Below are 56,762 nucleotides of genomic sequence, written 5' to 3'. Positions count from 1 at the left end.
GTGTAAATTTTTAGAACATCATACATAACTGTGAACCACTATGTTTTGTGTGTATATATATATATATTTATATATATAAGGCAATGAAGCATATTCTATTTATGGGAATCTAAGCCTTACCAAGAACCTGTGTCAGCCATGGGAGATGTGTAAATAGAAAAGGAAGCAGCTGGGATAAAATGAAAAAACATAAACTAATCAAACTCTAGACTGCAATAAAAGCTGCCACGAAAGAAGAAAATGAAAACCAAAAATTAACACCACATAGAGCAAAAGATCAATATTTTATCGACTGACAACACACTTCTATGTACTCATTGGTCAGTCATTATCCATATTGATTTTATGCCACTGCTCTTTGGCTCTGGCTTAGCCATGCACACATATTCTTCCTTTTTTTTCCACTTTTCTACCTAAAATAATGGCTGTCTTCAATATGAATAAAGGGCACTCAAGTCAGCCAAATAACTCTACGCACTCCAGGTCAGAGTCTGAAGAAGGATGACTTAGAGACATCTGAGTTGAGGACTCAGACTCTGCTGGACAGGGCAGAACCTGCCATTCCTAACATCACTACTGCATCCACAATGGCCCAGTACAGGAAACAGGCCACTGCAACACACACTGTGGAAGAAGGGGGCAGATAGATAGGTGTTTGTAACTCCGTTCTGGATGACCTTTAATAGTAGATATTTGAGTGCTGGAGCTCAGCAAGCAGATATAAAGCTGGCTACTTGGAAACTAAGGCCCTGTACTACAACCAAGAGCTGCCTGGCTCTTGGTAATTGCAATGACAATTACTAATTCTTGGCATACTGTTAAAAAACACATGTGGCTAATGGTGAAATGAATCAGGAATTAGTTCTGGAGAGTTGATAGCCTGCTGTCCACAAGCAGGAATTTACAAGCAGAGGACTGAACTGTGAATCAAAGACCAAACAGGTACAGTCCTTAACAGGGCTTCAGTTGCTGGCAAAGCAGTTTTGAATGAAGTACGAGGTTAAATGGACCACTGTGAGTGGGCTCTTCAGTCAACTAATAAAAAAGTATATTTTAGGCCTGTATTGAAGGTATAGCAAAAACAGTGGAAACAAAGTCTTAAGGCATATTCGTTATGGGAAAAAGTACATCAGCACTATTCAATCTTGGTCATTCCTTACCTCTTGCAGTAGCTGAAAATATGGGTTTATTTATGTTCTAGAGCAGCTATGCCTAAAAAATTAAGTACAGTTACCCAGTTTTGGGAAAGGATCTGTGCTGTAGTGTTTTGGGTGACTTCTTCAGGTAGCAATCCCAGTAAGGGAAGGGAAGTGTCCTTTTTCCCATTGAATTGGCCCTTGGAATGGGCCTTTCTGACTGCACTCCTCAATGTGAAAGCATCTCCTGCTCACAATTTCTGCCTGCTTTGTCAGCATCTTTTTTGCCCAAAGTATGAAAGAATATCGTATTTACAAGGTGTTTTCTTCAATGTTATGATCCAAGAGAAAAATGCTTGTTCCAAGCTTTCTGTACCAAGATCTGCATCTGTGCATCAGTGCTAATGCCTCATCATTATTCATATGCCAAACAGATGTTTCACAATCCTTCTTGGTTCAGAGGTGATAAAAGATAAATTTTTAAGCTTCTAACAGCAGAGTGCAGTGTGTTACAAGGAAAACATACTTGAGTTAGGCTTAAAATATATAGAAATCTTTTCTACATTGTTTTATTAACCAGTATGGGGCATTTGTTTAATGTTTGTTTATAAACAGTTGAGAACTCTGACTGCATTAAACTGCTGTTGGAAAGTTACTTGAATAACTGAATAACTCTAGTACCTTCTATCTGGTTTTCTTACAGCAGACCAATGAACTACCTTGCTACAGAGTGAGAATACTGCAGCTGTACAGCTTTCCACAGAACTATGAAGCAGAGCCACATTTGTGGCAAAGGATGTCATCCTGCTGAGTGAGGAATTCCTGGCCCACCAGGGAGATGGAGCATTTCGTGCAGCTAAAACATTCCCCGTGCCACTGGCGCTCCTCAAATGAGATGTATTTGGCACCTCCAAGAGCTGAAAGAGAGTATGAAAAAGAAAAAAGAAGATCTGAATCCAGTATTTCTGGACATGGTTCCGTAACGCAACAGATGACTTTCTGATGTGTGATCAGGTTGTCATTCATACAGCGAACGGAAAAATGAACAAAAATCCATAGTGTGAAATATTCTTTTTTGGCTGAATTGAAAAATATCTTTAAAATTTAAACAGTGGGAAATATTTCAAGCAAAGCCACAAGCTGCTTGCAAATCCCATTATGAGATCTGAACACAGTGGGTTTATCAGAATGTACATTCAGGCTTGGTGATCTTCCCAACAAACTCTCATGGAAGTTATTTGCAATATTTGTATAGTTTCTATACAACTCTGAATGAAATCTCATAATTAAGTTTCTTCAAGATGGATTCATTTGGAAATTACCAGAGAACGGGATTCCTAGAAATTACCAGAGAACGGGATTATCTGAAATAAAATCTTGAAGACTGGGGGAATTTGAATAGTTTTGATGCTTTTTTTGTTGCTGTTGTTTTGTAGTTTGGGTATTTTTTAAATCATGTAGATAGGATTGGGTATTCATTTACTTCTTTGTCCAATGACATATGCAGCATGCACCTGTAAGAATCAGGAAGTACTTTTCAACAGCTGAATCCACACATCATAGGATTAAAGTGCAGAACACCAGCAAATGCTCTCAGAAAACTCCAGCTATCATAGACCAGTGACATATATGTCTAATTATAAATCATATATAAGTATACAAGGATTCATGAAATAGAGCTCTGCTGCATTTGGCAAGCTTTCTAATTTGACAGGTGTGCCTTACCAGCAGGCAGTTAATCTGTGTTCAGTTTGATCACATTTGCATTTAAAAACAAAACTGAAGAAATCACAGAGGGGCTTGTGTGTACACCTTTTAAAATATTCTTAAGGAGGAATTTTCTACAGAAAACACTACATCAAGCAATGCCTTTGGGCACATAAAACCACTCCTCACTGTTAGAGAACATGTGTGATCAGTATGTCCTAGCAAGACACAGGACATGTGACACAGAGAGAGTCTCTCTGATAGTTAACTCCTTCAGTGTTTCATTATGATGGGAGTAATTTTAATGGGTTTTTTTCTAAAGTGAAAGTCTTCTTTGAGAGGAGACTGATGATTCATTTCTGTCTGGTCCCCTCTAGAAGATGAGACTCACCTGCAATAGGTTTCTTGCAAGCAGCACACTTCTTGGCATGAAATTTGCTGAAACAGTCAACACAGTATGGGTAGTCATCTTTGGAAATGAATCTTTGTCCAGACAGCTGAGTGTTACACACAGCACACACAAAGCACTCTTTATGCCAAGGCTGGTCATGGTAGGCCACTCCTCCAGAAGTTATAATCTAATGCATTGACAAACAAGGGCAGAGCAAAGAAACAAAGGTGTGAATCATGAAGGATTTTCCAATCCTTCATAAGTACTTCCACTTGTTTTCTCTCTTCCAACATGAACAAGAGAAGAAAGTGTGGTCACATCAACTTTTTTCATCTGGATTATCCATTTAACTAATCTGCAGTTGAATTCCATATGCTACTGATTTGTTATTTTCAATTTTCTACCACAATACAACCTCATAATTTGTAATAAATATGTTATCTTTAAATGAAATTTTTCTATTACACTGTAGATAAGTGTTTATAATCAGGCATGCTCTCAGAAGAGAAATTCTCAGTGATAGGCAGTGGGCGAGAGAACCGATGCTGAGATAATAGTTAATCTCCAACCAGGATTTTGCTGTCTCTCTAGTGCAACAATATTTTAAATAAGAAAGACAGTAATGAAACAGAAGTACAACAGAAATGAGATCTACACAGTCAGAAGAAGAAAAAAAATCAGGTTTATCAACGTCATCAGCTTCTCTTTGCCAGCAATACATTCACAGCTCTTCACTGGTTATTTCTGAAGAGGGAAGTTTCCAGTTGTTCTGTGGGTCCCATATGTGTGGCAAAGAGCTGGTTTCACAGAATTTGTGAGAGACTGTACAGAGAAATTTCTATAAAGATGAGCTGTAAGATAGTGTTTCTACCATCAAGTCACATGCATGACAGGGAATTGATGAATGAGTGAATAAATGAATAATGTTGGAACAGGAGGAGTAAAATTTGAAGAAACTTAAGCAAAAATAGTGGTACCATCAAATTTCCCTGGGGAACACAGTTTCAGGAAAATCAAGAATAATATGGGCTCATGTCAAGCAATAAAGAGATTTAAATAGTTTCCAATGCCTTTCACATTCTAGTTTTTGGGCTATTTTGTGGTTATGTTTGCTTTTTCATTAAAATCTAAAAATCTAAATTCAGAAATAAAATTATTTTAGCTATTATGTGGGGGGACTATTTGCATTCCTAGAATATTTAAGAAGCAAATCCTGATTATTTCATGTAGGTGGTGCTAATATCAATGCCTGTAATAAACACTGAGCATAATTACTATAATTGCCATGTGTTCATTTAATGCAAGTTAAAGTCTAGATGTAGAGACTTGGGGATATATAAAAGTACTTTCTAAAGTTTAGCTACTGAAGAAAAAAGTAGGCAGCATATTTTCCTGAAATTAAAAGCTTTTGTTAGAGGTAGAGATTTACAGGTAATCATTACATAACTACAGGGAATTATAAGTTATTTGATAAAGTGGGGGGAAAAAAAAAGCTTCCAGAGTGATGCAGGTACTGAAGAATAAGTAAAATTCTGGCCTAAAAAACAGCTTAAAACATTTCTCTAGAGGTAAGTATCACACTAGAATAGTGTGATGCTTTGAGTATTTTCATCAACAAGAGAAAATCCTAAAACATGAGAAATCAAAGGAGGGAAGAATTGATTTATCTGTGCTTGGGGGAAAAAAGAAATCAAATCAAGCTTTCTGGTACCCACAAGGGTATCATCACATATTGCATCAGGATAACACTCCTGACTAGTGTTATCACAATTGAATGTTACTTGACCTGCTAATTGCCTGATACATCTCAAGAAAAAGTAGCCAAGATTGTGGATGATTTGCTCAGTTCAGGTGGCTAATTATGCATATGAATACATCTGAAAAATGATGGAAAGAGAGGTATGTTTACAAAGGCAAAAGCAGAGATTTTCAGGAAAGAAGGGTTTTATATAACTTTCCATTTAACCTTTGCTAAAAATCACAATCAATAACTAAAGAAGCCCAAAGCATTTGTTTTGGCAAATAAGATTATTTCAGATATAATCAATCTTAGATTAACAAGAGTGGACAGCAGACACTGCCACAGTTGCCTTTCAGTGTCCAGTGTCATTGGGAAGATCCTGATCTTACTCTTAGTTCACCACACATTTCACATGATCCAGCCCTTTCTCCCATGAGATATTGCCTCACTAGGGCATTTTTTTGTATTATGTGTTTAATTACCTTTTTGCAAGCATAGCAATGGTGAGCAAATTGCTTCTCAAAACAGGGCACACAATAATTCTCATTGTCTTTGGTGATTAATGGTTTTGTTCCCAATGGTTGCTGACAATACTGGCAAACAAAACAGGATTCATGCCAGGAACTTCCCTTAAATTCCATTTTACGTGAACCTGAAAAAACAAAAATAAACAATCCTCTCAGATATAGCCTTTTAATATAAGTTTTAAATGTTGGGAATGCTCTTGGTTTTGAACCTTCTAGCTCAGCATTGGATTACCCAAGAAAACAGTTATCTTCAATTTAATAGAGCTTCTAAGAATTCATTTCAAATTTCAAGAACGCATTCAGTGCCATATATTCATCTGGCAAAAGATGTGCTGACTTTCCTAAGCTGTGATTTTGAGAGTCTGTTCTTATATGAATCTTTTGGGGTTTCTTTGTGATTATGCTTGAATTGATCAATTTCTCTCAAACCAGCCAACTCAGTGATAATGTTCATGTACACAACAATTTTATAAATTAAAAATTAATTTGTTGGATGTTTAGTACATTTATTATTGTCCTGTCTTCTATCTTTCTTAAACTAAGGCTCCTTCACTTATAAATGCATTATTTATCTTAATCAGCTTAAATTAGCAACTAAAAGTAAATATTTTTTCTGTGATAAAGCACATTATGCTGCCTTCTCCTATAGCTCACAATTTCTGTCCTAGACCAACAATTCTTTTTATCATGTTTAACTAGATGCTATTGATACAGCACAAGGACAGAAAGTTGCTCAGTTAAATGTTTGTCAGAGGAGTCTCAGAGCTTTTATCACTATGTACAGGCGTCTTATCTTGACATAGCAACATAAGTCCAAGATATGTGCATATATCTGGGAGCAGCTTTTCCAGTGGATCTCCATCCTCAACTTCTATCTGTAGGTAGCATAAGACTGCACAGAGATGTGCAAGGCGCTTTTCATCCTTTCCACATGAAGAAGAGGATTGCTGCTATAACTGATTAATCCCACTGCACCTGTTTCCTGAACTGTGGGGCCAGTGGAGAAACTACTGATTGTATTTAGACACAAAAGGTTTGCAGCTTCATCCCAGTGATCAGAAGGCCAATTTCACTGTCTTTCTCAACTAGGTCTTTTCAATACAGAGCTAGCAAGCTGATGAGAAGGAAGTTAATGATACAGAGACTGGCTGGCATTCCATGCCTCTGTTGCACTGTTTGTCACACCTTCGGGCACTTGCTGCAAGGATTTAGACTCTCTGACAAAACAAACAGCATGGATTTACACCAGAAGATAATAATGCAAACCTGAGTGTATTCTGGCACTTTTTTGATCACATCTAGGGAGGTGTGCCTATTTGACAAGATTTTTGAAAACTATGTACAATTCAAGTAGTTTATAATTCTTTAAATGAACACAGCTGTATTTTTACAATATTTGTTTCCACTAATGCAGATTTTACTTGTAATGAAAAGGAAATAAACTGTAAAAACACAAACTAGTGTTACAGGTTGAATACAACCTGAGTAATCTAGTACCAATAGTAAGACTAATTTTGCACAGCCTGGATCTTACTGTTTGGCATTAAGATATACTGAAAAATAAAATTCTAACGTCACTGCCAAATTTACTGACATTCTCTGTTCCAAAAGCTAGGGAGTCACTTTCCTAAGCAAGCAGCTTCCTTTTGCAACAAATGGTGCTGTGGCTTCTCTGAGATGCGTGTGAAGAGGCAGCTTTTGGGTCATACTCTGCTGTATGAGCTTTACTGATGTGGTAGAAATGAAAAGTCTAGAGTGTGTCCTGAACAGACACAATCAAAAGCTGAGAAGCAGCTTAGTGGAAAGTGCAGAATTTTCAAGAGTGCTAATGGCAGGAAGTAAGCCTATTGTAAACATGGACAATATTGTAAAATGGACTTGTATTCATTTTAGTAAAAATGCTGCTAATGATTTGAAAGCAAATTGTCATGTTTTGACAATTTAAACAAAACATATTTCTGAGTGAAAGCACTTGTATGAAGAACACAAGCACAGGGTCTGATCAATGTGGAAAACATGCAGATGACTTGTCTAATGTGGCACTTCTGCTTACAATAGCTCAGTTTGTCTACCTATGCTCACAGCAGGATATGCTTCCTAAGAACTGCAACGGAATCAAGGACATCACATGAACACATTTTACCCTACATTGAACTCTTAATATTTTTATAAGGATTCATAAGACCTCTCAGTGGTAGATCAGAAGTGTCTGCCTGCCTTCTCTCCTCTGCTGGGAGAATGCTACACACAAAGGAAGAGTAGTCACCTCCAAGCTGTTCTGAAAGTCAAGGACCTCGTAGCTTGGGTATTCCAGGAGGAGGGTATCATTAAAAATGTGGTTCCATTTCTCAGCAAAGGACCCCTGTTGTCTTACCAGGCATAATGGTCTTCTGGCAGTGAAAACACTTGGATGAATAATCATCAGAGTAGCACTCAGTACACAGCAAGACCTCGTCCTTGGCAGCAAATGGTTTCTCCACAAGTGAGCGACTGCACTTGGCACACCTGAAGCACCCCTCATGCCAGTGGCGGCCTTTGTAGGCCAGATCCTTGGAGAAAGTAAGTTCATGTTAGTGAAAACATTTATTTACAGTGCTTAATCAGAAATCTCACATGTTAATGAGAGCATTTATTTACAGTGCTTTTATCCTTCAGTTCCTTCCAGAACTAAAACGAAAAAGGAAGAGCATTGCAGTGGCGGATCCAACCAGAAGTGTGCTCAGGAAAGGTGCAGGTGCTCAATGTCACTGTTGTGACATTGTGACTGTTGTGTAGATCTCTTTCAGAGGCCATTGGGAGCTGCTTTGGCGGAATGTCCTACCTTACGTAACACAGAGGTATGTTTTTATTGGAAGAATCACGGTATATGTTACAGTTGTCTTTCAAGGAGAAACAAGTGATTAACATTTTTAATGTGCACAGACCACTGGAGAGGAAGCTCATATTCTGTAGAATTTGAAGTGAACCTTATGTATTTTCAATGCTACTATTTCTTCTTCCAGCTGACATGACATAATTCTAATAGCTGTCAGAAAACAAGCAATTAAAATCTCATTGAGAACAAAGTTAATATTAGTAATATTAAAAAAAAAAAGTCATTGTTTTTGTTTACATCTGATATAAATCCTCCTGAAAATTTGACAGAAAAAAGTTTAAGAGTCAGTGGGCTTAAGGGATGAAAGAGCTAACAATATATATGTATACGAAAGAGATAACAATATATATGTATGACATCCTGACTAAGAATTCAAAAAAAGACCAAACAGCAGATTTAATTTCCCACAGTTAGAAAAGCAAGGGAAAAATGCATCTCCAAAAAAACTTCCCAGCTTAAAAAATAAACTCTTCCAGGGCTCTTTTATGAGTAAGAAACATAAAAGGGCACAAATCCAATCTCATTGTTCTCCTTGATTATGTCCCTGCCTTTTAAAGAGCTAAAAATAAAAGAAATACTATGCTTTGTTTCATTAGGTGCTGAGCACTCAGCACTTTCATTTGCTTTAGTTAGCACCCTGAACCTTGCAGGAACTAGGCTGTCAGCCCAGAGCAGCCCGAGGCAAAAGACTGGGTGAGGAGTAGAGGAAAAAACCCAAGCTCTAACCCCCTGGGAGAGCTGAGACAATCAGCTGTAGATCTCTGTGTGCCACTTTTCTAGATGTCTCTAGCTAGGTGCACTCCTTTCTTACCACGTCTGCTTTTTTTCTCCTATTTTTTCCTTCCGCTCAGTCCAAAGACATGGCTTTTTGTTTATGATCTTCAACAATAGTAATCCTGTCACTGATTTAATTTTTAATTTTAAAGGTGAAATTAAGTGAACTCAAAGCATGTGTTCTGGTGAATCTGACTGGTGCTACGTGTTCAACATTAATGTGGGTGAAATGCTGAGACTTTGAGGAGTGTCTTCATCCAAATCAGCATTTTCCTTGGATGATTCCTGTATGCAGACTATGTCCCTTGAAGTGCTTGGGCTGGGAAAGCCTTCCAAGAGGTTTGTTTTAATATCTTTCTGTCCTTTTATTTCTAAGGAACATAGGCAAAGAGAGCATGGGGAGAAGGTGGCCAGTACACACTGGACTTGGCAAAACAAATGCTTTTTGATAGGTTTCATTTGACCTTAAAATTCAATGTCAAGTATACGTCCTCTAAATTGAAGTATGGGTTACTAGAAATCCTGTCAAAGACCACAGAGGAACTTGAATTATTAATTAATATTGTAAAAAATGGAGAGGTGAAAGGAAAGACAAGGTCAGAAACACAACCACTAATACACCATCTGTGAGATGAGCAAGATAAGCATGGAATTAAGCAGAAATAAAAAATCCTTTCATTTCCAAAAGAAAGAGAGAGAATATGAAAACTATAAACATGTTGTCTTCTCAGCTTGGCATCTGCTTGTCAACACCTACAGTAAAAGTAATTTACTCAAAATATTTTTTCAATGAACGCATCTCAGAAATTCCAAGATGTCAATCAACCTGATACACTGAATTACACCACCCACCCTATCACTTCCCCAGCACTGTGCAGCCTCTGCAGCCAGTGAGTGGCTGGAGGTGAAGGATGGAGCCCAGCTGAGGTCCACACAGCCTTACTGTGTGCTTGGGTATATGCATGTGCAGATTTCCTCATCTTTGACCCCAGAGCTTTCCTATTCAGGGAAAATAGCACTGTTTCACTCTGCTGTGTGTGAATGTACGACAGCTATGCTCAAGTCTCTTCAGTGATACAGGGATATGCAAAGGGGTGGGTATCACATCTACCACTAAAGAAATTGGATTTGTGTATAATTTAACAAGGAACAAAAAGTGCAAGCTAAATCTTTACCTTGGAGCTGCACTCTATGGGCTGCTTGCACTCTTCGCAGGGGTTGGCGTACAGGCTGTCATAACACGGGACACAGTAAGCATTCTCATCTCTTAGTGCATATTTCCTGCCACGGAGAGACTGCAGGCAGAAATGGCAATCCATGTGGCTGCTGGTCATCCTGCCGGGGCCCTCCACGTGCTCTGCAAAAGATGGGAAAATTGGGCAATTCAGTGCCTGATGTTTGCTCAAAGACTAATAATGCTGCATTACTTGTGAGAGTTGGACAGGCATTTCCTGGTCATTTGCAGTGCCCTGGATTTCTTAATGCTGGCTTGTTCAACAATAAAATGGTAGCCTTTAACAACATATACTGTGAATTGTATCACCTACATGATGGGGAGCAAGAGGGCTGCTTCAGCTTATTCTAACACTGTTTCAGGTCAGACACCTGAAAATGAAGCCAACTTCACATTCTCTACATAAAACTGCTGGCATTATAAGCATTATGTACTGGATTCTGAGATATACCTCATCCAGAAATTGGGTAATGGAGATAGAAGCAATAATTCAGAAATGAAACCCACTGAGGAGTTAAAAGGCCAAAGAGAAGAGGCAGGAACTTTGTAGTGTGTTCCTGACTTTCTCTTGATACTCCTGTCCTTCTGCTCCTTCCTTTCTTTTCAAAATACCCCCACATCTACTTGACCCAATGGAAGGAAGACAAGGGACTTGACTTATGACTGTTTTTTGCAATATCTTGACTCTGCTGCTAATATTTGGTGGCATTGTAAGGTCGCACAAATACCCCTGGAGAGCAATAGAGTGAAATATTAAGAAAAATAAAGTAAATAATAAGTCAAACAAAATCAAAACTTAAAGAAGGTTTTCCTTGTTGTTATTGGAAAAGATTGTTTTTTCTTACATATTTCTTTATTTCTATATTGGATTCCACGTTGGCAGTACCAAAATAATGTGAAATAGTTTATATTTCTGTCCCAGACAAGTGCAGGAAATACCACAAATCTATTGAGAGTCAGTTGTGTGAATTTCCCATCCTTCAGTTTTTCAGGCTAAAGAGGCTGGACAAGCATCCAAACCTCAGCTGCTTATAGACCTGCAATAGTGAGTGTTTTAAGGATTGTGGAGATGAAGACCTATTTCAGTCTTATTGCTGGTTGGATCATCATCACTTTGCTAAAATTGGGTCTTGATTCTTGGAAATGATGGAAGAAGAAACCAAAAAGTTCCCAGTGAAGCAACCCCAAAAACATCTGCTGGGCACGTTGGGTTGCACTGTTCATTAAACTCAATGGGTGTAGCTGCAGCCAGCACCAGCAATCATGAATTTTAGAGGAGTTGAAAACGACTGGGGAAGGTCTCCTAAAATATTTACATATCAGTGACTGTGGGCAGCTGAAATTTTTGCACTTTGAATAACAGGGCAAATTAATTTCTTTTAACCAGATACATAGCCTGAGAGTAAGGAAGAACAAAGAGAAGGACAAGATTTGAGGGAGTTCTTATCCATGACAAAGCCTCCATCTAGTCCACTTAGAGTTATACCCTCATACTTTGTTTTTATGCACTCACTGTCTTATACACATGGTTCAGCTTTTTCTGGGTTTTTGCTTTAGTAAGCTCTAAACCAAAATGGTTTTTTGAGCTGTGAGAAAAAAACCAATTACTGCAGGTTTTCACTGGCACCAGTGCATAAGGTCAGGCATTTATTAATTAATCTCTTCTGGGAGGTGTAGTAGTAAAACAGTGGAAAGGGGGCAGGGAGCAAGGTTGTCATACTAATTTCAGACCAACAGTAATGACTTGATTGGAAAACTCGTTCCTCCTGTAAACTGAAAATCTTTAGAGTTGAATTGATATATTTCATTTCTTACTAACCTTAATATTACTACACCCTGTCAGCCAAGACAGGGTGTAGTAAGGAAATAAAACAATCTGGAACCCAGATCAGTGGGAAACATGCTTTCTTAAAAATATTTCTCATGTGTTTTATGTGATATCCTTGGTAAAATAATATAACAGGGTTTGAATCAGGACTTCCATTTCCTTAAGATCAAACAGAGATTTGAATGTGCAACAAATAAACCCATTTATATGAGAAAATTACATCCATCAGCTTGTACATTTACAGAACATGACATATAAAACCAGGCAGAGCTCAGTGCATTTAATGCACAATCACAGTGATGACCAAAGTCAAGGTAAAGTTTTGCGCATTTTGCTCTTTGCGGGGGAAGAAGTATCAACTGGTGTCTAAGGACACAATCAAGGAGTATTTGTGGTCAACTGTGCTCCACAGTCAAGGTCACGGGACAGGCTTGAAACTGGGTTTCAGAGGATTTTCATTTATTTTTTTAGTGGGAATTAAAGTAATGAATTGCCTCGGAGGATAACCCTGAGAGAACCACCTTTCTGATGCCCTCCCTGCTGGATCAGTACTCCTGATTCCTGACAGAGTTTCATCTCGGCCTAAAAGTGGCAACAGTAAAATCCAAACAGGGTAATCATGAAAAGTTTTGTTACTTATAGAGCATTTTTGTTGCACAAAGCTCTCCAATAAATATCTGTAGAAACATCTGTCCCATATCTGTAGAAACATCTCTGTTTTTCATTCGAATGAATGTCAATCTGGTTTTTAAGTTATCAAAAACTCTGCATTATAAGTAATTTTCTTTAAAAAGCAGTTCTCTTGATTATTGCTTTTTTCCCCCCAGGAAGTCAGTCTGTTCCAGGAAGCCCAGGCTGTGTGCACAAACAAGACCCACTGCTGTAATACTTCAGAACTACTGAATTGCAATATAATTGTCCTCCTAAACCCCTATATGGATATGGGAGCAAAGTGCTATCAATCCTGTTCTACAGATGAGAGTTGTTGCTTGAGGACTTAAAAAAGTACCCCCAAGAACAGAGTCAAAGCCTGAGTGTCCTTGGGCTGCTTCTCTAGTAAAATGCTCAAGTTGCCCCAAAATTTTCTTCAGACATTCTTCAGAGTTTGACCATGAATCGTCATAAAAGACCATGTTTGGGAATGAAGCAGTAATGGTGTGCAAATAATTAAGATTTTTTGCAAACCTTTTGGCAAAAGTATGGGTAACCTTTGAGAACTACTTTTACCGTTAGAAAATGCAACAAAAAAGGTGAATCTCGTCTCTCCCAGCACCACTTATCCTTGCTCCAATAAATAAGTAATGGTACGAGGGCCACGCAGTGAAGTAGAATGTTTTTCTTGTGCTTTGATCCTAATCTCTAGAGAAATATGTTTACTTTAAGTTTGCTGGAAGCTAGACTTTGTGTTTTGAAGGTCAGCTAAGAAATCTCTGGAGATCTGATGTTATTCACTCTCATGGAATGAAACGCTGACTCCAGCATTCCAGCTGCTAACTCAAGTCCTAGGCGCAGGGAAAGACTGCAATGTTGCCATTCCTTGGGAAAAGATGATTTTATTATTTAAATTGGAACATCTTAAATTGGAAGCTAAATACTGTTGATTTTTATGTACCTGGTTGGCAGGGATACGAGGTATCATTTTTAATGTTAAGAATATTCCAAGGAGGTGCAGAGAGATGCTGCCAAGGACGTGAGGATATTGTAACTGGAGTCTCTGGGGTCAGATTTGAGAATGCAGCAGCTTCATGGACTGAATGATAAAAGAGATGAAAATATGAAAAAGAGAGCTGGCTAGTCAGCCTGCTGTTAAAGCAGATTAGGATAGAATTTAGCTACAACAAATTAGGACAGGGACTTTCTGGAGAAGTCCATGTTATTTCCCATAAAATGCAGAGCACTAGAAGACTTCCAGTGAAGAAAGCTGTAAGAACATGGTTGTGAGGTTGTGAATCCTGATAGACATGGAACCATCAGGAAAAGAATGCTTTTTTCCTCACTGGAGTTAAAAAACAGAGCCAGAAGGTTAATATATGTTTCAATAATTAATCTTGATGTTTTCTATAAATATATGTTAATCTCCCTCACACAAACAAAAATAAAAAACCCAGAAACATTCATACTACTCAGAAATTAATTAGTATATACATATGGATGTAGATATGTACATATAGATAAAAATGTTCTATCTTTCACTTTGTAGAAATTCTAATGGACTATTTCTCAATCTAAATATACCTGCCATTGAACTTCATCATATTTTTCTTTAAGAACATGCAGATATTGGAAAAAGACTTCTTCTTAGAGAGGCATAAAGAAAAAAAAATAGATGGGAAAAAATCCTTTGAACAGCAGTGAAGGATAAGAAAAACAATTTGGTATCCTATGATGAGGACACCCCTGCAAGCGGCCCTAGGCATTGTTCATTTTCAGGTAAGTGCATGTTTTAATCTTCTAATGCTATTTGCCTTATTTGCATGAATTTTCTGACTTCATTTTCCCTATTTCTATTTTTGTCTCATGCATTTACATATATTAAAGGTTCTGTAATATTTGCTTTTCTAAAAATGGCTAGAGAAGCAATAGGAACTGGGGCCATGTATTACAGATCAAGTCAAGCCAAGAACCCACAGGAAAGAAGACACAGACACTAACTCTGAACTATCATATCTCTGTGGCATGGGACAGTAACACAGCATCAGGTCCAGGAAGCATCTGAGTGAGTGCAGAGCTCTCACTGTTGAAATTCTCCTTTAAACAGCCAGGACGGATGCCACAAATGACACTGCTTTGGTGGGGTATGAGGGCAAAGCAGATATTTTAGAGGTTGGTCTGGTAGTTTGTACTGAATTGTACTGTGTTTAACACACCCCTGACTACAAGCAAAAAGGGCAAGAGCTATGGCTTAACTAGGGAAACAAGCATCTCAGGAATTTTGTAATTTTTTCCTTAATTGGTATTGCTGTCTGCTTTGTTTACACCATACAAACTCAAATGGTGTAGTCATCTACATTCTTCCTTTTTTTTTTTTTCTGAAATAATTCTTACCCACATTTTTTACAGGTTTTCATACAGTCTGGTAGAGCCAGAATTTTCTCCTGTGTCATTATGGAGCTCATTCCTTTCTGACTACTGTCAAATGTATGGAATAAAATGAAGTTATCAAATAATTAGCTGTGTACTGTTGTAACTTTTAATATTAAATTCTGTCAGTATTCTTAGTTGTACTTCCCATATTGAACCAGAAAACAGGTTTGAGGATTGCATCTGTTACAAAGGGCTCATCTGATAAAGAATACTCAAATTACCTGATGAGTTAGATGGGACAGAGTGGCACCCACAGCAAACTGGCAGATGACACCACTGGCAGTGGGAGGAGAGGCTGATACACCACATGGATGTGCTGTTATCGAGGGGGACCTCCCCAAAACTGGAGAAGTGGGGTGACAGGAGGCTCATGAGGTTCAGCAGTGGGAGTTGCAAGGTGATTCTGTGATGGACCACAGAAAATTTATCACTGTTGAATGGCAAAAGAGGGAGGGTAAAAGTCTCCACAATCCCTCAGTATTCTTGTATGGGCACTGGAACAGGAGTGGGGGCATTCTCATGACAACAAAACAGTCTCTTGTAGATGCCTGTTTTTTCCAAGTACCCTTTCTTGCCTTGACACTCACTGACAATCCATGATTAGGGAATCATGAATGATACTTCAAAAAGTGTTTAAATAAACAGAAAGTAGAAATGTCAAATGAAGACATGCACTGAAATCCTGATCTGAAACTCCCACCTGTGAGTTAATTATTTTTATGCAAATCATAGACTTATAGAATTTTAAGGATTAGAAGGAACCTTAAGGATCATCTGGTTCCAACTCCAGTGCCATGGGCAGGGGCACTTCCCACTAGACCAGGCTGCTCAATGCCCCATCCAATCTGGCTGTGAAAACTTCCAAGGGTGGGGCACCCATAATTTCTCTGTGCAACCTGTTCCAGTGCCTCATCACCCTCACAGTGAAGAATTTCTTCCTAATGTCTATAATAAATTTCCCATCTTTCAGTTTGTACCCATTACTCCTTGTCCTATCCCTACAGTTCCTGATGAAGATCCCTCTCCAGCTTCCCCTAGGCCCCCTTTGGATACTGGTGGGGAGCAGCATCAGAGGAGCACTTTGGAACCATCTCTGCTAGAACAGCACCTGCACAACATGCCTGCACAGCTGGGCAGAAGGGCCCCAAGGAAACAGCAGCATCTCAGCCATACACTGACAGCACCTGGCAGGGACACACCTGCCTGGAAGTGACACAAGCCTGCCTTTGGGGCTGAAATCTTCCCAGGGAAAACAGTACTTACAAGAAATGATACCTGTTGTACAAGGGTGAGTGAAGTGCCCAGAGGTCACTGACCAAAACAGTCTTGCCACTAACAAGAAGTAACAGAACTTCAATAGGGAATGCTGATTCGGATAGTAATCTTTAAGATCTTAATGAAAAAAATATGTAATTTCTCATCTTTGCAGATATCCTAGCTGTAGAGACCAGATTTCCCTACCCTTAAGTTTTATTTCAGGAATAACAAGGTGGATGAAGATTACTCTGTTGTGTGAGAAGGGGTGCATCACATGAATTACAATAATTATTTTTAAAAAATAACTACAACTGTCTACACAGCACAGCTTTTTCTAGAAGGGTTATTTAAAAGCCTGTGACCTACTTAGAACTGCTTTAAGAAATAAAATGAACAAAAATATAAAGATCATCAGCAGCAGCATTGTTAGCAACAAGCTAAAATTGGAAAGGGTTTTCATTACCCAGTTTAAAAAAAGAAATACTTTCTTCCCCAAACCCAAACATAAATCCCCCAAATGATAATCAAGCATCTGCTGCAGCGGTTTTTCCTCTTATCTCCAGCTGTGCTATGCCAACCTGACCTAATTTCCTGAGGAAAAATATAAACCGAGACACACCACTCTTTTAATAAAAGGATGACACCTTATCAAAATGAAGCAAATCTAAAATATTCTAGTCTCAGCCTTGTTAAGAGATTGTGATGAGTTAGATGGCATTACACCTTAGGAAAAGTAAAGGCTACTGTCAGTACTATTGGTATGCAAGATCCCTACTTCAATTATCATTGTTCCCAGGTATTTTGGTTTGTACGCCAAATATTCCATAGGCCAGTTTTGCTGCTTGCAGTGCTCCCTCAGGCTTGGCTGCCAACTTCTTATCAAGCTCATCTCTGAAAATAGGGATGATGTGGCTCTGCAGACAAGCCCTAGGCTCCTTATTGCACCAACAGAAATCACTGCTTGTAAAGCTGCTGCTGTACAGTCTAAGAATTGCTGGCCACTGCAAATGTAGCACTGCAAATGTCTTCCCATCATATGTGAGGTGTTTGGGGTGACCACTGCTGTGTCACTCTCCAATCCTTCCCAAGGGAAAACAGGCTTCAAGAGGGCAATTCCAAGAGGCAGGATCAAGTAATAATGGAATGGTTTGGGTTGGAAAGGACCTTAAAGTTCACCTATTTCCTACCCCTCTGTCATGGGCAGGGACTCCTCCCAGGAGACCAGGCTGCTCAGAGCCCCATCCGGCCTGGCCCCATCCACACTGTCAGGGGTGGAATATCCACAGCTTCTCTAGGCAAGAAGGAGAGAAGGGGTAAGCAGAAACATTGAAGTGAGCTAGAAACAGCCTGATCTCTACCTATGGACTCTGGATTTTTGATGACAATTAACACAGTAGGTATGGTTATGATATTTAGCATTAATGATGCTCTGCAGTTGTACTGTTTTTGGAATACAGAGATATCATAATAACAACAGAAGCATATTAAAACACATATGCAGATATTGCATCTGCTAGGTAGACAGACCATGAAGCATATAAGCTGGTAAAGAAAATCTGAAAGAACTGTCGCTCTTTGTATTTTACCATTTTTACAGTAACGAACTGGTTATATGATATAACTGAGACAGATGGTGAGAAAGGTTTCTAGGAGAGCTCACAACAAACAACCAACATGAAAATATGCTGTGGGTACTCGTCAACAGACTTATTTCCCTTCCTTCTGCTTCCCTCTAAGTGTTACATGACCACGTGCTGTGTCTTCTCTTCAAACAGATCACTTGGAACACTGACATCTACGTGCAAACTTATGTAGCTGAACAATTCATCTCAATTCATGAATGTCAAATTAGGTGATTTAATATTTTCTGGATTAGGGTTTATTTCTGCAGTTTAGGGTTGGTGTGCTATTATCTATTGGGCAGTGCTATGCACAGTTCTGTTATGAAGTCTCAGCATCTGCACTGTGGTTGCTGTTACAAAATAGTGCAATTCAGCTGTGTGTGCATACCACCAGTGGTGTGGAATTATAGCAGGGTGGCTTTTTGCTTTTATTTCCTGCCCTGGGTGCCTTAAACACACTGTAGACAGGAAAACCTTATTATTTTATCTACATAGGTGCATCAGGGACAGGCTGCTGGCTTTTGGGCTGGGGAAAAAAAAAGATTAAATATTCAGATATACACAATCTTTTACATCATATCCTACATTCACTGTTGATAGTTATCCAGCACAGTTCATTCTAGCACAGACAAAGGATAAATGTATACTCACAAAGTAAAAATGCTTTTAGAATTGGTCTCACAAAAGGAATTTTGAAGGCAGGGAACATTTTTAGGAGAACCCTTTTAGGAGTGGGGCTGGTAGAAAAAAGAGCATCAAGTGGCTTTTTGTTTGTCCTCTACCAGGGAGGAAAAATAACAGTGTCACTAGGACAAATATAGGAAAAAAATGTTGGTGGTTTTCCTATTTTTGCTGTTTAAATATGTGGCTTTGTTCATCATCCATTAAGCAGGCAAAAAATGTTACTTAAAAGACCTCTGGATTCTCAAGGAGTTGAGTAGATAATGTGCTGTGAAACAAGACGGGATAACGTGGCATTGACTCAGATTTAACGTGAACCCTCACATCCTGTGGCAGCAACAATGACCAGTCCTTACTAATTCAGCCCTGGGTTCCCACCAGTGACATTTGCCCCCTGCTTGAAGCCTTTGTGACTCTTACATTACCTGTTCTGCCTTCTTGGGAGATAAAATCTGCAGAACAATTATGTGACTGGGTATCCTAGCATTTCCCTCATGCCTTAAAGTCTCTCACCACGCATTAAACATTTTCTACTTAAAATAGTCTAGAAGTGGCTATGAGTTAAAATTAGTAGACCATCTTTCTTTATTATGATGTGAGGTTACTGACCCTTCAGTAACTGCCCTGCTGGGATTTTTGTAATGTCCTGATATGTGAAAAAGTCTTTTTTGCTGTTGTTGTTTTGTTTTTGGCACCATGACTTCAGAGTGAATTTCTTCCTATGATTATAAATACACACTATCTAAAAATCGGTTCCAGTGTAGGACTGACCTTATCTGATGGAAGAAAAATTAAGGCTAAAGTTTATCTGAACACCCAAGACAGTCAACATTTGCTTCAGGCAAATAAAACCCACCACTAAATCTTAGAATGCTGGAGGAAATTTGGTAAGAATGAAGAAATTACATTTTAAGAACATGTAATTTAACTCAAGGATATTGTGGAACAGTGAGCCTGCTGATACCAGCAGTCTGGTTGATGTGGACTTATCCGAGTGACAATGTGAAGAATGTAGCAACAGCCATCTTTGCAAACCTCGAATGGATTTAATTGATTTTGGTAGAGGATGGTGCTCAGAGACCATAATTCTGACCAGCTGTGGTGAAAAAGGCTTATCTGAGGAGGGGGAGAGTGGAACACAGTGGCAGAAACTGCACAAAGCAACAAAAACAATCCAAAGGCTTTCTGCTAATTTGTGTAAAATTTATTAAAAGTTTTCAGTGAAAAGTCTAAGCTAGTGATCAAACAAATTAAGAATTCTGCTACTGTATTTTTTAAAAATCTAACAAACCCAGACTGTTTGAGCTTTTAATTTAAAATATTTCTCAATGTTCTTCAACTTACAAGCACTAGACTAAACAAAGATTGCCAATTGGAAGACCAGCATGAAATAGTTTTTACTCTAAACATTTTTCCCATGCAAGTTAGATTTTTGAACTCTAATTATGCTACAGTTTTGCATGTTTTAGTACATAAATGAATCATGATGTGTCTGAATTTGAAACTTGCTTACTTGAGAAAGACTGAACTTGATAAGCAAGTTTAAGCCAATACTGTTATGGGCTTCTGATAAATAGAATTAAACCTAAACATCTGAGGAATTTTACAGCCTTCCTTTCAAAGGTTTCAGAATGCTTTTCTAACAACAGTAATAAAGTAATCCTAAAACACATTTGTGAGTTACTTGTCTTCAGAAAAGATTAATACTTTTCAAAGCAAAGTAATTGAATTCCTCAAGGTCAGAGAGCAAACTTTTGTGAGTGGGAACAAAAGAAGCCATTCACTGCACCTTTGCCATGAGATGGGTCTGCTCATCGGGCTGTATCCATGGCACTGGCCTGGGATAGTTAAAAGCAGTGTGCAAAGGTTGCCAACTAGTCAGTTCCCAGTGCTAGAGGTAGAAAACACTTCCAAATTTAGCCAAAGTAATAAAATGTTCCAGTTGCGCATTGCGCACTTTGTAGTTGTCCTTTATGACCCTGAGGTTATGATGAATGTTCTTATGCAAAATGTTCTGTCAACAACTACACCATCCTCTGACACTTGGCCATTCTTGCTATTAATTCTGCTACCTATGCACAATGACACATTACAGGAAGATTAACATTTTTCTGGCTGATAAAGCCTCTCAAGTGTGAGCCCAGTGACTAGCTAGGACAGCCTGTTCAGATCCATTACCCACACTATGCTGAGATGTGCAAGAATTAACCAGTCCTCTTACACAGACCTTGAACAAATTCAAAGGCAACCATAGCTGGGAAGAAAAGTAGCATACTAGCATGAATGAAGGAGAATCAAAAAACCTCTGAAGTTTAAGAAAGGGGAGCAAGTAGGGACAATAGCTGACATGTACTACATGGCAACAGGGAATGGGGATATTCACAAAAACTAGCTTAAACTTGGTGAAGCTAATGAGTAAGGCACCTTTTCTAGCTAAAGAACAGATATAAATCTCCAGGGTGACTTCTAGCAGAAATTAAACTTAGCCATCATAGTGAAGGAACTAAGGCAGTGTAGCTTCCCTTTGTGAGTCTTGTCCTTCCCTTTATCTCTGCTACAGAATTTCTGTCACGGGGTTTTATTAATTTGTTTTCTTGGAGTCATGTTTGCATATTTCCACAAAAATGTCCTTACTTGATCCCTCTGACATTTTACAGGAAAACACAAACGTATGAAACAAGGAGCTCACAGCCTCCTTTCTCATAAGAGCTGCATGCCCCGTTTCCAAAAGAATGAATTCAGCTACAGCAGCCCAAGTGGAGCATCAGCAGCATTTCAGCACACCAGCTTCCAAACACAGGGCTCTAGAGATTTTAATAGAACAGTTGAACTAGAAATGATTAATTTATGAGCATCATTTACCCTAAATTGGCAGGGAAGTGTGGAGTAAAACTCCTCTTGGATTTACTCTCCAGGCGATCTAAAAGCCTTGACAACACCTAGAGCCTGAGTCAGCAGGAGGGCTGCTTCTTCCAACAGGTTTGGAATTTCACCCTCTGATTTTGGGCTTGATGTTTGGAAGCATGCTGATTAAAATATTTTTTTTGTCTGTCCATGGTTACGTAATACTAAAAGCTTTTAACTGTTCTTTCAAGAAATAAAATTCTGGTAGGGAAAAGAAATGAAAAAAGCTGGGATTACCGTTACGGAGCTGATGGAACACGCATCTTACCATGTCAAAATTGTGTCAAAAATACACACTTTATTAATTATGACTGCCTGCAAATAATTTGGAGACAGCATACATCAGAATCTCTTTCAAGCAGCTTTTGAACTCATTTTTCTCTTAGCCTACAAGTTAGTTAGTATCAATATTCTACCAGTTAAACACCCTTGAGTCAAAGTGACTTTCCTGCAGTAAAATTACATGGGTTGACCATCAGGAATCTGTAACAATGTTAATGTATCAAATCCACTATGGTTCTGTTACTGTACAAATAACAACTTGTTGCACAAAGAGAAGAAAAATATTAACACAAACAAAAAAAAAAGCATCTGAAACTTAATTTCTAAATGTAAATTCAAAAATAAAATTATGATCCTAAAAATAAAGATAACACAAAGCGCCTTATGGAGGGAGAATTTGGAGATGATACTTGTTGTTTACAGCAATATTTTGACTTCTTATAAAAGCCAGCTCAGAAACTGTTTTATTTCCAAAATCAAGAACAATGCACATTAGGTGTTAAAAGTACTCATGCTAGAAACAAGTGACTTAACAGAAAAGACACTATCTAGAATTTTTTCTTGCAAAAGCAAATGAAATCTTGCTAGGAGATAAAAATGTAATGGGAAAATGCACACTCATTTTTTGTTGGATGGTTCTTTGGGGTAAACAAAACTCATCCTCATCTCTTTACAAAGGAAACCCCAGACAATCTTTTCCACAAATTAGTGGGTGAGCCAATTACTACAATGGAGAGAATTAATAAAAAATTAATCTAATTTTTTTTTAAAAACTCTTATCTCTTTAGGTACACAAAATTAAAAACATAATATCTATGTGGAAGTCTGCATCTAATTTATTCAGCAGTTTTCTGAGGAAAAACTTCCTTCATGCTTGCTCAAAACATTAAATTAAGTACTTTCTATACTAACAAGTTTAAAGCTTATCAGATGAAGGAATAATGGAAAAAAGCCTCAATACTCACATTTAGTTTTCAGCTGCTTCTCTCAGTAACTTGCGCAGTAAAATAAAGGAAGAAATAATTACACGTCTTCACAGAAACAAGCATCCATCAGGTCCAAAAGAAACAGAACAGTTTGCCAGAGCTATTTGAGGGTCCCATCAGAATTTGCCTGGATGGGGGAAGGCTGAGGGTCAGTTTGTTTCCCTTAGACCTCATGACATGCAAATATCTGACTGCCTCACCACTGAATCAAATTATTCTTTGACATACTGTGTTTACAAATGACAAACACATACCACGTAGGAGGTTCTTAAAGGAACATATTTCCGAGAGTTCTCAAAAGAAAAAAGGCATTTCTGTTAAAAAACAAAACTGTTCAGTGCAAGGGCAAAAAGAAAGTAAGATGGAACATTATACATCCCCAGATACACACTGGTTCATGCATAATGAATCCAAAAGGCCTCACATGGGCTTGTAAATCAGAAAAGAAAAAGAAAAGTTGCAATTACTGAAGTCTGATTGTTGTGTACAGGAAAACATCCCAGCGGAGGGCAGGTGGGGGGCAGGAAAAAAACTTCCTCCAGTTTCAGGAAAGACGTTCAGGGACACAGTAGAACTCAAAATTCTGACAAGCCTGAAGCATTTTCTGGGCTGTTACAATTTCCTGCTTTTCACCAGTTGGGAAGGTGTTCACAAGGATTACCATCAGTGTGGCAGCAATGGATTCCTCTAGGCTCTCTCTCAGTATTTCCCAGTATTTCTGGCTTTTGAGTCACAGCCACCTCCTTTACTTTCTGCTTGGGCCCAACAGGGGCCAGCTTTCACAGACAGGCTCCGGCATGCACAGAGCATTCAGCATTCAGAGGTCCTTACACTTTGCACATGACTCTATGCAGACCCTTAACCATATGCAGCTGAAAGTAAGGATATCGTGTCCATTTAAAAAAGCAGGCTGAGGTTAGGCAGAGTGAAGAAAGGATGGCTGCTTGTGGCATGAACCACAATTGACCTCAAGGCAGATTTTTCCACAACCAAGAGCCAATAGATCTGAATCACTCGGTCTACAACGTCAAGTGGGTGGGAGCTGCTCAGTATCACAGATAGAAGGAAATGTTTGAATGGTTTAAATATGTATGACATTATCTGAGTACTTTGGTAAAATTGCCAAATCTGGACATGTTCTGGAGGTTATCTGTGTCTAGATAGTGTCTCACAGTTAAGACTGACCCTCTGACTACTGTTGCCAAGACCTAATGATCTCTGCTTGTAGTCTTGTGAAACTTCTCTAGACATGTAGTCATTACTTCAGCAAGACTGATCTCTTTCCTCCTATTATAATTTGTTCTACAAGCTTTATTTATACCAAGGACCTTTAATTTCAAGCCTGTGATTTTAGCAGATTGAGGAATTTGAGTCTAGAATGAGAATCGTAAATAGTTTTCTCTTGTATTCCTTCCAGAAAGAAAAAAACCCAATCGTATAATTCTTAACCAAGTACCTTTTCAAGTTCATAAATCAGATCCAGACAGAAGTATTTCTCAAGCAGATCAGTTGAGAGAGCTAATGACACTTAGAAATACTAACACAATATGTTCTTGCTGTCAAGGACAAGAAGTTCAGACACATCCTATTGCACATCACTTTTGTTATGCTTCGAAGACTACCCTCAAATTTGTCTAAGCTGTAGATAGAGATAACAACTGTATTAATAGAAGACAGGCCCAGAGAAACTTCTAAAACAGAATCAGGGTTTTCCCTAACAGGTACAAATTATGTACAAATGAGGAGGTCAGCAAAATCCTGTTGTTTCTTCAGACTATCAATTAGATGATGTCTCTTGCAGCTCCTGCAGCACTTGAACTTTCTGAAATACAAAGCAGCTTATTTTGTCTGTCTCCGAACAAGACCTGTCTTGACCTAGCTTCCTTTTCATGTTGAAGGTTTGGGAAATTCATCAAGCAAATGACGGTTCTCCTTAAACTACTCAAGTTACTCGTTCCAATTTAGAATATTCATCGTTTAAAGAACAAAACCTCAGAGATCACATTCCTTAACAATTCCTAAAGACCTTGTTTTCCTGACAAAATATCTTTGGCATTTACTGATGTGTTCTGTTATTTGGGCTAGCAGAGAGTGTTTATAATAAAGTACAATTGTTGTTCAAAAAGTTTGGGCAACACGGATTTGGAGGCCCAGAAGGCACCCAAAGGAGAAACACTACATGTCTTGTTCTTATATTCTTCTCTGAGCACTCACTTTTGGCCTCTGCTGGAGACACAATACTGGGCTACATTCACCTTCAGTCTGACCCACCACAATCACTCTTCTGTCATCTGCAAGAGTACTAAACTTCCTATTAAATAAGAAATCCCAATCTACCCATATATGTACAAACTTCCTTTTTTTTTTGCCTACTGTTACTTACTACAAAAAACATTCAAGGAGAAACCACTGCTTGAGCAGTCTTACTCATGAGCCTATAGAGAACAGAACTACTGTAGTTTTATCTGAACAAGCTGTCAAATGGATTCATGCTGACAACAAAGCCCACTGATATTTAGAAACCTGTGCCAAATTTTTTAAGAAGCTGCAAAAGAGTTTCAAAGAAGAGTTGAAAGTTCTAACAGAGCAACAATTTGCTCAGTTCCAGCAGATCTGGAAGTAACCAACTACAAGAGACATCTTTTGCCACTTAAAAAGAAGGAAAGGCAAGGCTGTGGCTGAGACAGGCATTACTCTACCTATGGCTAATGCATCCACTCCAATCTGAGAGCAGCAGCAAACAAGGTTACGAGAACATTTTTAAGTAGTTGTGTATAGACACATACATGCATCTATATAAGTCAGTTTATGAGATTAAAAATATAATGGTGGTGTTTAGACAGCATAAGTGAAGGTCAGAGGCTGACACTAACACTTGAAACCAGAATAAAAGTGTTAATTTGTATACTCTGTAGTGCCTTTCATTTTCCTAGATATTCCAAAGGGCATTTTTGTTTTGTGAACTGCACCTCTGATTTGTAAGACAAGATTACTCTTCCTCCCACACACATTCCTCCTAGGGAGAAGAAAAAAACCCTGTGAATTAGCAAAATTACTTTTCTTTCTCTTTCAGAAGTTTCTCTATCATAAACTAAAGACTGAGTTTCCAAATCAAGAAAAAATACCTGGGACAGTTTTCCAACTATATCGCCTTGAATTCCACTAGTAGCCAGAAGATATCTCTGAACTGTAGTGTTTCCATTCTATCTACTTCAAAGAATCTATTTTTTAAAATCCTTCTTATAGCATAGGCTGGAATATATCAAGTTGAACACATGATAAAGTAAATTCTGCAGTAAATTGATTATTATACCAAACAAAAACACAGGGACACTTAGAATGGTGTGTTAAGTCTAACAGTGCATATTACCTATTGCTGTTTGAAAGCTGCAAGTTGCAAGATGATCAAACACTGCTGATGTCAACAGAATGCTCTTCAAATACTTAATCATTTAATGTTATTAAAATAATTTCTTATTTGCATACATATAGCATATTATTTACAAAAGAGCTCAATGTCATATAAAATTGTTTACATTCGTTATAGGAACTTATTAATTATTCTGGCTAAATAGCACAAAATCAAACCTATGCCTGGTATGCAAACCATTTCTTAAGCAAAGTTCAACAACCTGAATATTTATTGTCTTTTATTCCCCACTGTCTTTTACTCTCAGCTGTTATAACCTCCTGCCAAGGAAAGAGAAACAACTGCCTTTGCTTCTGCCTTACAATTCAAACTGTTCTTGCCTCATGGCTGATAAAAGATCAGCATTGGCATGAACATTGCTGTCTTTTAAATATGTGTAAAATTCTACTGTTTACATCACCAAAATTACCTTAACATCTGTTACTCTGTTGCTGGGGTTCCATACCTGGCCTCTTCAACTTTCAATTGTTGCAATTTCAGGCTTGGATATATTTATGATTAAGCTCACAAGGATATGCGAATTGTTGGAAACAGAAAAATTTGAATGGAGCAGAATTTGCACAGAATTTGCCCTCTTTGAGCATTAATTTTGGCAAGGATGGGTGAACGACATTTTTAGTGAAAAGAACGTTTTTCATCTCTTATTACTCAACCTTGATATGCAAACCTCCTGAAATTACATACATGAAATCAATGGGTATTACTGAAGTAACAGAACTTAGATATTCCAAGTTTGAAAATTATCTTCTCTCCAAAATAAATTTAGAAGTATACAAGTATACAAGAATTTTGGTATTAATAGTGATAGAACTCAATTTTTCACATTTTTGTACTGTACTGAAGACAAAGTACTGTTAATGTAAATATAAGGCTCACAAAAAACTTGAGGGAAGCAGTATTTTTGTCTATGAAGTTTATGTAGAAAGATCATGAACTAAATTATTTTCAAGAAACTCGGGATAAAGAGTTCTCTCAAGAGCTGACAGAATGCAAATGTTTCTATCTGCTATGGGAACTGGACTAAGCACTCAACAAGTCTGCTGAATAAACACATGGCATGTACAATATGGCAAGTTTAACAGAATTTATCTGTTCCCAAAATGCCAATGCAAAAGAGTCACCTTTTCTGAATTACAAGTTTTAAATGAACAGCTACTTCAGACATTAGCTGAATGCATCAGTAGTATCAGTGTGCTGATGTTCATAAACTTCAATGTTCATGAAACTCATATTAGTAGTGGGTCACTTCCCTTAAGTTTATCAACATCCACTCGTACTCCAAGTGTTTTTACTGTTGCAGTCCAGTGAACAGAAACTGAAAACATCCACTAATGATATCAGAGTAAAGATGGCCTTTGCTGGTGTGCTGTTAGGTATCAGAATACATTCTAAAACCAGTATTTGAAATTAAGACAGACAGGCTTATACGCAATCCTTATCTCACTACAAATCCAAATCAGAGAAGTAAAACTATCAGCCTGTGTGTGTATGGAGCAAAATACACTGTTATTTGAAGAGTAATTTCTTGAGGCCTCACATGAGGATGCCAATAAAAATCCACTGGTTTTGTACCCAAAGCATTCACAACTGTGTTCTGTCACATCTACATTAAAGTGTGTTAGGAGTACACAGTAGAAGTAACAAAATTCCATTTGCCACCATCACCCAGTAACTGTATTCCGTGCCTGTGATTTGCAAACTACTAGAGGCCAAATTTAAAGTCTATCAAGCATTTTCTGTTGTCCCTATTTTTCAGCATAAAAGAAAATAAAGTCTGACTGTATCATGGAGGAGGATGCGCTGAGTAACAGTTTCATTCCTCTGTTCCAGAAAATTTCCTAGGTCTGAGAACAAGATCCTTGATAGAGGTAGTGATTTCTTGAAGCTCTTTTCGAATGCTTTCTGCTCCTTCCTCTTCTTCCATGTTATCTTTTGTGTCACTGTCTCCGTGTTCAGTTTTCTTAGTCTGGCTGGTCAACTGCTTCACCACTAATCCATGATATTTGACTATCAGTGAATACTGATCCTGAGGGCAAAAAACGAGAACAAACCCAGGGGATGTCAATGTTACAGAAAAGGTAGACAGACCTAAAATTAAAGATGTAATTTTTTAAAAAGCATTCCCCTATTCTTGAGCAAAGACAGTTAGTAATACAGAAATATATTTGTAACAAAGTACTGACAACCTAAATTTTGAGAGACATTCAAAGAGGCAAAAAACTGAAAGCATCCAAGTGCTGCAAAAACAGGACAATAAACCACCAAAGCATGAAAACAATGCACTTAATAAACATCACCAGTTTCAGCAGTATAAAATACAGAACCTCTATGTATTTGCTCTTTAAGAGGTACCTCTTTCTTTAAAACTGGATTAGAAAAATTTAAAAAGCAACCATGCTCTAGCTCAGAGGAAAGACGTAAAAACATGCCATCGTAAGAATCGTAATATCCCCCAAGACAGAGCTGTCTGTATGGTTAATTCAAAGGACTAATAACACATTTTTAATTTTATTTAAAAAATTTTGATGACAGATCCTTGAGGAGATTGATCTGCAATGCAGTCCAGATCAGAGCAATTGTATATTCTGCACATAAAGTAATGTTTAGGCATGAAATCAAAAAATGTCAGGTTTATGCAGCAAAAATAGTGTAAGGTACAACTTTCATGTTCTGTCATAGAACAAAGGTAATTTCCCCTTTAAAAGCTAGAAAAGAATACCTCTGGGATCTTGCCACTTAGGAAATTAATGATCTGTGGTACTGATCTTCCTGGTGCATGAAGCATGCAGTGAGTTGAAAACTGAAATAACAATACTGATGTCAGGTGCAGAACAAGAGCTGGATCTTCTGTGACTTTGAGCTGTTCAATCAGAGCTTGTCTATGCTGAAACAGGACTTGCCTAAGGAACAAGAATATATGAAACAAAAATATGATTCTATGATTTTATCATATAGTAGTTGATCACATATGCTAAAACTTATTTAACATCAATTAATTTTAATTTTCTCCTCTGATCATTTATTTATATGGAATTCCAAAATGTTAATTGAAAAAAAACCCCAAAGAACTATCACTGGCATAGCTCAGATTTTGAAAGACCCCTAGGGAATTTATATTATAGAAAGGTAGTGAGCCAACAAAATTAGCTAAATGTGAATTCTCCTCTTCTCCTTCTCTCATGGATTTAGAACTGCTTGACTTGCTATTTTTCAGTTAAGCAGTTTGGAAAGAAGGACTGCCTCTTACCCACCGAGTATGACTGCTCCCATACTAACCATCCCATGTTTGTTCAGCAATTTAGCCACATTTCATAGAATAAATAAAATTAAGGTACCTTTCCTTCTTTTTGTCTCCTTTTTTCACCATAACACCACAAATATCCACTGCAGAATCAAGGCACGAAAGAAAATCTTCTATACTCTATTAAAAATAATAGAAATATTTAATCTGTGTTTGCAGATTATAAAAAAGTTTATCTACTGTTCACAATTAATCACACAAAAGACGACTGTGAATACACTTAAAATAAACTATAGAAGAAAAGAAAAAATAACTTGTATTTAGTAGAAATTACCTTTGTTCATCTTACAACAGTTCATATACTTAAATACTAACCCAAACTGTAACTCATTAGTCTTGGAAATAATATTAAAAATGAATACATGTTCTACAATTATTTACAGATATATTTTTTATTAAGAAACACCTTAGTATGACCTTTGGCATAAAAGAATTAATAAATAAATCTCCTTGTGCCTACACTGCCACAATCTGAATGTTTAGGTTTTTTTTTAATTATCCATAATTTTACAAGTTAAGAAATACATGGAAGAACATCAAAAACTCTGGGAACAAAATACAAAAACATCAGCCACTTCAGACTGGAGATTGTCACTCAATTTTCACTCTTCTCACCTGCCTATGAAAGGCACACTGGATTCCATATGGCAGCAAGGAGCCGAAGGTGATTATCAGTATCAAAATGTAAGATCATCTTTTCATCTCCGAACATTCACAGATACAAAAACACACTTTCTCTCACTGCCTTACACAAATACAAAAGATTATTTTTCCTTCAGCTTTCACAGCAGCAGTGATTATGTGCTAAATTACATGTGTCAGCTATTTAATAGCATTCTATCAGCAAAACAGAAAATCTGAACCTGATTTTTACCTTGCCATTCAGAGAAGTATGCAGTTTAGTTAAAGGACCTTTGGTATCTTCTGGCAGTTTACCTAAAATCTTGATTCTGCCCTGTATGGGACAAGAATGGAAATAATCTGTAATATTAATCATATTTTTAGATGTTGGCATATTTCAAGTGAAGCAATTACTTATTGAAAAAATATCACTGATCTACTTGAGACTGTTACAAAGGAGCTTTTATTTTTGTACCTCACTTGTGATTGTAGAGTAATTTTCTGTTGTCATCATTGACTCAGATGCCAAGAAGTTGAAAACCAGATTTGTGATGTCTGTACACAGAGTCTTCAACAGGTGCTTGGCAAGGTTAGTCTGAGTATCATCTGTTAAAATAAATTAGTGATTAAAGTAACTTACTATAGTTATCTGATTGCTATGATGTTATCACAGCACCTTCCTACCTGTGGACTCTATCAACCATGAGTAGTATGAGAGTTATCTGGATACATGAAGATAACATCCCTCATTTGCTGTGACATTCTTAAGGAATGTTGTTCAGTGAAAGATGTGAGATTTCAGGTCTGTAAGAACATTTTAATGCATTGCTAGTATTTCAAAGATGTACCTGTATAAGCAGTAAACAACCATGTACAATCCTCTTGAAACAGTGCTATTGATCAAGTCAAGAGCATACAAAGGAAAATACTGCAGGACAAGCAGTTAAATAGAAGAACAGCCATGTGACTTTAAGACTGAAATACTGAATGTGGGGGAAAAAAAGAGGCTACAGAATGCATGCCCAAGAACAAGGGCTAATGGGAAATAATTCTATATATTCCAAAATTCAGGAATATCAGGTAGTTTTGCTCATGTTTCCTTCTGCTAGAAGATTTCCACAGGCAATTTTCTAGGCGAAAGCTGAATATAGCAGAGTATCTTGGAGATGTCTACAGTATTTTCCTGATGCTAACTTTTCTGTCACACCTTACAGAGCAACCCAAACAAATCTGACAGACTATCCTCAAGCAGCAGCTACTTTCAGTATCAAACCTATGAGGTTTAAACACCAGCTTCTTAGAATCAGGTGGTGTTCAATTTTTTCATTAGTGGCACAGCTGACAGAATAAAATGAGCATACTAGTATTTTCCTTTTTTTTTTTTTGTCTGGACAGTGAAAAATTGGAAAGAACGCAGACACTTGGGAAGGAAAGATAAGAACACAGTTACCTTGACATAAGGCAACAGAATATGGATATGAAATAAAGAGAATGAATTTCAATTACTGTGCAAAGTTATGCACTTCAGCATAAAGGCAGTGTTATGCATACTAAACACATCTCTAGTTTTTTCTTTCTAGATTTTCTTTTTTGAATTCTAGCTCCTGTCTGACCTTTAATGTAGATTCTGGAATAAATTTAGCATCCTTGAAGGAGCATATTCATTTTTCAAAGTATGTATTTTGTACCTGTGAAATGCTTTGCTCCCTTTTCAAATAACCGAATGTTGTTGTACAGGTTTGAGAATTCCTCCTGCAAGTCCTTCATAGCTTGTCTTCTGTTGGCTCCAGAGGAAGATGTTGAAGATGTAAAAACGGAACGCACAACCTCCTGGTAAGTTTTTGTCAAAGGTCTTGGAACAGGAAAGAAGAAAGGAGAAAACATTGAGCAAAGTGTGAAACTGTATGAGGTTTTCCCAAATATATCAGCAACAGAGAAAATGACCTCATGTAGTAAATGATGGGGACATTAATGCTACAGAACAGTGAGATAAACAAAAAGCCAATTATGAAAATCAGAAAAAAAACCCCACGAGGAAATTAAAATATTAATTAAAATAGACTTAATGGTAGATGTTCTAATGTTATAGTATGTATGGTATGTAAATATATGCCAAGGTTTTCACAATCCTCAATGGGAAAAAGGTGAAAGATAAAAGGATTTCCAGAAGCAATGCTATTCACAAACTTTCAGGAGCCTCTGGACAAATTTTTAAAGATAAAGCTACTGTGGCAATCTCATGTTCCTTTTGCTCTGAATATAAATATTCACATTCTCTCTGGTATGGAACAACTTTTAAAAGAAGCTATTCATCTTTGCATAGCTCAGTTTGCTAACATAACTTACTACCCAGCTCTCATGGGTACCAGTGGAGACACAGATGCCAGGAAACATGAACATTTATCAAAGGCTGTCCAGAAGATGGGGCAGGTGAAACTCCAGCATGGATCAGTGTGAGGGGGTGGAAATACACCCATGAAGCTGAAAATGAGCTTGCAGGACCATGTACTGCTAAGCAGAGGCACATTCCTGTGTCAGCACAGCTTTCTAATACATAAGACGTGTAACATGGAGCTGTACAGAAAGACAATATTGTGGTTCATGTCTATCAACAAGACCCTCTTTTCTAAGCAAGAAAAAAGACTGAAGTGTAGATTCATCTGAAGTGAATCACAAATTTTCTAACTCCAGCTGAATTATTGAAATTACCTTCTTAGATGTTCAGCAATCTCTGTAATAAGCTCTTCAGGGCAATCCTGCACGTGGGTCTTTAAAACATCCTCAATTTCCTCTTGTGACATGAAAGAGAACTCCGCCTTCTTATTCCTACCTGTAATGGCCATAAACAACACTCCCTGAGAAAACATTCCATTTAGTATTGCTACAATTACTCTGTGCCATGAGACACTGGAAAGCCTCAAAGCCCAAACACCATAGAAGAAATGCTTATCAACAATGGAAAAACTGGGATGATTATACGTGATAGTGAAATTTTACATATGTGAAAAACTGACAAAATCTCTCTTTTGATCATTTAGAAGTTTCTGTAATAGACAACTGAAGTAGTGTATGAGGATAAGCATTTTTGGTGACACTTTTTTTTTCTGCTTGGCCCATTATTTCAGAAACCATAATGTCATCAAGACCAAATAAAGTGCCAAAACTGAATTGAGTGTTCCTACTTGAAGGATTTCACAATGCTATTGTTCTTATTTTTTTAAACTCCATTTAGTAAGGTACACAATCATGTGATACAGTGTCCTAAACTTGAGGTTACAGTATAAAATCTGAAACATGATAAATTAAATCAGGCGAGGTGTTCCCATAAAAAAAGCAACTTACATGCATACAATTTAGTGCATCTGTATTTCAGTTTTGCACAAAACATGGAACTTTTCTCAGGTGCTGTACAATTTTTACATATAAGAATGAGATCAGAATGATGACAGAGAACCAGAAAAGGACATGTTCCAGATGCATTGTGCACATAAATATGGAGATCAATAATGTTCCTTGTTGTGCCACAGCAGTAATGAACACACAAAGTTTATAAGTAAGTGAAAAGGGAGGTTAAATCAGGTTTTAAAAAGGACCTTGTTTATATTGGAATGGTTTAATCTGAGTTTACCTTGAGATCGTGGTTCAAGCAATTTATTATAATAAAGCAATACAAACAGCAATAAGAGCAGAATAGAAAGCCTACACCAAAAACCAAAAGTGACTGAACATTGTTTTACTCAGGAACTGAGTAGTCCTGAAAAATAATTCTATTTATATGTGAATTACAGTACACTGTGAGAACAGTATCAAACAAAATTACTACAGTGTATTTCACACGTCAAATATCATGTTTCAAAGTATTTTTCAGTCAGTATTTAAAGTCTTGATCCTACATAAAAAATGTAAGCACACATTTCTGGTTCTCCAGCAAACAAAAGAAAGAACATGGTTGCTTCATTTGCAGCCACTGTTTGCTCTAAATCTAACAACGTTAGCTTGTACTTAGCAAGCCATTCCTTTTAATAGCGAAGGTAGAGAAACAGGCACCAATAAGGAGTGATATTAAAACTATCAAAACATTAATTTTCACTGTATATTTCATTCCTATGAAGAAAAAAACTGATTGCTATGATTTGTTAATTTAGGCCATTCATTTATTATACACTATGCAGCATGTGTTACAAAATCAAGTGTAACACTCACCGCAAAATCTATGGCATTTCCTACATAAAATAAAAGAATGAATATAAAATGGTATTATTTCCTTGAATTAAATTTCCTTTTTAAAGACTAAGTTATATTGTTCAGTGAACATTTAATGTCCATTTCATTTAAATACCAGATCCATAGATACAATTTTAAGTACATAGTGTTCTCATCTCCTTGACATTTTAGCTGAACAGTGGGGGAAGAACAGCCATGTAAGAAAAAAACAAAGTAGTTAAACCATGTTGAATAGATATGAACAGATAGTGCCAAAAATAAAATGACAAACCTGTGGCAGTCCCTTGTGACTCTTCATCGCTGTCAGCATCCTTTCTTCCTTTCTTCTTGGTTTTCTTCATCTTTATCTCTCTGGCATTCCCACCACCGCCTCCTCTCACACTTCCACTGCCCTCTGGTGGGGAATTACTTGCTTAGTACACAGGAAAGTTGCAGCACTTAAAAAGTTTACAATACCACGCTAATTTATCTATGTTACTTGTTAATGTTGGATTGAAAACCACAACCTGATTCTAAACACAACCTAGAACATATATTTCAAAATCTTAAGGCCATAAGTGTCACTCTTAAGAAAAAAAAGGAACTGAAGCAAAGCTTTTTTTAAGCTAATGTCATTAATAAACACAAACATCAAATGCACATATAATAAAAAAGAGGGAAAAAAAAGAGCAGTATCTTGCTTCAGCTAAACACAGATGAGATACCAGGGTCCATAATGAAATGGGGGATCTTTGTTGGCTGAAAACAGCATCTTAGTAAGCATTCAGCATTTTATTCAATGATGCTAAATAACTGAGTTTATAAAAACCATGTTAGATAACGTAACTTTGTTAATTTTCAGAGAAAGAATCCTACACTATAAGCATTTATCCAAAATATTACTGGAACCACACATTCCATTAACTAGAGCACTCAACCCTTTTCAACTTTTCCTAGATGACTACAGAGTAATGGGATGTTCCAGCTCTGACGCACATAACAAATTACTTTGTTCAGAAGTCCTGCAATCAATGTATGCAACTGCAGACAGAATCTCTACTCTCCACAGTCCCTCTCCACAAAGCAAACTGTTCTGCTCTTTCTTCTCTTTTTCCAGTCTCTTCTGTTATTTTTTCACTTGGAAGAAGTTTAAACTCCATGGTGCTAGATATATATACACTATGCCTTGAGAAAGTGGGTGTTTTTTCCATTTAAATATGGTCCAAGGTTTCAAGTAACTACATCATGTAACTACTATTTCTTAAGAAAAAGAAACACAAAGACATGGTGCTCTTACTTAAAAAGTTAACTGCATGTGTTACACGCCATAGATGGATTTTTAAGCACCACTCTGCAGGAACAGCCAAAAAACTAGTGCTTTTCACAAACTTATTTGAAATGTGACTGCATTACAGTAATTACATTACATAGAACTGTTATGTCGGGGTGCTTTTAGGTAATGCACATAACAGTCCATGATAAAACATATCAGGGTAGTGCTTGCTGATGGTGCAGCACGTTACCTGTGGGTATGAATTTGTCTAAACATGTGGTACAGGCGCAGTAGAGTCTCACTCCTCAGAGGGCTGGAAATCGAAGTCATTCTATTATGACAGTTCAATTAAAGATCCAAGCTTCTCTACCTTAGCTATGGCCTAGAAAAATCTGCCATCTCTTGTGGCAAGAATAAGTTTAATTTCCATGTCAACTCAGGCCTACTCATGCTCTTTTTTTAAGAGTAGAATGTTCTATTTTGCAGATAAGTATATTCAATCAAGCCAGATGCACCAGTGCTCTAATTCTCTTACTTTCAGTAGCACAATAACACTCTGCAAGTGAGTTCAACATAGATTGCTCAGCTGTGTTGCAGCAGCACAAGAATCACACAAAGTTTTTGGGATTCACAGTCTTCAGACTGAATACTGGTTTAAAAATCAGAAAGATTTCAAAGGGTTAAACCCACACGTATTTATTCTTCCTTCAACTGAAGTCTATTCCAAACAGTCACCGCACAAATGGACTAAGGTTTGGGATTAATTTAATCCAGAATATACCTCAAGTATTCTTAAAAAAAAAAAGCCCCAAAAACTCATTCTCAATTTAGGCAAAGTTATTTTGGAATTAACATCCAAAAACTAATAATATGAAACATAGTAATTTTCCTGGACCCCTGAAAAATGGAGACTAAAATTTTATCTATACTGTATAATAAAACATAGTACAGAGGTCCCTGAGCTAATACCTAATAAAACCCTGACCAGTTTTATTCAGTCTTGTGTGACCATACTGTATAAAATAATAAATGAACACAGGATTCCTTGCTTCTAAAAACAGTTAACTTGTGTTGAACTAACTCAAGAGTCCTTTAGAGTACTTCCTCTGCATTTCTAAGTCTGAAATTAGTTCTCATGGGCATAGCTGAGATGTATGCATATCCACAGTATAATGGTAAGCAGCTGGATTATTTCTTAAATATCTTAAGCAACAGACTGGAAGCATTTAATGGGCTAAAAAATATACTAACTTTATATTTGAGTATTTAAAAGATAAAACAAATTAGGTTTTTCTTTTCTTAAGCTGAATATTGATATCTTACCTGCTGCTTTCTTTCTTCTTTCATCCTTTTTGTCTTTTTTATTAGCATATGAGTTCTCTAAAGAGGAAGCCTGTTTTAAATCCTCTTCAGTGATTAAGTTAACAGGGTTGTTTTTAATTTCCTAAAATGAAGAACATGCACATCACAGCAAAAAGATACAGCAATGGAAGAAACATTTAAGCCAGCTGGCCATTTTCAAGTACATGAATCAAACATCACATTTTCCAAGTGCAACACGAGACTGGACTTCCCGAGTGCACAAGAATATAAATTACACCCATTAAATATAGAAATCTGTTGTTCATTTGTCTTGCTTCTTCTCTAGTTGTATTTCAGATGAGATGTACAGAAATTGTAACAGTGACTGGAAAGTCCCATAAGCTTTACTCCAACACTCCATATGTGCACTCTATCTTGACCAATAAAAAAATCTACTGTACCTTTTCTGCTTTCTGTTGCATCAGATCAGAAAAGAGGTCAGCACAGCTGCTTAGAAATTTCTCACTCACTGCAATGGTGTCACTGAAGACCAAACCTGAAGAGCTTTTGTTTAAAGATCTCATCACTTGCTGGAGCAAAATCCCAACATCTTCTACTGACAATGAGCTGGGCAGAAGCGTCTAGGGTAAAGAAAATTAAAATACAGCATCCTTGTAATGGATAAACAGAATAGACAAAGGCCTTTTGACACCTACTAACTATTTAGAAAGCATTGCATTTTTCAAATTAAGGTACTAATTTAACACTACACACTATTTAAAATCTTCTAACACAGCAAATTCACACTGCTCTAGAAATATGTGTTACCTCTGGGCAAATGCATGCCAACCGCTTCAAAATGAAGCTCAACAGCTACAAAGCAACACCAAACACAGAACAGCAGCAGCACTTCAGAGCAACAAAGGTAGTGCTGTGAGGCCTAAAATTAGGACTTAGGACAAAGTGGCTAAGGACAAAGTGGCTAAGATCCCACGTCTCACCAAAAGTGTTGTAAGCATTTAGTTTAGACATTTTCTCAAAAAAAAAAAAAAAAAAAAAAAAAAAAAAAAAGAAAAAAAAAAAAGCCCAACAGAAATATATTGCTCTCTAGTAGAGAAATACACTAGTTTTGAAATGAAACTTAGTCTTACATATCTATAAACTGAATACAAGTATGTCCTTCCCCTGTTTTTGTTCAGATCAAATCAAAAGCAAATAATGCCCTTTTACCTGTCATTTTAATTAGACTGAATTTTCTTCTTTGACAACATTGAATTTCATTACACATATATGTAGTTTTAATAAAGTATCATTTGACACAAAAATAAGAAAAAAAAATCCAAAAGCAATTGAAAGGATTGCTTACTGCTACATCTATCCAGTTTCCAGAGCTGATGGCTTCCTCCACAGAGGCTTCAACTTGATCCACAATCTCTTGACCAACACAAGCTGCTCTCAGAAATAAGAGTTGTGCAGACTTGTATCTTTTTTTAATGTAGCCTGCTGGGTCAGGGATGCCAAGTCTATACAATGCATCAAATTCTATAAAACAGTTAGATGTCTGTTAAAATTTAGTTCCTTTATATACATACAAGATCTTTTGGGATGACTTTATTAAGAAAGCATGAAATGAAGTGTAACAAGTATTTTTTACACAAGTAAATGCAGCCATTAGCTAACGTTGACCTAAAACTTAGTTCAGTACAAGCTACATCTAAATGTTGTTAATAGAAGTATGCAGATTAAATCATGGATGTGACTTTGATCCGAGTTTAGAAAATTGTTTTTTTCAGATTCTTATACCATTAAGCTTGTATTTGCAGTCGTATCTTTCCAAAGTATTCTAATATGTAATGAACAATATTTACAATAGATATAGTGTCCAAGTGTTTTGTTCTCAACTATTTAGTAGTTTATACTTAAGATGTGTGGAAAACACTCAAAGACTGACAAACACCCCATCAGTCAAACAGTGTTACAGAAACACTTAATACTATCATTTTAAGTTAGGGTGAACCTCTTCAATCTGCAAGAATAACTGCTACTTAGGGCCTGACCATTTGGGACCATAAGGGGACATTCCTCTCTTTATTCAGATCCACATTTTCCCACAGTTCATGGTGTTTCAAAACACCATCATCCAGCATCACTCAGCTTGAAGTTAGATATAATTGTCTGGATTCTAATCAGGAAACTAGCGCTACTCACTCCAGTTCTACCAATATTATTTTGGAAAAAAAGTTCTTCCTGAGCACTGCATGTTTGGACTATTAACAGCCAAAGTTTGGTTTTAATCTGGACATCTGGCCTGAAACTCCAGCCATGATGATCTGAAAAGTCTACAATGAGAAGGCTAATCAATGTCTTCAGAGCAGTATCAAAAACAGCATTTGTAATTGTTTGTGGGAAATAGTTACTGTTTAGCAGTATGGTCCCCTCTGCTGAAATACAGTTCATTGTGATAAAGTAACACACATCCTTATAAGCAAGACAGTCTTGGAGCAAAGGAGTATCAGCCACTGCATTGGTTTCCACTTCTCCTTGTGAAGCTTCACCCTAAGCCCTAGCTATATTAAGGTAAGACCAATTACCTACACTAGTTTTAGAAAGCTATTTTATCTGTAAGAATATAGATTAATTACCTAAGTAACCATTCTGCTTGAAAAAGGAATCCACCCATTTGTTCTGTGTTCTGGAATAGATGTCTGGAACAAATACAGCCTTATCCTGTCTCCCACCAACCACGGTGCCTTTCAGACGACCAGCATTAACAAGCTCTTCTAGCAAAGCTACAAGAGGAAAATAAATGAAGAGATGTTTCCTAAGTTAGAATATCCATTAATCAAAAGATAGTAATTATTTTTCCTGGTTTGTTTCTCCTTTCTTTCCACCAATTAGTTTGTGCTTGTTCTAGTGAAACATTGCCAAGCTCTATCAATTATTTTTAACACTTAAGAGAATTTCTTCACAAAAGCTCTGGAAATCAGACAATGTTTCTAAAAAGTGAGCCACAATGGCAGGATCAAAATGTTTTTTATTGAATATGTACCTGGGCACTTCCAGCTTTTAATTTTAAAAATGCAGACACAGAAGAATCTTTCTCTTGCCAGAAGACTAAAATATAATAACATTTTATTAGTAATTTTTCTTTGAATTCCCTGCTTGCATATTAACCAAAATGGAAAAAAAACCTGAATGCAGAAAATGACATGAAAAGTCATTACCTAAACTGCATAACACAGTTGCCAATAATAACCTCTTGAGAATACTGCTAACAAAAAACATATTGGTAACTGGTAGTACCAAAGTACTAAGCACTTCTCAATGCTAAATAAGATTTTTTAAATCCATTTAAATTGCATAGGAATATCTGATTTGCCTCCTATGATCTGCTTCTGCCTTTCTGTAATATGAGAGATATATTTTAAAAAATCAGTGACATCAGCTGTTAACTCTGCTAATTTCCAGAGCTTTGCCAAATGGCTTTTTTTAATACTTGGTTTATGTTCATTTCTATTTCATTAAAATGCATGTTTTGCTCTGGAACAAAACAATAAATGGTATCACATGGCAAGGCTTCTTCCTCATTAAACAGAAGCAGCAATCAACACTTCAACATGCTTAGTACAGCACACAGAGGTTTAGCTCACTTATGCAGGAAAGTTTACCTGAAAGCCCAGTTCCAGAAGAAACAGTGCATAGCAAATCATGATAGTTTTTGTCAGATATGCCCATAGTGTAGATGAGCTGCTACAAGCTAGCAGCTATTGAACACAACTGCCACTAGCAAAGCTGAACAATACTTACACTGAAAAATGCAGCAGAAAGAGAAACTGATTTAAACAAGATATACCTTTATGTAATTTAAGACAAGAGCCAGGAATTATGTTCTACTATGGTTCAGTTACATCGAATAAAATGGAACTTTTAGGGCCAATTCTGGAAATAAAATTAGTTTTTTATACTTCCTAATATTTTAGTTGCCCTAGAAAATAGAGTCAAGGTGTCTGTTCCACTTAAGCAACTGTCAGATAATACAGAATGGTTCTCTGTGTGCAATTTCAACTTCTTTTTATTCAAAGGTTTTAGGAAAAATAATTAAGACTTTCCTAGAACTCCACAAAGTTCGTTGAAAAATCTATCCATGAAGGAAAAGGAAAAAAATCTATTCTTTAAGGAAAGAAGATGTCTGAAGAAAAGAAGTCAAATGAAGACCAATCAAATTCTGTATTTTATCAAGTGCCAGTTCTAAACCTCCAGGGCAGAGGAGGTGCTCTCAGTGATTTCACAAACCATTGCTACAATTATGTCTAGTCAGTATTTTGCTTTAAAACAACAGGATCCCTGTAGAACTACCATGAATTCTCATTTATTTTTAAAGGTGACCAAGTAGTTTGTAGTGTCCTATTAAGTCTCCATCAAAGTCTAACAAAGATGGTAAGTGTCCCTCTATGTCAGTCCTACACCAGTAACATAATGCCCAGAAATAAATAACATTTGTTACTTCATTACGCTTTCTAATCAGTGTCTTAACCTGAAGAGTTTCTCATTTCTAAAACTACTTTTTATTGTAACTTTATGAGAGCTTAAAATGAATAGCAGCCCATCTATGTGAAAGAACCAAAGAATAATATTTATCCTATCTAAACCCAAATACTGATTAAATAATTAGCTGTTTGTAAATAATACAAATATTACACTGAACTTACATTTTTATTCTGGAAGAGACAGAAAACTGATGACCACTTTTAAACACATTGCTAACAGCGACAGACATAAAAAGCTAAGAAGTAATATCATTAAAAGGTATTTTTCAAGTTTCCAACATATGCGAAATAGAAATGGTATCTCAGCAAATGGACACAATAAAATTTGGCAGCAAATAAAAAGATAAAAAGCTCTTTGAAACTTAGAAACTGCAGAGGTAATGAGAGAAAGTAAGAAAAACTAAAGAAAAAAATGAACAAACTCACTAAAAAAAAACCATGGAAGTACCAGAAGTACGTATTGTGATGCTCACTGGTGTCAGGAAAATACCAGGACTCCAATTCCAATTAACACTGTACATCATCAAAACATGATGATGTATTTGAAGGACTTATCTGAAATAGACTGTAACCAAAGACTGAAATTTGCTGGGTATTGAGACATTATTATAATGCAATTTCACAGATTTTCCATTTAATCTATGAAAACTTGGATGGCACATAAAAAAAAGGTGGAAATTTTAAATTGATCACGTAGAAGTAGACTGTTAATATGCTTTTATGTAAGTGCTAGGATTTTAATTTTTAATGAATAAGTTTGTGGTAGAGAACAACAGGATAAGCAGAGAGATACTACAGTGGAGCTAAAGTGAACAATGCCCTGAAGGCAAAAATATCCAATCAAGAGTTGCAATAAGGTTCAGGAGAAGAGACAGAAAACCATTAAAGGATTTTAAAAGACCAGCAGCACTTGGTCAGCCAGCACAGGCAACTAATGATGCTTGAAGCAGCATTTTTGAGAGACAGGGGAGGGCACACAAAGTGACAAACAAGTAGAGCCTAAAGATTTCGGCAGCTGAATAGGGAATCTTTACCCATTTCTACTTAGAAAAGGAAAACAAAAGCAAACAGTTTAAGGATATGTTTTATCTCTCAGCATACAAACTCATTCAACTGAGAGTACAACAAAAGCTTAGCCTCCATTACCACAGAAAAAAGTCAGTAAATAAGATCCTGAGCAATTAATGCTATTTGGCTACACAAAATCTGTCCCCTTTTGTGTGCTTCACTGATAAAAACTGCTAGTAGCTAAGGGCAAATAATGAAAGAGATGAATAAGTAAGTACTGTACTTCCTGCATCATTCTGTCCCCAGAGGCATCTCGTCAACAAATGTTTTCATTGCTTTGGATACAGAGAACATCCCTTCAGTGATGGATAGCACAAAGGGTTTAATATTTTCTACACTAAAGAGAAACACATTGTTCTGTATTTCAGAATTAAGTCTATGTGCTAAAACGCTTCTTTGAAAGCATTTTAATAATGAAGAATGGATTTCCTAAAAAGCACACAAAATATTCTGAATGAAACTCACAGTAAAGTAAATGTTCTTGAAATCCATACCGAGTGATCAAGCTACTTACAGGTGTAGGCCTTGGGAAAAAAAGAAAAACAAAATATAAATTAATTATCTGAAACTGATGTGGAGAATCCAGAAATAAGAGAGGTTGCTATAGATGAACACAGCCTCAGGGTACTACACTGATGTTTAAAATAGCTTACAGTTTTAATTCTGAATTACTGATAACACAAAAACTATGATAATTACTGTAAGGAAACTTTTGCTTTCTTAAGTTTTTTAAAGTTTTTCTCTTCCTACAAAGTAACACAAAAATTTGATTTAATAAGAAAATCTTATCTATAATCATATGGATCAACCACATCAATATGTACCCGACTAAGGAGCAGTGGAGTGACAAGAGGACAGATATTCTACAAAGTAATATAAGAAATACAGAGTAACATTTTCTTCAGCTGAAACACTAATGTATGTTGTATAGTGTATATTGTTATACTTCCCTTGTTTTTCAAAAGTGAGTCCCCATTTCTAACAAGTGAGTCTAATGTTACTGAGAATTGGTCCCAGGAACTGAACTACACTTAGAAAAATTGATCCATAGGTCTTTTTTTTTCTTTTTTTTTTTCTATCACAAGTGAATCTGGACTATAAAGACCTATAGCAAAAATATTTTAATATGTAGTTGCAGGCATTTCAATTTACCGAGTAATCGCAGTGAAGAGCCCACGAATGCGTGCTCGATGGCGGGACACGAAGGCTTCTGTAAAAATCACCCCACGGTTTTCCTGGTCTAGTTGTCCATGAATAATTCTGCCCAAACGCCTGGATAATGCCTGTAAATAGAAAAATTAAGCTTTTCTAAGCATACCTTCTTCCATCAGATATATGGATATCTAATGACAGAAAACTCTGCCAAAAACAGAAGTATGGTTTGCAGATGCACCACGAAAATGAAGATTTAACCTTAGTATTAATTTTGTATGAAACGGTGACTTAAAGCCATGGATATTGCAAAGATAAAGAAAGAAAGTGGTCACAACCAATCCTGCCTTTGCCAGGTTGGTGGCTTTCATCACCTGTAACAGGAAGTCTCCTGGAAGGTCGTATGCCTTGCAGAGTTCCGATATTGTCACCTGGCCAGTTTCCTGTAGTTTATCATTTATTTCTTCTGCTAATTGATCCAGATAACTCCTTTAGTAATAGCGAGAAAAAGAAAAGACAACACGTTAAGTGTGACATTCAAAGTCAACCTCATGATCACGTACTGAGTAACTGACCTCTTTTAATATACCTCTTTCTGTTACATCTTTGCAAAAATAAACTAGAAGTTATTTTAAATGAATAAAGGAGAACAGTGTAAGGAAAAATGTGTGTTTTTTTTTAAAAGCCTGCTGAGCAGGTAGGTAGTAGTAAGATGGGGCCTTTATCTACTTGTATGAAAATTTCAAGCAAGAGAAAGAAGAAAACATAATGTCAATGAAAATTGCAAAACAGCTCAAGTAAGCAAGACAGGTATTAACTATTTCAAGAGAGCCAGGTACTTCATATTCTTTGACAAGAATAGTTCCTGAAGCTCAATCAATAAAAAGGACAGCCCCATAAGAGTATTAGTTCAGCGGTTGTTAGGGTGCTGGAAGCCATGAAATAACTAGCTCAAACATCTTAGGCTTGTGAGATAAAACAAGAGGCAGAAGGTTTGTCAATAGCTGAGGCAGACAGCAAAGTCAGAGACAAATGAGATCTGCCTGCTGTACACAAAGACACTGGGTAAGAAATTAAACCTTTTAAATGCAGGACACTGAACACAGATGCTCAGTAGGGCCTTTACACCATGGATTCACTGGATGCTTTGCTGAGATAGGTCTCACCTGCCAAGAGTAGCACTGATCACCACCAAGCAGCTCTAAGATCAGCCAAGAAAAATGTATTTAACTTCAGAAGCAACAAAGGTTGGACACTAAGTTTTAGTCTGCATTTTAAAAAATAAGCACTGTATGAATTATACATATTGCTCCTGAAGGTACTCACTCATTTATAAGCTGTCCCAGTACAAGCTGAATACCTTTGTCAGATTTAACAATGTCATTAGCTCTGTTTTCAATGTGCAGAAGGTCCACATTTATCACCTAAAAAAAAAATCTCTTATCAGAACTTTAAATTGAAAATCATTCTCAAACATTGAGATATTAGTTCCACATTCCTATATCTTGAGGAAAACTGCTCTTACTTTTTTATACTATTGCATACAAACACACTTGATCTGCGTTTTGGAATAAAGCAGCAATCCTTTAGGGAAAAAACCTCTTTTTGCAACTGTTACAAGGTTAAAAGAAACATATATAATAAAAAAATACCAGAAAGCAGTAAGACCAAATAGGAAACTGGCTTTTAGAAAGGTTTTCTGTTTCCAAGCAATTTTGCTCAAGCCTGAAGGAAAAATTAGCCACAGAGGAAGACTACTGCAGGATAAAAATCAGTGGAGACACAAAGAATAATGAAGGAAGAGGACAGATTCAAAGAGGCGTGCAAAGTTAATTATGCAGGCTACTGCGGCTTTAAATTTAAATGGATAACATATTTCTTTTCTGTCTGCCCTCCTTAGTTAACAAAGAAATAGTTCATAAACAAAAAGTGTATTTATCAGTAGTGATTTCAGAAGTCCTAGATTATCACTAAGCAGAGAGGTTTCAATAAAGCAATAAATGGACAGATTAAGTAATTTGCAGTACCCTGACATGAGCTACCAGCTCTTCATAGAATTTGTTCTGTTTTAAAAAACTAACTTAGCCGAAGTGTAACTAACGAACTCCGTATTCACACTATACATGGTGAAGAAAATAAAGAAGTATAAAGTTTTTATTACTAAAGTTACCTGTTGTAAGTCAACAATGTTAACTCGACCTTCAAGAAAAGATAAAACACACTTTTAGTACATGAAACATATTTGAACAGGTTTAGAATAAAGTACAGATCATGGTGCACAAAAGATTTAATTACTTTTTCTGTAGACCAATTAAACTAGTCCATGAGTGCTCAGAGATTGTTAAAATTTTCTACCTTTGCATGATGCTACTAACAAAAAACCCAGCAAATTTTAATTCAGTCCAAGCTGTCCCACTGGTATGATACACCATGGCAAAACACAAACTGAGGCAAACCTGTGGTAACAGTGAGAAAATGGCTAATCTGTATGGACATAATAAGAAGCTAATTTTTCTGAATATATGAATTACTCTGAAATTCACCCTTAAGAATAATTAAAAGTACAATACACTGCCTGCTCATTAAAGCCATCAACAAAAAGCTATCTGAACTTCCTTACATATCTAAGTCATATCTTTCAATGCAAGTGGCTCTTCACATTGGTAAAATAAAAGAACTTCTCAGTGACAATTTACAAATATTATTATTACCAATTGTGTGAAAGGAGAATGAATTTGAAATTCCAAGACAGGGCCAAACATCCTGGCCAGGTACTAACTGTATTAAAACGTCAAATTTACTTCAAAAGGATTTTTAAACAACTTTTATGTCAGAAATTCCACATGGGTGAAATTAAACCAAATAGCCTATCTTGATATGCTTATCTAAGAGCCTGACACAGATCTGAAGTGAAAATAAAAGAGCAGTAGGTGAATTAATGTGTAGAAGAACCAAACTGACTTTTTCTGAAAGATTAAGAGTACTGAAAACTTTCAAAATCTTTCTGTAGCCTTCAAAATTAACTTCCACATTCAAAGGAAGAAGGAAAGTGCCACACTTACCACCAGACACATGGAGCTCATCACGGATCTCCTTACTAATCTGCGCTGGAGTGACATACTCCTTGCCATCAAGTGTGTGCACTACTTCCAGCTGCTTTTCTGCGATCAGCTTTGTGACAATTTCGATACAGTTCCGTTCTGACAATCTATCAGAAGCAGAAGGAGTCAGCAGTTATTCTAAGCAAGTACTTGCTAAAATTACCTTTAAAGTTTCAAACACACTAAACATGGGAAGTACAATGAAGATTGCTTGCAGTTCTTTGCAAACATACTTTTTCAGACTAAGAAATTAATGTCTGTATTCTGCTTATCACCCACCAAACCATCTATATGTTTTCACTTGAGCGGGTCATCTCTCCAAAACTTTTACTCTCCTTCTGAACAGCTTTCAGCTCTGTCAGCTGTGAGAACGCACCTGCTGGTGAATTTAGGAACGCCTGTAATTAAAGAATTCGTGTCTGTGACACTTCTGTGCAGTTTTATTTACTTTTGCGCATTTCGGATTTATTTTTCTTTAACAAAAACAAGTTCTGGGCAACGGCCTCAACTAGTCAAGCAGATAGAAGGGAGAAACCGAGCACTGGAGCCGTGACGACTTTGAGCAACTCCAGCTCAGCAGGGACTACACACTCAGGCGCTTCCCTGGGCCTGCCCGTGCTCTGGGGTCCCTGAAGGGACGCGGGGCTCCAGCACTGACACAGGGAACGGCAGACGGGCCGTGCTAGGCCGGGCCCCGCGGGGCACCCGGGCCGGGGGCCGCGGGGGAAGGGGAGGCCGGCGCGGGGAAGGGGCGCGGCAGGCGGTGCCGGCGCCGCCCTGCTCACCTGTGGGCTACCTCGGCGAACTGCGCCCGCTGGAAATCGGCCGCCAGCTGCCGGATCTCCTCCCAGGCCGCCGCCATGGCGCAGCGACACGTCAGCCGCGGCCGGGCGGCGGCGGGCAGTGAGCGGGGCCGGCCTCCGTCCGCAGCGCCGCCCCGCGGCACGGAGGCGCCCCTGCGCGGGCTCGGTCATTGAAAACAGGCGGAGCAAAAGCCGACCAGGGGAAAAGGAGCAAAAAGCGATTTCCGCAGTCGGGGCTGGCTCCAGCAGCGGGGTCCCGGCGGGGCGGGCACGGCACGGCCGCAGTTCTGTTGTGCTGCCCGCGGCGGCCCGAGAGCAGCTGCTCCGTTCGGGGCTATCGCAGCGGGCCTGGGCTGTGAGCCCAGCTCTCAGCGTGAACCGCGCTAGGAGCTGCCACTAGCGAAACCTGAAATGAAATTTAGACCGGGTGTGAGATCAATAGTGTGGCCGCTTAGCGGGATCGCTGTTACGCAGAGAGGGGCAAGGTGAATTTATTTAGCTGTCAGACCAGAGGTGAGCCCCACAGACTTAAAGGCCTTTTGGGCGCTTATCTGGAGCTGACTCGCCTGTGGCGATGGCGGAGGGCACGGCACCGGGAGGGCTCCCGCCGTGGGGCGAGCCGAGGGAGCCTCAGCCACCAGGGCCCGGCACCTCCCGGGTGGGAAAGCAGCAGGACACAGTGCCCGGCACCTCCCGGGTGGGACAGCACCAGGACACGGTGCCTGGCACCTGCTGGGTGGGACAGCACCAGGACACTGCCAGCTGCCCAGCACCGGGAATGGGGTTTGTGCTGCTGAGGCTCTGTCCTTGTCCTTCCAGATTTCTTGCTGCTTCCTGAGTAGCCGCTGTTTCACTGACTCTGACAGCCACTCTGTGACTCTGCCTTCCAAAAGTCATAGGAAGATGTCTCTGGCAGGGCTGGTGTCGTGCTGGGTGCGGTTTAAATACTGAGAACAAGACTTTGCAACCAGCATAGCGAGTTGTAACAGCATTTATAGTGGGATAACTATGTGGCTTCAGGTTTCCTGGTCGTTCCCCTTGAGTATAAAAAATTAGGGGCAGGATTCATTTTGCTTGGGCAGCTGAGGTTTGCTGTTGAGGTCTGGTCTTGGAGCCTTTGCCGGCAGCGAGACAGGCTCCCCAAAGAGCAGCTCTTCCTAAAACACAGCTCTAAACCAAGCTCACTAATTACAGCAGGGAGGTGTCTGTGCTCCTCCGCAGGCAAAGACAGCAAGGGACATTGCTTAGCCAGGCCCTTGATTTAGGCTTATTTCTGTGAATGAACAGTGTAGTGGAAGAACAGGGGGAAAATGTGATAGCAATTTTGGGGACAATATTTATGAAGATTATATAGAAATAGGCTACCATAGGGGACAACAGGAAAAAGAACTAGGGACTTAGAACTGTATTCCTCCTACCTAATCTTAAATGGATTTGAAGTCCTTTAATTTTATGTATAATATACCAGGCAATAGAGAATCCCTTTCAGCTAAAATCTGAATCACTGGACTGGCGAAACTGAGTGTTGTAGTTAAGATCCCAAAGTGATGTATAATGTCTGGACCTTCACTTGTGTGTGTATGACTTGAGTTCAAGCCACAGCTCCCAGATTTTTGGAAATAGTAATCCGTAAATAGAACTGGGTTATTGTGGGTTTTTTTTTGTTTTGTTTTGGTTTTTAATTTATTAAGCTTAGAGATATGTTCCACCAGCATGCAAAGAAGGAGCAGATGAATCATAAATACACAACTGTTGCAAGCATGTGATATTTCCAAATTGCAGGTTCTGTTTTGAGTTCGCAATCAAAGAAATTTTATAAGGACCCTTTTCTTTTGAGGTGTATGTACACATGCACGACAGATGCATTAATATTTTCTATACCTAATTGCTATTCAAGTAGCAATACAGATTTATTTTTTCTGTAGAAATCCATTTTCTTTAGACAGCCTTTAAGTAAAATCTTGTTTTAAAAATCAAGTAACTGATTCATTTTACTGTACTTGCACAAACCTCTTGCAGTTAACTGAGCTCTAATGTTATTAGCATCTCTTTTATGCATGGGTATGATGCTGAAAAATGAAGTTGATACCATTTGTTTTTCTGCAGTTCTTCTGAGCTAACTGTTTCCAGAACTACCACAGTAGCAGAAAGGTTTTTGTTTCATTGGTGCAGGTATATAAAATAAGTATGAAGGGTTTTGTAGCTATAATGAGGGCAAAAGTTTAAATAGACTCTTACATAGTTATTATAATATGGATTGATGGCTATATTCCACTGACAAAAAGTCAATAATTTCTTATGAAAGCCACACACAGTATTGCATTGATTCACTCTAGGAATATCAATTACCCTGTCTTAATTGGGGACAATAAAAGCAAATTATAAGGTTCTTACTCCTGTCAAAATGAATCAATGGTGTCTGTATGACATAAAGTATGTTATGAAGGTTGTTATTCTAGTATTCATGTAATAATATAATAGCAGGTATTTTTAGGAATATGTAGAAAATACATCGAAAAAATGGGTAATGCAAAATAGAGAAGAACAAAGTTTGTAAAAGGTGTGGTTTATCACAAAACTTTTTGCTTGGTATAAAAAATTAGTTGGAGGAATTCTGATTCGCACAGTATATTTTCCTTTCCCTCAAAAAGAGCAGTGTCACACCTCATAATGGAACCTTACCTGGTATTTGCAGGGGAATTGGGTTGTGTGCAGTCTGTGTTTTTGATACAGAGAATTTAAGACAGACAGTAAATAGCATTGTAAGCACTTTTGATGAAAAATTAGAAATTAAGCAGGTGGAAATGGATAAATAATTGTGTAATAGGATGTCTGAAAATGGTTTGTAAACTGAATGGAGTAGAAATTAGAATTATTTTAAAATGTTTTTTTCCTTCCGCATCTGTTATGATATTATCTTCATAACTTGCTGGACATCTTTTCCTACCAAACAGGTGAGTTTGTGAATTTGGATGGTTTAGCTGTCATGTTTTGCTCATTAATGTGTTTACTTTGAAATTAGCAATCAGAAAGGTTACTTCTCATCTCATTTGTTTTTTATTTTTCTTGTATACAAAATATTAGTAACAATTTTGATGTGGTGACTCATAAGGTTTATTTGATGAAGAAACAGGTGCCAAATGACCCCTTCCTTTATCAGAGAGAGCTGGCAGGATAAAGCACAAGCATTTTTTTAAATGGTAACTGGCTATTGGACTTTCATTAGAAGAAGGGTTTTCACCTTGTCTGTTTGTGCTGTGTGTAGCTTTGGCTTTTTTCATTTTCACAGTCTCTTTTTAATGCACAGTTATAAATAGCATAATGTTTTGCTTTTCAGTGCACTCTTTTTCCCTGTCATTTGCACTGTAGCTGTGCTAATAGGAGGGTGCTTAGCTCAACCTCAGGCAGCGTTTTCTGCATAATTGGTTCAGTTAGGAAACAACACACTTTCAATTAATTAGTGTGATTACCTACCTAACAGTAAGTAGAGGAAATTTGGTACTCGTTTGGTTCTTTCTTTGCAGTGAATATTCATATCAATAATAAAATCTTGCCTGAGCAAAATATTTCTAGACATACAGGGTATTAAACAGCACATGTATGTGGAAAATCTCACAAGTGAGTGTACTAAATGCATCAGCACCTGCCTCATTCATACACTTTATTAATGCGGTTCAGAGATGTGCTCATAAAATTATATTCATATAAGTACCATGGTTTTTGTACTATTTTAAGTAGCTCTTTCTGCTAATATATGTATAGAGCTAATGAGTTTTTCTAAGCTTTGAAGTACTGACTTCAGTTTATATCCTTGTTTGGAAAGGTAGTTCTCTCTGTTTGGATTAGAAGACTAAATGTACTGAAGTGTTCAAATGAGCAAATTCCCACATTGTGTTTGACAAAACTGCCTTTGATCTTTTCTCAGGAATGGTTAAACATAGTATGCAGAATTTAGAGTAACCATTTGTTTGACCTGATCTTTGAATGTGATTCAAGGGAAGAGACATATATTCCTGCAGTTTTCAGCCGTATGCCTAGTTAAAAATTAAATATTTGTAGAAAAAAAAATTGAAAAAAACAAAAGCCACTGTAAATACTCACATTTTGTCATTCAGCTGAATATTTTGATTAATGCTAAATAGAGGATCAATTTGTCAGTAATAGCATGGCGTGTCATAGTGAGAAACTGCAACCATTAAATATATCTTCCTCTGATATACTGAACTATCATGGAACAAAGCACTGAAGTAGTATATAAAATTTTTATTCATAGTGTGCAAAAGCCCTTGTGAAGTATTGCAATAATACAAAATATATGTTGGTGCATAAATAAACAAGCATTTATGCTATCAAAGGGAACAGAGAAAATTTTAAGAAGTTTGTCAACAGAAGATCTCAAAATCCAATGGTAAGCAAATACTTAAGCAGCACTTAAAACCAGAGAATTAAAATAAAAGCCCTCAAAGACAGGAGGGAAGTACAGATTTATTGTTAATATAATTTAAAAATGCAATGTGGACAAATAAATAAAAAGAAAACTAAAATTTTTTATCCCTGGAGTGCTTTTTTTCCCAGTGGTATATTTCCAAATGCCTTTTATGTGATGCTTCACTTGTACAGGAATTATGTTGTAGTTGAGCTGTCACTAATCTCATCCTAAAGCAGAGAGCTGAGGTTTTGCATATTCTTGACAGGTATCAAAAGATCAGCAGAGGTGCCAGCTGAGAGCACAGCGTGGGTTCAGGTACTAAAGGTGCTGGAAATCCATTGCCATGAAATGGGAGAGAACTTCATAAAAGCATAGAATTCTGTATTTCACACAGGAGGGGGAATTTTAATGGAAAGGAAGGAACCAGGTTTCAAGCCTACCTGTCTCTCTGTCATGCCATGACCTGTGAAATTGCCCCTTTGAACCGTGTGGTTTCCATCACTTTACAGGAGAGAAGGCTTTTCACTGCAGTTTCTCTTGCTCTCCTGTCCTCCTTGGGATGTTTTCAGCCCTGAATGAGAATAGAAACTTCAGATCATTGCTTGGCCTTCACTCATATCACTTCACAGGAGACCAGATGTTCCTCATTTCAAAGCACGAGTAGTAACTGTCTTCTTCCCTCATGCTCTCTTCCATCTGGAAAGCTGTTTTGGACTCAGTCTATCTAGATAATTTAATCTAATTTCCAGATTGATTTAATGGGCATTAGTATTTGTGTCACTGTAGCACTTTAGTTGAATTAGTCCACAGAATCAGCGTGGCCTAAAATGTATAATATTGTGAGAAGGATTACTATGATGCAAGGATGCTTGGGGTCAGATATTTCTGGTAAAGATGGGAGTGTTAATGGCCTGGTGAAAGAGAATGCTTATCAGAATCATGTACAATTCTAACTGTCCAAGTTAAAAAGAAAAAAACCTGTAAGATGTGTAGGTACAGTTTATGACAAGGGAATGGAGGGTCTGTTTTACAAAAATGATCTGGTTTTGCTTTTAAAATCCTGAAATATGATTGAGCTTTTAATCAGAAGGTAAAAAACTGATCTATATGGAAAAAGCTATAATTAAGATAGAGACAAATTTAGTTCAACAGAACAATAAGGTTCTGTAACTACTTCAGGATGTGAGTTATGAGGCAAACAACTGAACTGGTTTTAGCTGGAATTTTCTAAGGGAGATGAGACTCAGTTGCCTAAAATGTCCAGGGTGTGGATCACTGTAGGAGATCTGTCCTGTGTGGTAACCTGCCAGGTTGCAGTAACCCAAATGCTTCTGATTGTGTTCTTGCATACTATTTGCTAATCCATTTTCTGATGCTCTTACCAAAATTTGTTTATGTTTGTAAGTGAAATAAACAATCCTATGCTTTGGCTTTTATTTTGTGAACTGAACAATACAATTACTTGAAAAACTTAATTTTAACATCTTTCTTGAAAACTAATTAAACAGACTCAAAGAAGTAGAAGGTTTTCAGAAAAAAACCTTCAAAGACAGATTTTTTTTTTCCTGTTTATTTCAATGCACCAAACCTCTGAAATTATAGGCATGCTCAAGCAGAACAACTCTATTTTAGTTCAACATATTAATTTATTCAGTTCTATGTTGTTTTATTTGAGGGTGCATTTGTGTTGTGCACACTGCAAATAGATCTTTTAGATGGGTATTTCTGAAATACCAGTGTACACTGAGAAGCAAATTCATCCTTCTACAAGAAACAATACAGCTTAAAAAAAAAAAAAGAAAATTAAATTCAAACCTTCTGCAAAATGTACATCTGCAGATATTAGGTTTGAGGAAAAAAAGTCTTCCTGTGCACCTGCAGAAATTGAGTAGAATAATCTTCCTAAGTGCTCCAATGATAACCACTGAACCTAAGGAGTCAGATATTTTGGGCAAAAAATATGCCTTAGATTTTGGCATTCTGCACAAAGTATTTATTATTGCATTGCTTTTATCAGGACCAATGTAAATGTTAAAGCTCAGAAAATTGGTTTGTAGAGATTTTCCTCTTCTGTTTTCTCCACGTGGCGCATTGTCTTGATATGTTGGGTAAGTAATTCACTCTTTCCCTATAGAAGTCACCATCTTTTAATGTCAGTCTAATTAAAGGGCACAGAGAAACTGCAGCTGGTGAGTAATAGGAGAATTAAAAGCCGAAAATAAAAAGTGGGAGAAAAATAATAAAGTCATGAATTCATTTTACCCCTTCACTGTGGATTGGCAGGTGATGTCAAGATTAGTATATTGTACAATTGAGATACAATCTACAATTTATAAAAAAATCTGTTTAACTCTGTTTCTGAGATCAGATTTTTAAATTTCATTTCAAATAGCAAAAAAGCTTTTATATCAGTTTGCCACCTATGAACTTTTCATAGAAATTTTGTTTTCTTGCAGAAGTTAACAGATTGCCGGTGTGCAGAGAGCACTTGACACATAAAGATGTGCCATGGTTTCACTGGTCTCCATCTGCTATGTCTTGTCTTGTTATTAGACTGCAGGTTCAAAAGGGCAGAAATTTGCCCTTTTGTTTGATATATATATATAAAACTTAATAAAATGGAGGCTCCGTTTGGGAAGAGTACCTAAACAGCTACAACAGTACAAAGTAGCAAAAAAATGTGCCTCAGTTTTTAGGATGAGTTTTAGAGATTTTAGTTGTTAGATTGTTGTCTAAGGAAGAGCCAGCAATTACATTGATATGCATTTGAAACTCTGGGCATGACATTGGCGCCATAACACAAGTACAAATTTTAGTCTTACTAGTAACAGAATAGTCTTCTTGATTAATGCCCTCAACTGAAAGTCCCTGAGCATTTTATGCATTTTTTTTTGTTTTTGATCTCTTCTAGCAATCTACTAGTTAGTTCACTTTAAATACCAGATAAGAAATCTCGCATGGGATCCAGTCAGAGATTAACATTTGTCACCTGTGTGGATCTGACAAGTATAACAAAAGGCCTGAAGTAGTCCTTAGCTTTTCTGAAAGTCGTGTGGAAGACTTTTAAACATCTCAAATGGTATTAGGTTCTTATGCTTAGTCAACTTAAATAAGCATCTAGTCCATATTGTCAGTGGAGCCCAGAGGAAGCTTCAGGTGATCAGCTATGAGAGGTGGTTGTAGAGATATTAAGTGCTGTTTGAGATAATAAAGAGCTACCCTGCTGGTCTCTAGCTGCCACTCCAGAAGGACACTGGTTTTCCCCAAGTCCTGTGTCATGTTTGGGAGTCATGAGTTTTGAATAGCTTATGACATCAGAAATAATACTAGGTGAGGGACAAAGAAATCAGGTTGTCAATATCTACTCAGTAAGATGATGCTTTCTAGGCTCCTTGGATTATACTGGTTAGATCTTTGTTAGCTGCAGTGAGACCCTAAGTAAGCAGCGTGATTGTAGGCACCTACCTTCGGGAAGGATTCAGCTGCATGTATGTAGTGTCATTTAGGCTTTGTGGGGTATTTCTTCTGCTCTCTCACAGCCCCTGTAGAAATATGTGTCTTCCTCAAGGATTGTGTCATGTTTGCCAGACCTATGCAGGTGTTTTGAATAGCTGAAAGCATTTTATATGCATTGGATGTCTGTACTTACTCTCCAGCTTACTTAACCTCATGTGGAATCCCAGCCAGTATCTTCAGTTTACACTCAGAAGAAAAATAGTTCTTAGGGATAGCCCCAAAGTGCTGTGATCAGAAGTGGATTTTCCAATTCCTGCAGAGCCAAAAAGACTGAGGGGGCAGGGGGTGGTGATCAGCCTTTTAACAGAAAGGCTAACACCAGTTAATTGACCATGAGAAGTTCACAACTGCAGTCTGAGCTATTCATGAGCCAACTGCTTCACTATTTCTGTAGCACCTCTGTGCTCTTTTGTTTTGTGACATGCTTATTCCCTTTCTCATGACACATACTTACAGTATCAGTACTTTTGGCATTTGTTGAATAAGAGAGCTGCACAATTACCATGTCTAATATTGTGTATGCAGAATTCCAAGCATGATGATACTAAAATGAATAATACATTTTGAATAGTAAAACCAAAAATTATTTGGGCCCTTTAAATGCCAAGTTTCTGGGTTTTTTTAGTTTTTCTAACTACTTATCAACAGGTCCTCTCCTTGGAAATTACTGTTTGTTCATTTTAGACAGGATATTTGAAAAGTCTATTAGCAGAATTCTGAAAAGTCATGAATCTTTTTACTGAAGGCTCATATATATATATACTGTAGTGCTTTGTCATGTCTATGGACTTTAGTAACTGCATGCTACATAATGACTGTGTTTTTAAGTTCTGAAATATTTTCAGTCAGAATCTGCCTGTCATTATGAAACCTATTTTTCTAGGTGTTTCTGGACATATATTCCCAATGAAAATGCCTATGTAGATATGTGATAACAGAATTCAGATAATAGATGTTTTATGCAACCTTTATCCTATCTGATTTATA

At 37.3% G+C, this 56,762-nt stretch overlaps 2 protein-coding genes across 2 annotated transcripts; both read right to left on the bottom strand.

The window, feature by feature from the left end:
* Nucleotides 1-1,901: 1,901 nt before the first annotated feature.
* FHL5 (four and a half LIM domains 5) lies at nt 1,902-10,485 on the bottom strand. The gene is made up of 5 exons (XM_030945833.1): nt 10,327-10,485; nt 7,877-8,051; nt 5,458-5,627; nt 3,235-3,421; nt 1,902-2,053 (listed from the first exon to the last, which is right to left on the bottom strand). The coding sequence occupies exons 1-5, from the start codon at nt 10,483-10,485 to the stop codon at nt 1,902-1,904; spliced, it is 843 nt and encodes a 280-aa protein (XP_030801693.1).
* A 10,181-nt stretch (nt 10,486-20,666) lies between these two features.
* On the bottom strand, nt 20,667-47,931 carry UFL1 (UFM1 specific ligase 1). Its single transcript, XM_030945200.1, has 19 exons — nt 47,813-47,931; nt 46,989-47,134; nt 46,097-46,125; nt 45,253-45,350; nt 44,301-44,415; nt 43,927-44,057; nt 43,240-43,298; nt 39,802-39,948; nt 38,526-38,701; nt 37,621-37,800; nt 37,181-37,301; nt 34,877-34,999; nt 33,091-33,211; nt 32,070-32,233; nt 30,857-30,987; nt 30,635-30,715; nt 29,795-29,880; nt 29,179-29,359; nt 20,667-28,485 (listed from the first exon to the last, which is right to left on the bottom strand). The coding sequence occupies exons 1-19, from the start codon at nt 47,887-47,889 to the stop codon at nt 28,273-28,275; spliced, it is 2,379 nt and encodes a 792-aa protein (XP_030801060.1). The 5' UTR covers nt 47,890-47,931; the 3' UTR covers nt 20,667-28,272.
* Between the last annotated feature and the right edge of the window lie 8,831 nt (nt 47,932-56,762).

The sequence above is a fragment of the Camarhynchus parvulus genome, chromosome 3 (assembly GCF_901933205.1).
Source record: "Camarhynchus parvulus chromosome 3, STF_HiC, whole genome shotgun sequence".
Taxonomy (NCBI): Eukaryota; Metazoa; Chordata; class Aves; order Passeriformes; family Thraupidae; genus Camarhynchus; species Camarhynchus parvulus.
The sequence above is the reverse complement of the archived record's forward strand: the minus strand, read 5'-3'. Positions and strand labels throughout refer to the sequence as shown.

What these genes read in the sequence shown, in the direction of transcription:
- UFL1 (XM_030945200.1), bottom strand. Translation starts at nt 47,889, where the DNA reads ATGGCGGCGGCCTGGGAGGAGATCCGGCAGCTGGCGGCCGATTTCCAG. An exon ending in TGAGCTCCATGTGTCTGGTG is followed by an intron (nt 46,126 to 46,988) that starts GTAAGTGTGGCA and finishes CTTTTCTTGAAG; the next exon opens with GTCGAGTTAACATTGTTGAC. An exon ending in ATACTTCTCTGAATGGCAAG is followed by an intron (nt 29,881 to 30,634) that starts GTAAAAATCAGG and finishes TATTTTTAATAG; the next exon opens with AGTATAGAAGATTTTCTTTC.
- FHL5 (XM_030945833.1), bottom strand. Translation starts at nt 10,485, where the DNA reads ATGACCAGCAGCCACATGGATTGCCATTTCTGCCTGCAGTCTCTCCGT. An exon ending in CCATAGAGTGCAGCTCCAAG is followed by an intron (nt 8,052 to 10,326) that starts GTAAAGATTTAG and finishes ACTTTCTCCAAG; the next exon opens with GATCTGGCCTACAAAGGCCG. An exon ending in TTGCAAGAAACCTATTGCAG is followed by an intron (nt 2,054 to 3,234) that starts GTGAGTCTCATC and finishes ACTCTCTTTCAG; the next exon opens with CTCTTGGAGGTGCCAAATAC.